This window comes from Scaptodrosophila lebanonensis, unplaced genomic scaffold (assembly GCF_003285725.1).
Source record: "Scaptodrosophila lebanonensis strain 11010-0011.00,11010-0021.00 unplaced genomic scaffold, SlebRS2 tig00000022-arrow-arrow-pilon, whole genome shotgun sequence".
Taxonomy (NCBI): Eukaryota; Metazoa; Arthropoda; class Insecta; order Diptera; family Drosophilidae; genus Scaptodrosophila; species Scaptodrosophila lebanonensis.
Genome location: NW_022060536.1, coordinates 39,330 through 111,418, shown reverse-complemented (window position 1 = coordinate 111,418; position 72,089 = coordinate 39,330). Strand labels below are relative to the sequence as shown.

General features: G+C 39.5%; 1 pseudogene; it reads left to right on the top strand.

The window, feature by feature from the left end:
* Nucleotides 1-12,089: 12,089 nt before the first annotated feature.
* On the top strand, nucleotides 12,090-41,045 carry LOC115620181 (annotated as a pseudogene).
* The last annotated feature ends 31,044 nt before the right edge of the window (nucleotides 41,046-72,089 follow it).

The window sequence follows — 72,089 nt, the reverse complement described above, 5'->3', positions numbered from 1 at the left end:
ACCATCAATCAAACCAGCCGAGCAGATAGAGTTAGGTCACATGGGGATAACTTAAACCAAAACTCAATGCATGATGAACAGCACCTTCTGGGAATTATAGCTCCCCGCAAAATCTTCACTAGTGAACATAGTTTTATGAATAGTACTGTTGCCACACTCAAAAATATGACCTGATTCACTATCAATCCCAAGGAAATTAGACCAAGCCTGCGCGCACATGTGGCAGTCATAAACAATCTAAAAATATACAGTCCACTTAAAATACGAAGGAACAAACATACAACGTTTTGGGCCGCACGCACACATGCGCACTGCAGGTACAAATGTCACAGTCGCATGTAGATATAGGACGCTCAACGACTAGATAGTGAGGAAAAGGGGAAATAGAGGTCGACCAATAGCAGCAGGACCACTAGACGATAAGAAGGGTGCGCATATGCACACATAGCATTGATAAATACTTGTAAAAGATAGCATTATATTAAGAACTAGCTGACCCGACAGACTTCGTCCTGTCAAAAAGATTTGTAATGTGGCAGTTTTTGTGGTACGTATTTTAAAAAATTCTCCTGAACAGAACCGTCACCCTGGTGATAGGGCGTTGTGAATAAAAAATAATTAAATAAAACATATATAAGGATTTAAAAGTAACTAATCGCTTTATTGTTAATCATGTGAATCATAATTATTATTATTATCATTGTAGTGCTTTGTGGTATACGATGATTTTTGTTTGATTACCTGGCGCATAGATAAACAAATCTGATGGTTTTCCAACACGGGAACAGGCAACATACAATTGACCATGTGAGAAACATGGGTTTTCTAGATTAATACCACAAACACTTAATGATTGCCCCTGGGACTTCTTTATAGTCATAGCAAAAGCAAGCCGCACTGGAAACTGTAGTCGTTTAAACTCAAATGGCACATCAGTCGGAATCATTGGGATGCGCGGTATGAGAACATCTTCTCCTTTATACTTTCCTTTGAGTATAGTTGCTTCTATCACATTGTTTAGTAATTTTTTTTATCGCTAACCGTGTACCGTTGCAAAGACGCGGTTGGTTGATATTTCGCAACATTATAACCACCGATCCAACCTTTAATTGAAGATTGTGTCTATAGGAAATTTTCCATTACCAATGTCAATGAGTTGTTTAGAGAATATGTTTCCAGATTGGTCATTTTGCAACTCGACACGCATATTCTTGCTTAAATGAAGTACTTTGACATGTTTCCACAAATTGGAGGACTTTAGACATGCATTGAGTTCATCAGCTGGCGTTGATCGTGGAATCACTGGCAATGTTTGACGAAAATCTCCTGCTAATAAAATCATTGCACCACCAAATCGGTTATTATTGCTCCGTAGATCTTTTAAGGTTCTGTCTAAAGCCTTCAAAGATTTTTTATGTGCCATCGTGCATTCATCCCAAACAATCAATTTACATTGCTGCAAAACCTTTGCCATTGCAGAGTTCTTCGAAACGTTGCAGGTTGGAGTTTCATTGCGTTGCATATTTAATGGCAATTTTAGTGCTGAATGGGCTGTTCGACCACTTTGAAGCAAAGTTGCTGCGATTCCCGACGAAGCGAGTGCAAGTGCAATTTTATTTTGTGAGCAAGTTGTTGCTAATATTAATGAAATCAAAAAGTTTTTCCTGTACCTCCAGGTGCATCTAAGAAGTAAATCCCTCCAGTTTCATCATTTGTTACTTTCATAAGAGTTTCAAATACATACTTCTGTTGTTCATTTAACAGTGGAAGATTTGTTTGAATTAATTCTTTCAAAGCGTTGAGATCATACAGTCTTTCTCGATGCAACTCTTGGTTAAAAGCGTCATGCATTGGACGATTGGGCGCGGTCAGGCCTAATTGAATTAATAGTTTGTTTGACATTATAAAGCACATGTCCTCAATTGAAATCAATGCTTCATTGTAAATTTCTTCACTGATTTGTATATTTGGATTTCCCATTCTATTCCGTATTTGATACAAAATATCATCACACATATAATCTTTGTACTTGATCCACAAATCAATTGGGTTTGATGGGAAGCATGTAGATATGATTATAGAAAACAATGTTCGTATTTGATGTAATGGTCGCCTGTATTAAAATTGATTTTTTACTTTTATCGCAGCTCGGTGCTACAAAATTAGCAATTGCGATAAAAAGGGCTAATATTTGTCCCAAAGCTTTAGGCCCCAGTCAGCTGTAGTACTCCGAAAGCTTTTGGTTGTACAAGTCTGGATTTTGGTTGGAATACAAAGCGCAACCGACTTTACGTATTTCCCTAAAACCAGACTATAAAAGGCCTGCCCGTGCTTCAAACACTCTCTTCTTTTTCGACATACTTCTGGCCTATCGCCACGCCGTATCCACGTTCGCAGCCAAAATCCACATTGTCAAGGAACTAACCTTTACTGCGGCTGGTCCTTCTAATGGCAACGTGAGTGTTCCGCGCTGAACATAATCAGTGCGCATCCGAGGCTAGATGCGAAGCAGTTGGCCTATCTATTCGGCATAAAGTGCAGCGAAGTTGTAGAGCCGCGGAGACATTATTATTTCCCACCCCAAAGACGCCGTTTCCATGATGAGTTTCTGCTGATGTGCCGCCCGTTTCGAAGAGATCCAGCCGGTCTCCAAGCCGAGCCCCCTGCTTGAAGAGAGAGCGCGAGAATCCATAGCATTTCTCAAAGCTTGCTCTCATGGTCGCCGCGCTATCCAGTCAGTTTCGCCTAATCGCCCACGCGATACGCCCACGGCCTCGTCCATTGCGGATACGTGCAAAGAGAAAAATTGAGCTACCGCCCTTTCCACGCCATGTGCTAGTGCCCCTTTAAAAGAGCCCAGAATCGAGCTTCTACAGTGCTTAAGTTTTCTTACCCTGAAAAAGTGCTACCAGTATTTATGAAAATACTATATAAAATTGAAAAAAAAACCCAAAAACAAAAAATAATAATAATAATAATAAAAAAAAAAAAATCAGAAAATGTGAAAAATCAGAAAATGTGTGAATAGTGCATCCCACGGTACATATATAAGTACATATGTACAAGTTTTGTTGTTATATTTTTTTCCGTCGTCTTCAAAAATGATTAATGGAGCGACTGCATTAGTTTTTTTGTTTTTTTTAATGGCCCCTACCCAGATCAGTGTTTAAACCTAAAGAAAAAAAAAATTTAAACCAGAATACTTATAATGGCAAAACCCCAACTCTCCAAAAGACATGTGTAAAGTGAATCAAAGTCAGCATTAACTACTTCTATATAAACCCAAAGAAATACATTCAAGTAATGTATTTAAGTGAGTTAAAGCTGAATATCAAAGAAAACATAAAATGAAGTGATTTAAGCATTTAACTGAAATGCATATACATATATGACTATCCATATATAGTATATGTATATAAATATATATATAGCATGCACTTACATCTAGTACATATTCCCAACAACAACAACACCATTGCTGGAGGGCCCTTCATCGCTGGAGTCTGTATGTAAGTTTATATTCCGTTTTGCTATCGCTTCTTATCTTGTTTGTAAGTCAAGGTTAAATTGACATATTTACGGGAGCGTATATATTGAGCTTTTGCTATGGCTCGACTTGAGTGTCAATTTAATTTCGGCTACTACTAATAATTTCTCTTATACTAACATGTCTTTGAGAGCGCCAAATATCAGTAAACTTCAACAAGCCAAGGTCAATGCACCTTGAATGCGCTGATCGCGGTACTGCCCTACCTCACTATCACTCATGTGAGCTTTTAGTTTAGTTTAGTTTTTTTTTCATTTAATTGCCTTTAAATAAACTGCTGCTGAAAATATATGCACACACACTTTCTGATTTCACAATAAATTTTTTTTCCAATTTTTTTTAGACTATAAAATATTAAGCCTATGTTCTTTGAATTATATATATAAATAACTACTTGGTTTAAATTTTTATTTTTTGTTACTCATACTAATTAAGTTTTCTTCAATGAATTATACCGATTATGTTTGCATTGTCATATGAATTTATCCTGCTAATAGATTTATAATTTGTTTGCTCGCCAATGTATCTCTTTATAATTAATCATGCGTATTATTAAATTTTGTTTAAAATGAATTAGTAAAATTTTATTTTCTGGTGACATGGTGACGTAAAACTAGCTAGAACATATACGTTAGGGGAACTCCATAAACAATACTCGCATTGGAGCTCCATGGTTGAGTGGGTATAGAACGCGAGCATCGACTTCCATCTCAAGATCTCGCCAAATAGCTAGACATATTTTCTGATGCAAGAAGCTATCCCCTGTACCGTCAGTTTCCCTCTCCCATTTAATTGGCCTTTGATTTGTTTTAGTTGTTTTGTTGGAAGTAGGCCTTCCAAAATTTAGTTTCAGCGGGGACTCTATAATAATTTAATTTATGTACTTAGAGTCTTCAGGACACAGCAAACCCACCCCACCCCGAAAGAGCTAGGGTATCAAAGGGTCCCAACCTCCGCTGTGACACCGTCGGCTCACGCTATCTGGTTTCTGGTTGTTTTTACATATAGCCAGGATTCCTCAATGAATAGTATATTACATTGATGAGCGTGTGATGATATTACAGCATCATTGAGAGTTTGATCCCAATGAGCGTCATTTTCAAGCAATTGCAAACGTTGACAGGCTTCTCTGTAGGATCCACACAATTCACCATCAACAGTTCGTAACTGTTGGAATGATGTTGGGCCACGTACATTGACTAATAGCAGTCGTAAATAAAAACATTCATCATTGCTTGGATGTACTGAATAAATCCGGCCAATCGCATCGGTAGAATATACATCTGTATATCCTGGAACTGGTTTTCCTTGTTTCCGTCGTATAAATCTCCTTGAGGATTGATTCCAGGTATAATATTTTGGCATTTCAGAATATATCAATGTTTGTGCGAAATAATCGTTTTGGCATGTCTCAAAAAAACTGGTTAATGTAGTAGATGGTGGCTGAGCAGCTCTTTGTACTGCGTTCTGTGCTGTAAAATACACTCTTTGTCAATTTTCTAAATGCACAGCTAAGTGAACAACAGAAGGGTGTCTCTCATGAATAGGAAAAGAAAATATTCGCCAAACTGCTTCATTACTACTGACATAGCGGCCCATTTGGTATTGGGTAACTTCATCATTGGAATTCTCTGCACCAATTCCAATCACAGCCATATCACTCCCTTTGGTTACATATTTGCAAATGTATTTAATAGATTTCACTGAATGGCAAGATTCAACGTTGATGTGTGCTTTGAATGTCTTTGATAAAATGGGTGAATATGGAACAGTCCAACGATTATCTATTTCAATATCTTGTTGATTTAATTTGACAATTGTTGATTTTCCATTGTCTGCTGTCGATCTGCGACGATACAATGGATAACCGTCATTACCAGTAATTGTTTCCGATATTAATGTCCGTGGATATCGTTTTGAACATTTACCATCCATCATACACGGTGAATTTTGATTAAGAGTTCCACAGGGACCATGTATCATGTTTTTGATAACTACCTCATGCAATCCAGGATCTACTTGTACATTAGGGATTTCAGCTGATATCACTGCATCAACTTCATTTGGCCTTATCTTTTCAACCAACCAAATCAAAATGTGTGCATGTGGCAATCCTCGTTTCTGCCACTCCACAGAATACATCCAGCAGCGTGTGTAAATAGATTTTGTTTTAATAACATTCAAATATAAAATTAAAATACATAATATAATGACTGAGATATTATCGCCATAGCTAAACTAATATTTTAGTTACCTGTAATGGGATTTATCATTTTTATTGAGAAATCGTAGCCATCTTCACCTTGCCAAAATATAATGGGATATTGCAGTGCATCATATGAGCGGTGTGTTTCCTTTATACGTTGTAATAATTGATCATTCCGACGATGTAAAACAATATCACGGGATTCCAAGTTTTCTCCAACTACAACGATAGCAACTTCATCAATAGTTTAGGAGCGCTTGTCGCCTTTTTTGCCTTTATATTTAGTAGTAGATTCGGTTTTACATTTAGTAGTAGAATCTATGGTTACTCTTAGTAGTAGATTAGTTGCATACGAGCGCCATCTATGGTCGTGGCAAGGTTCATTTCTCTTTTCCTTTCTTTTGGCTGAATTGTCAATGTCAGTGTTCTCCTTGCACCTTTCTTTTGACAACTGCCACCTCAACCACTTCCGTGGAAGGGCTAATGAGCCTAGGTTGGAACTAGCCACTTTCTTTTTCTTTGAACCGCCGAACGGAACAGACGTACTTTTTCGCATAGCAAAAAGAAATGTGCTTGCATTAAAATTTTAATTTGGGCTGCAGCAGCGCTGCATCAGCAAATATATTTATGGCTATAACTTCTTGTTAAATCGGTCTATCATAATGAAATTTGGCATACGGACACATAATAACCAACTGGGGGTATTTCCAAAATTTTAGTTCGAAATTCCAAGAATTACGGGAGTTACGATTTGCGGGGTAGAGGGGGGAGGGAGGAAAATTCCAAAATATACATTTTCTGCGTATTCACATAAGGCATCTGGGACTAAAATTTGGTGTTCGTAGGTCTTATAGTCTCCGAGATATAGGCGATTATACGAATGGAAAATCGGGAAAACCCCCATAGGGGGGAAGTGGGGGGGGGGGGAAATCAAAAAAATAAAACAAACTCGTATAGAATACACACATAACGCATCTATGTGCAAAATTTGGTGTCTCTATCTCTTATGGTCTCTGAGATCCAGGTGTTCATACGGACGGACAGACGGACAGACTGACAGACAGACAGACAGGGCTAGATCGACTCGTCTCGTCATGCTGATCAAGAATATATATACTTTGTGGGGTCTGCCACGCCTCCTTCTGGCTGTTACATTTTTCAGCTCCCGCAAACCTAATATACTCTTGTACATTTCATGTACAGAGTATAAACAAGATAGAACGCTACAGTCGAGCAAGCCCGACAGTAAAATAGCCTGTACTCTCCACAAAAAAGAAAACTTAAAAAAAAAAAATTAATTAAATTATTAAAAAAAATGAATGAATGAATTAATTAATTAAATTAAATTAGAATACATGTTTATGTTCAGTTTTAACAGCATACATTTACATCACGTACCTATGCGTGTTTATATGCGTGTATGTATGCAGCACAAAGTTGAACCAAAGCAGCAACAACAACAAACGCTGCGGGCAGCGCTGCCGACAGAGCTGCAGGCAGCGCATGAGCAGCGATTTTACTTATGGCTATAACTTTCTTCAGAATTGACCTATCATGATGAAATTTGGCATACGGACACATTAGTACTAACTGGATGTACCTACCAAAATTGATTTCAAAATTCCGAGAATTACGGAAGTTATAAGAAAAAACACGAATTGCGGGGGAGTGAGGGGGGGGGGGGGGGGGGGGGGGGGGTTGCATCGAAAAAAAAACTCAAACTCGTACTTTCTCGGTCTTAGGAGAATATGGAAACCAAGTTTGGTTATTCTAGCCCTTATACTTTCTGAGATCCTTGCGTTCATACGGACAGACAGACGGTCAGACGGACAGACGGACGGACGGACAAGGCTATATCGACTCGGCTTCTCATCCTGATCAAGAATATATATACTTTGTGGGGTCTGCCACGCCTCCTTCTGTGTGTTACATACATGCGCACAAAACTAGTATAGCCTTTCACCCTTTGGGTACAGGCTATAAAAAAAAAAAAACAACAAATGTTGGTATAGAAGTGAACGCCTGTGTTAAGTCCAAGTTAGAGCTACTGCCTATTTTCTTTTTTTTGCTTGGATGCCATTTGCGTTGGCAAAGGAATTCTTCTTAAGGGCTTGTTTTTCTGTGCCTATTAATTAGTTGCCCTTTTTCTGTTCGCTCACATTTAGATTCGGCACTAAGTCTGGAGCCTATATACCTACGCATATACCTATGTACGATGCATTTTACTACGTCTGGAGCTATTTATTAAGCCCCTCTTACATTTTTGTCCGAAAAAACGAACTATTTTCGTACTCACTGGCGGACCCGAGAACTCTAAGCCCAGCAGTTGATGCGCGGATGTATACGCCGGCGGACCCTGTGCTTATGGCCAGTCGCAAAATAATTACTTTCGGGGTTAATTTAAACGCCTTCTAAAGTGGACAGTACTAATGGAAAAACCGCCGAATTAGGTTTTAGCGTTACATGTTTTCCTGATTTCTTATATTTTCCCGGTTTCTTATAATTTTTGTTTACGCCGCAGAAAAAATATTAATTTGCCAATAGGTTAAATTACCTTTAAAACGTGCCTGCAGCCCAAAAAAGAAATAAGAGAGTGAGGTTAGGAAGTGCCGCAATCTGTAAGCGCCGAGTAAAGCCAAGATTGGTAGTTGTATTTATTTTTGGTTGTTCCTGCCTACAAATTAACGAGCTTAGATATTGTAAATATTTTTTTTGTTGTTTGCTAACGATAAAATGAGTGTTCTAATGAGAGCATTTAAATAATGCAAGAAACCGGAGAAACGGAACAACAACAATTTTTTTTCAGCAAAGCCTGCCGAACACCGCAGAAAGATCTTTCGCCGTTGGATTCGGAGTCGAAACCGTAAGTGCGCTCTTTTTATACACTGTACATGAAATGTACAAGAGTATATTAGGTTTGCGGGAGCTGAAAAATGTAACAGGCAGAAGGAGGCGTGGCAAACCCCACAAAGTATATATATTCTTGATCAGCATGACGAGACGAGTCGATCTAGCCCTGTCTGTCTGTCTGTCCGTCTGTCAGTCTGTCCGTCTGTCCGTCCGTATGAACACCTGGATCTCAGAGACCATAAGAGATAGAGACACCAAATTTTGCACATAGATGCGTTATGTGTGTATTCTATACGAGTTTATTTTATTTTTTTGATTTTCCCCCCCCCACTTCCCCCTATGGGGGTTTACCCGATTTTCCATTCGTATTATCGCCTATATCTCTATACGAGTTTATTTTATTTTTTTGATTTTCCCCCCCCCCCACTTCCCCCTATGGGGGTTTACCCGATTTTCCATTCGTATAATCGCCTATATCTCGGAGACTATAAGACCTAGGAACACCAAATTTTAGTCCCAGATGCCTTATGTGAATACGCAGAAAATTTATATTTTGGAATTTCCCTCCCTCCCCCCTCTACCCCGCAAATCGTAACTCCCGTAATTCTTGGAATTTCGAACTAAAATTTTGGAAATACCCCCAGTTGGTTATTATATATCCGTATACCGTATAGACCGATTTAACGAGAAGTTGTAGCCATAAATATATTTGCTGCTGCAGCGCTGCTGCAGCGCTGCCCGCGGCTGTTGTTGATGTTGCTGTTTGGTTGAATGCGAAAATGATTACACAGACACGAATAGATGCGCATAGGCATACATACACTCACACAGACGCAATTGCTATGTAAATGTGCAATTATAAACCCTTTACGTGAGTTCGAATACCGAGAGAGGTAAAATAGATCAAATTTTTTTTTTATTTTCTTAATTTTTTTTATTTTCTATAATTATTGTAAACATATGTACAGAGTATTTCAAAGTCGGGACACCCGACTTTAGCTTCTTTACTTGTTTATTATCTACTTGATTACCTTGTCCGCTCTTAAAGCGCTCATTTTAAGCGGACAGAAACCGCAATGTTTAATAGCTCTCTATTGAAACTCTAATGCAAATTCGAAGCAATGCCGACATCGTAGTCAGCTGTGTGCTTTAAGTCGGTCATTGACCTTAGTGCATTAATACATTTTACTGCACAAAACATATGCAATTTTCGTTTGTGCATATTTTTATTTTTCACTTCTTCTCCATATTTTTTTTTTTTTTGTTTCTTAATTTGCGAATTGTATATTCGAAATTGAAATCCATTTTTTTTTTTTTTGGCAGCATAATTTAAATACAGGCCAATACCGAACTTCATTATTTTTTCTTTTCTCTGCACATTTATATACTGTTCAAATTCTTTCGTGGAATTTGTATTTAATTATTGTATTTCCTGTTATTATTATTACTACTATTATTAATTATTATTGCTATTACTTTTATTATTGTGTTTTCCTTTTTTAATATGGATTATAGTGATTATCGATGAAGCGAGAAACTCCCTGAATTTTTTTTCTGTTTATTTACTTATTAGAACTAGTTGTTTTTTCTTGTTAATATGAATACATTTATAATGAAATCGACGTAAGTGTCTAAATTCGGGAATCCGCAGTGTGCTTAGGGATCGTCAATAATTGTAGATGCAGCATGACGATCATGGAAGGGTGGGGTTACTCGAGCCGCTCATTACCACCATTGCGAGCTCATTTCGCCACTATGGCTCCTAGCGTAGCAAGCTTCTTCTCTTAATACTTTCTGCCCCCCTTTTCCTTCTTTTCCTCCCTATAACTGATCGCTGATTGATAGAACTTTATTTCCCTCCTCCCATAAAACAGCACGCGAATTTTAAATAAATAAAATAATACCTTTGTGAGCACGCAGTGTTGCGGTACCCTCAACATATTTGGAGCCAATCTAAGAGGCCTGTTTCTATCCCAATGCTACATTTTAAGCCATTTACAAGATTTCTTTTATTAGTTTATGTTTTTAGCTTATCAACTTATAAGCTTGGTTCAGCAAGCCCCATCCTAGTTTCAGTCATTAACAGCTGACTTAAATCAATCAGTGTAGGTTAAATTAAATGTTTTTCCCAAATACCAGTTTACGTACTTGAGTGCGGCGTACACTGTAGTGGTTTCAAATAACTTCCAGCCCTGCCTCAATAGAAGCTGTAAACGCTTGCGCATTTGGTTAGATTGGTTGGACATGTTGTATTTCTAGATCAGTTACAGCTCCACAATCATGAGATAACCGATGACTTCTTTTTCCTGTGTTTCTGATAATTCTGCAAAAGTATTGCTGGATTTAGGTTCTATGTGGATGCAATCTACGGCCTACCGCTTATTTAAATTCAGAACATTAGTTACACCCTACGCTGTGTATTGGATCAGTGATACTTTCAACATAAGTTCATTGCCGGCACAACTCTTAACCCTTGTCCTATTTACCATTATCTTTTGTATTATGTGCGAGCTACATTATTTGACCAGTGCTGGATATACCGCATATACCGCGCTAATTATATGTAAATGTGAATGCACAATATTTTAGGATAATGTCCGTTCTTTCAACTTTTAACTTTTTTTTTCCTCCTTGTTCGGCTAGAAGCTGTTGGTTATAGTATTCGAGAATTATTACAGGAATGTGTAGTTATTTTGCTGGTGCCTTGACTTAATTACCTTATTCCTTGGATTAATAAGTACTCGTTAGAATATTACTCCTATATTGAAAGCTGAGCATTCTGCATACTATTTTATGTAGAGCATAGGTATTGCTGGATATCAGTTGCGCTGCCGTTTGCTGTATACTGTCCGTGGTACTTGTGCCAATTTTCTGTCTTCTGGTTTCTTTTTCACTTGCTACATTACATTGCTCATGAAAGCGTTTCATGATTTCCGAATGTTTTAGTTTTGATTTTAATTGGTATTTACTGTTAGTATTAAAGTTTTTTTTTCGCTACAAAGGAATATTGTTATTCTTTTTCTTTGATATTTTTGGGTGTACATATCAACTGTTTGTACGGTTTGGCCAATCTGAGAGTTGGCGGAAATGTCTTTAAATCGCAGCGGCGACGAATCAAACGAGACTTTGAGCGATATTGACTGCTTTATTTGCCTCCGATCAGTGCAGTTTGAGGCTCAGTTGATAACTAATTGTTGTGGTCACACTTTTCATAAAGTCTGTGTAAACACCAGAGTAGGCTCGAAGAAAGTTTGCCCTGTTTGCCAAGCTCCCTTGCAAGGTTCTACCTTGGGTCAACTGTATGGTTCTAGTTTAGGCCAGTTATCTCCGTCTATACAGAATATACAAGAAATAATGCCAGCATAAACGAGAAGTGGCTCTAAAGCAATAGATGCTCCACCCAGGGAGCACTCGAGTGTGCGATCTACTGGTCCGCAGTTGCCACTAGATGCAGCCCCTACAACTTCTACGGCTCCCTCACCGAATATGAGTGAATTACAGCAAATTGTAGCTGAGGCAATGGCAGCAGCCGCTATCCGACAAACGGAAATACTGTCAGAAGCTACATTACGACAAACAAATATGTTGAGAGAGGCTATAGCCGAGGGTTTTCATGGAATCCGAAATGACAGTCCGAGTCAAGTAACAAATGTTGCTACACATACTCTTCCGCCACAGGATGAGCAGCCATGTCGATTGTCAAGTCAGAACATCCTCGCACTTCTCTACGTTCTGATATACGTCCAGATCGAATCAGCCAGATCATTCTGAATTGGAAATTACGATTTTCTGGACGATCATCTTTGTCCGTTGATGATTTTATTTACCGCGCAGAGGCACTAACTATTCAAACACTGGATGCAAATTTTGACCTGTTAGCACGTCACGTCAGTAATTTATTTGATGGTAGTGCTAGTGACTGGTTTTGGCGCTATCATAAAAGCGTTAAATCCATCCGATGGGAGGATTTGTGTACTCAGTTGCGAATACAGTTTAAAGATGAGCGAACTGATAGCAATACTCGAGCTGTCATGAGTCGCAGAAAGCAACAACCAAATGAGTCGTTTGACCAATTTTATGAGTCAGTAGTTCTTCTAGCTGACCAATTGTCTAACCCCTTGCCAGAGACAGCCTTGCTAGAGACACTGCAAGCTAACTTGTTGCCAGAAATCCAACATGAGCTTCTGTATGAACGCATATTTAGTGTAGCCCAGCTCCGACACCTAGTAAGAAAGCGTGAGTCGTTTTTGCAGTCGTTAGCTAAACCTGCAGGGCCTAAAATGCGAACTGCTCCACAGCGCACCGTACATGAAATAGAAGCGCCATTAGAAGAGTCGGATCTAAGCGACAATGAAGTGTCCGCGTTGACTTTGTCCTGTTGGAATTGTCGTGCAATGGGACATCGGTATCAGGACTGTGTTTCTGAACGACGCGTATTTTGTTATGGTTGTGGACAGCCAGATACGTATAAACCATCTTGCTATAATTGTAATGCTTCAAAAAACTGTTTGCAGCCTGCACTGCCGAAAAGTGTACGCAAACTAGTGACGAAGGCCACCAATACGGAATAGTGGACGGTTCTGCCCCCACTAATCCCTTTTCCCTTGACTTACCTTATGAATCACTGCTACATAACCGTCTAAAGCATAAATCTACAAAAATAACCATAAAGGAGAAGAGAATCACTCGTTCTCGCTTGCGACAGAAGGAATATTTTAAGCGGAAGAAGATTGAAAAACAAGCGTTGATCGCCGCCATAGTCATATGCTGAAGTCAGCATGCTTGGTAGTTCTATGATAGGTTTAATGGATACCGGAGCATCGATTAGTTGTATCGGTGGAAATTTTGCAAAGAAGTTGATAGACTCTGGGCAGCCGTACAAGCCTATGGAGTCCAGTGTGCGTACCGCCGATGGTAAAACGCAAAATATCGTAGGAAAGATTCGTTGTAAAGTTGAGTATCTCGGAAGTAGTAAAGCTTTGACATTTTATTTAGTACCCTCCCTAACTCAACCGTTGTACTTAGGAATAGATTTTTGGACAGAGTTTGATGTATTGCCAATGGGCTTATCGAAGCAGGTGTCCAACTGCCCCGCTGCTCTCGCCAGCGTTCAAAAAGATATTGCTGTGGAACAGCGTCCCTTAAATAACGAACAACAGAAAGCGTTGAAGGACGCCATTGAGTGTTTTCCTTCATTTGTAGAGAAAGGATTAGGAAAAACTAGCTTGTTGTCTCATATAATAGATGTTGGCGATGCCAAACCAATTAAACAGAGGCATTATCCTGTTTCTCCGGCCGTAGAGAAACTGATGTACGAGGAACTCGACCGCATGATTGCCCTTGGAGTAATTGAAGAGTCAGAGAGTGCATGGTCGTCCCCAGTAGTGCTAGTACAGAAGCCTGGAAAGGTGTCTAGATAGTCGAAAGGTCAATGAAGTGACGAGAAAGGATGCTTATCCCATGCCACTGATAGATGGCATACTAAGTCGGCTTCCCAATGCTGAATTTATAACAACTCTGGATCTGAAAGATGCTTATTGGCAGATTCCTCTAGATGCCAGTTCAAGGGACAAAACTGCTTTCACCGTTCCCGGGCGGGCTCTTTACCAATTCACGGTAATGCCTTTTGGCCTTACCAACGCACCGTCCACAATGTCAAAACTAATGGACCGAATAGTTCCTGTCAAATATCGAAACGAAGTATTTGTTTATCTGGATGATCTTCTCATCATTTCCGATAAGTTTGAAAGACATATTGCTGTTCTGAAGGACATAGCAAAAAGGTTGGCCGACGCTGGCTTAACAATTAATGTTCAAAAAAGTAATTTCTGTGTTGCAGAAGTGCAGTATTTAGGCCATATTGTAGGGCATGGTACCATTTCGATGGATGGTCATAAAATAGTTGCAATAAAAGAGTATCCTACTCCAAAGTCTGTTAAGCAATTACGCCGGTTCTTAGGTATGACTGGCTGGTACAATAAATTTATTAGGAATTATGCAGCAATAGCTTCTCCCCTTACGGATGCCCTAAAGAAATCCAGACAATTTATATGGCCTGACGCAGCCGAATGTGCATTTCAGCAGCTCAAAACAGCCATGTGTACAGCGCCTGTTTTGCACACGCCCGATTTTAAGTCTCCATTTTATATTCATTGTGATGCAAGTCACACGGGAGTAGGTGGAGTGCTCATGCAGAAAGACAACGAAGGAAATGAGGTGCCAATATCTTATATGTCTCGGAAATTGAATCAGTGTCAGCGTAAATACTCAGTGACAGAGAAAGAATGCTTGGCAGCTATCTTAAGTCTTAAGAAGTTTCGTGCATACGTAGAAGGGCAGCAGTTTACAATTATAACTGATCACGCGTCCCTTAAATGGTTAATGTCACAGTCAGATCTTAGCAGTCGATTAGCGCGATGGGCCTTGAAATTGCAAGGGTATTCATTTACCATACAACATAGGAAGGGTAGTCAGAATGTGGTCCCAGATGCATTATCACGTACCTTCACAGAGGATTTGTCTGCAATAGATTTGGGTTGTGTTATAGATTTGCAGCATAACTTGGTATGGAAATTGTGGCTCCCAAAAGAGTTGATCCCTGAAGTGTTGAAAAGAGTTCACGATGACCCATTGTCATCCCACTGTGGAATAAATAAATCGCTTGAAAAACTTAGGCGTCATTATTATTGGCCAAATATGGTGACAGATGTAAAGGAATACGTCAATCGATGCGAAGTGTGCAAAAGCATTAAACATCCTAATTATGTACTCCGTCCACCTTTGGGCAAAACGGGTGAAAGTCAGCGTTTTTTCCAAAAGATGTATGTAGATTTTTTGGGTCCGTATCCCAGGTCTAAGTCCGGTAATGTAGGAATATTTATAGTACTGGATCACTTTTCTAAATTCCCTTTTTTAAAGCCTGTTAAGAAGTTCACAGCCGATGCCATTTTGAAGTTCTTAGAAGAAGATTTATTCCATTGTTTCGGGATACCAGAAGTTATAGTCTCAGACAACGGAGTTCAATTTAAGTCCCGTATCTTTAAAGACTTGCTACAGCGATATGGTGTACATCACGCATATACAGCGTTATACGCTCCGCAAGCGAATGCTTCAGAAAGGGTAAATCGCTCAGTTTTGAAGGCAATTAAAGCTTATATTCATCCTGATCAGTCAAACTGGGACGAAAAGTTAAGTAGCATTAGTTGTGCACTGGGGGCAAGTTGGCATTCCGCCGTGAGCAATACTCCCTATAGATTGGTTTTTGTGCAGCACATATTTACCGAAGGGAATTCATATAAACTGTTGCGCGAGCTCTAGTTGTTAGAAGATCGAACGATCCGATTTGATCGTGATGATTCATTGGAGCTGATGCGAAACAAGGCTGCAGTTACAATGCGGAAGCAGCATAGCCGAAATGAAAATACTTATAACTTGCGATGTCGCCCAGTTTCTTTTGTTATAGGTCAGGAAGTGTACCGTAGGAATTTCCAGCAAAGCAATTTTAGTAAAGGATTTAATGCCAAACTAGCGCCTACATTTGTAAAAGCTAGAATAAAACGAAAATTTGGAAATAGTTATTACTAGCTAGAGGACCTGCAAGGAAATGTGGTTGGGAAATATCATGCTAAAGATATTAAGCAATAGTTTGGTCCAAGCAAGAGATGTTTCGACAAGCGTGGATCACCCGTTGTGGAATTGCATTCCCCAAGTGTGATTTTGGCCGGGGGGAATTGTAGGAGCGCTTGTCGCAAATATTAATAACTTTGCTTTTATTTATTTTTATTTTTTAGTAAAATTTTATTTTTTTTTTTGCCTTTATATTTAGTAGTAGATTCGGTTTTACATTTAGTAGTAGAATCTATGGTTACTCTTAGTAGTAGATTAGTTGCATACGAGCGCCATCTATGGTCGTGGCAAGGTTCATTTCTCTTTTCCTTTCTTTTGGCTGAATTGTCAATGTCAGTGTTCTCCTTGCACCTTTCTTTTGACAACTGCCACCTCAACCACTTCCGTGGAAGGGCTAATGAGCCTAGGTTGGAACTAGCCACTTTCTTTTTCTTTGAACCGCCGAACGGAACAGACGTACTTTTTCGCATAGCAAAAAGAAATGTGCTTGCATTAAAATTTTAATTTGGGCAAGAAATAATTGCTCCCGTGCAACAAATATAAAAGAAAAAAAAAACAACTTTTGTTAAAAAAACAAGTAAAAAAGCTAAAGTCGGGTGTCCCGACTTTGAAATACTCTGTACATATGTTTACAATAATTATAGAAAATAAAAAAATTAAGAAAATAAAAAAAAAAATTTGATCGATTTTACCTCTCTCGGTATTCGAACTCATGTATAATTGCACATTTACATAGCAATTGCGTCTGTGTGAGTGTATGTATGCCTATGCGCATCAATTCGTGTCTGTGTAAGCATTTTCGCAGTCAACCAAACAGCAACATCAACAACAGCCGCGGGCAGCGCTGCAGCAGCGCTGCATCAGCAAATATATTTATGGCTATAACTTCTTGTTAAATCGGTCTATCATAATGAAATTTGGCATACGGACACATAATAACCAACTGGGGGTATTTCCAAAATTTTAGTTCGAAATTCCAAGAATTACGGGAGTTACGATTTGCGGGGTAGAGGGGGGAGGGAGGAAAATTCCAAAATATACATTTTCTGCGTATTCACATAAGGCATCTGGGACTAAAATTTGTTGTTCGTAGGTCTTATAGTCTCCGAGATATAGGCGATTATACGAATGGAAAATCGGGAAAACCCCCATAGGGGGGGAAAATCAAAAAAATAAAACAAACTCGTATAGAATACACACATAACGCATCTTTGTGCAAAATTTGGTGTCTCTATCTCTTATAGTCTCTGAGATCCAGGTGTTCATACGGACGGACAGACGGACAGACAGACAGACAGGGCTAGATCGACTCGTCTCGTCATGCTGATCAAGAATATATATACTTTGTGGGGTCTGCCACGCCTCCTTCTGCCTGTTACATTTTTCAGCTTCCGCAAATCTAATATACTCTTGTACATTTCATGTACAGAGTATAAAAAAAAAAAACAACAAATGTTGGTATAGAAGTGAACGCCTGTGTTAAGTCCAAGTTAGAGCTACTGCCTATTTTCTTTTTTTTGCTTGGATGCCATTTGCGTTGGCAAAGGAATTCTTCTTAAGGGCTTGTTTTTCTGTGCCTATTAATTAGTTGCCCTTTTTCTGTTCGCTCACATTTAGATTCGGCACTAAGTCTGGAGCCTATATACCTACGCATATACCTATGTACGATGCATTTTACTACGTCTGGAGCTATTTATTAAGCCCCTCTTACATTTTTGTCCGAAAAAACGAACTATTTTCGTACTCACTGGCGGACCCGAGAACTCTAAGCCCAGCAGTTGATGCGCGGATGTATACGCCGGCGGACCCTGTGCTTATGGCCAGTCGCAAAATAATTACTTTCGGGGTTAATTTAAACGCCTTCTAAAGTGGACAGTACTAATGGAAAAACCGCCGAATTAGGTTTTAGCGTTACATGTTTTCCTGATTTCTTATATTTTCCCGGTTTCTTATAATTATACCCTGTACCCGTAGGGTAAAAAGGGTATATTAGGTTTGTGCAAAGTATGTAACATACAGAAGGAAGCATCTCCGACCCCATAAAGTATATATATTCTGAATCAGCATGACGAGAGAAATCGATCTAGACATGTCCGTCCGTCCGTCCGTCTGTCCGTCTGTCCGTCTGGATGAACGCAAGGATCTCAGAAACTATAAAACCTAGAATAACCAAAGTTGGCATCCAGATTCTCCTAGGTCCGAGAAAGGACGAGTTTATTTTATTTTTTTTAATTTTCCCCCCCTTCCCCCGTTACAGAATTTCGTCAATAGCGTCCACATTTCAAATGCTACCTAAACCAAACTTTGCACACATAATTTCTATATAATTGTCTACTGTTGTTCAAAATTTTATTCTATTCGGTCAATTCTAAGAAAAGTTATTAGCGAAACAAATTCTCGCCAGTACAACCCCCCCAAACTGCAGCAACAAGTTCGCTCTTCTTCTTCCTCTTTTTGCTGCTTTGGGCGCATATAACTCAGTGGCGGAAGTTTACCTGGGTACAGGGTATTACACTGTCGGGCTTGCTCGACTGTAGCGTTCTCTCTTGTTTTTGTTTACGCCGCAGAAAAAATATTAATTTGCCAATAGGTTAAATTACCTTTAAAACGTGCCTGCAGCCCAAAAAAGAAATAAGAGAGTGAGGTTAGGAAGTGCCGCAATCTGTAAGCGCCGAGTAAAGCCAAGATTGGTAGTTGTATTTATTTTTGGTTGTTCCTGCCTACAAATTAACGAGCGTAGATATTGTAAATATTTTTGTTGTTGTTTGATTTTATTATTTTTCTTCTCTGCTAACGATAAAATGAGTGTTCTAATGAGAGCATTTAAATAATGCAAGAAACCGAAGAAACGGAACAACAACAATTTTTTTTCAGCAAAGCCTGCCGAACACCGCAGAAAGATCTTTCGCCGTTGGATTCGGAGTCGAAACCGTAAGTGCGCTCTTTTTATACATTGTACATGAAATGTACAAGAGTATATTAGGTTTGCGGGAGCTGAAAAATGTAACAGGCAGAAGGAGGCGTGGCAGACCCCACAAAGTATATATATTCTTGATCAGCATGACGAGACGAGTCGATCTAGCCCTGTCTGTCTGTCTGTCCGTCCGTATGAACACCTGGATCTCAGAGACTATAAGAGATAGAGACACCAAATTTTGCACGAAGATGCGTTATGTGTGTATTCTATACGAGTTTGTTTTATTTTTTTGATTTTCCCCCCCACTTCCCCCCTATGGGGGTTTTCCCGATTTTCCATTCGTATAATCGCCTATATCTCGGAGACTATAAGACCTAGGAACACCAAATTTTAGTCCCAGATGCCTTATGTGAATACGCAGAAAATGTATATTTTGGAATTTTCCTCCCTCCCCCCTCTACCCCGCAAATCGTAACTCCCGTAATTCTTGGAATTTCGAACTAAAATTTTGGAAATACCCCCAGTTGGTTATTATGTGTCCGTATGCCAAATTTCATTATGATAGACCGATTTAACAAGAAGTTATAGCCATAAATATATTTGCTGATGCAGCGCTGCTGCAGCGCTGCCCGCGGCTGTTGTTGATGTTGCTGTTTGGTTGACTGCGAAAATGCTTACACAGACACGAATTGATGCGCATAGGCATACATACACTCACACAAACGCAATTGCTATGTAAATGTGCAATTATACATGAGTTCGAATACCGAGAGAGGTAAAATCGATCAAATTTTTTTTTTATTTTCTTAATTTTTTTTTATTTTCTATAATTATTGTAAACATATGTACAGAGTATTTCGAAGTCGGGACACCCGACTTTAGCTTTTTTACTTGTTTATTATCTACTTGATTACCTTGTCCGCTCTTAAAGCGCTCATTTTAAGCGGACAGAAACCGCAATGTTTAATAGCTCTCTATTGAAACTCTAATGCAAATTCGAAGCAATGCCGACATCGTAGTCAGCTGTGTGCTTTAAGTCGGTCATTGACCTTAGTGCATTAATACATTTTACTGCACAAAACATATGCAATTTTCGTTTGTGCATATTTTTATTTTTCCCTTCTTCTCCATATTTTTTATAGCCTGTACCCAAAGGGTGAAAGGCTATACTAGTTTTGTGCGCATGTATGTAACACACAGAAGGAGGCGTGGCAGACCCCACAAAGTATATATATTCTTGATCAGGATGAGAAGCCGAGTCGATATAGCCTTGTCCGTCCGTCAGTCTGTCCGTCTGTCTGTCCGTCTGTCTGTCCGTCTGTCCGTATGAACGCAAGGATCTCAGAAAGTATAAGAGCTAGAATAACCAAACTTGGTTTCCATATTCTCCTAAGACCGAGAAAGTACGAGTTTGAGTTTTTTTTCGATGCACCCCCCCACTCCCCCGCAATTCGTGTTTTTTCTTATAACTTCCGTAATTCTCGGAATTTTGAAATCAATTTTGGTAGGTACATCCAGTTAGTACTAATGTGTCCGTGTGACAAATTTCATCATGATAGGTCAATTCTGAAGAAAGTTATAGCCATAAGTAAAATCGCTGCTCATGCGCTGCCTGCAGCTCTGTCGGCAGCGCTGCCCGCAGCTGTTGTTGTTGTTGCTGCTTTGGTTCAACTTTGTGCTGCATACATACACGCATATAAACACGCATAGGTACGTGATGTAAATGTATGCTGTTAAAACTAAACATAAACATATATTCTAATTTAATTTAATTAATTAATTCATTAATTTTTTTTAATAATTTAATTTTTTTAAAAAAATTTTTTTTTTTTAATTTTTCTTTTTTGTGGAGAGTACAGGCTATTTTACTGTCGGGCTTGCTCGACTGTAGCGTTCTATCTTGTTTTTGTTTCCTAATTTGCGAATTGTATATTCGAAATTGAAATCCATTTTTTTTTTTGGGCAGCATAATTTAAATACAGGCCAATACCGAACTTCATTATTTTTTCTTTTCTCTGCACATTTACATATATACTGTTCAAATTCTTTCGTGGAATTTGTATTTAATTATTGTATTTCCTGTTATTATTATTACTACTATTATTAATTATTATTGCTATTACTTTTATTATTGTGTTTTCCTTTTTATACTCTGTACATGAAATGTACAAGAGTATATTAGGTTTGCGGGAGCTGAAAAATGTAACAGGCAGAAGGAGGCGTGGCAGACCCCACAAAGTATATATATTCTTGATCAGCATGACGAGACGAGTCGATCTAGCCCTGTCTGTCTGTCTGTCCGTCTGTCCGTCCGTATGAACACCTGGATCTCAGAGACTATAAGAGATAGAGACACCAAATTTTGCACAAAGATGCGTTATGTGTGTATTCTATACGAGTTTGTTTTATTTTTTTGATTTTCCCCCCCACTTCCCCCCTATGGGGGTTTTCCTGATTTTCCATTCGTATAATCGCCTATATCTCGGAGACTATAAGACCTAGGAACACCAAATTTTACTCCCAGATGCCTTATGTGAATACGCAGAAAATGTATATTTTGGAATTCCCCTCCCTCCCCCCTCTACCCCGCAAATCGTAACTCCCGTAATTCTTGGAATTTCGAACTAAAATTTTGGAAATACCCCCAGTTGGTTATTATGTGTCCGTATGCCAAATTTCATTATGATAGACCGATTTAACAAGAAGTTATAGCCATAAATATATTTGCTGATGCAGCGCTGCTCAAGCGCTCAAAGCGCAATTGCTATGTAAATGTGCAATTATAAACCCTTTACGTGAGTTCAAATACCGAGAGAGGTAAAATCGATCAAATTTTTTTTTTATTTTCTTAATTTTTTTATTTTCTTAATTTTTTTATTTTCTATAATTATTGTAAACATATGTACAGAGTATTTCAAAGTCGGGACACCCGACTTTAGCTTTTTTACTTGTTTAATATGGATTATAGTGATTATCGATGAAGCGAGAAACTCCCTGAATTTTTTTTCTGTTTATTTACTTATTAGAACTAGTTGTTTGTTTCTTGTTAATATGAATAAATTTATAATGAAATCGACGTAAGTGTCTAAATTCGGGAATCATGTGTGCCGTCCGTGAGCCAATTTAGGAATCCGCAGTGTGCTTAGGGATCGTCTATAATTGTAGATGCAGCATGACGATCATGGAAGGGTGGGGTTACTCGAGCCGCTCATTACCACCATTGCGAGCTCATTTCGCCACTATGGCTCCTAGCGTAGCAAGCTTCTTCTCTTAATACTTTCTGCCCCCCTTTTCCTTCTTTTCCTCCCTATAACTGATCTCTGATTGATAGAACTTTATTTCCCTCCTCCCATAAAACAGCACGCGAATTTTAAATAAATAAAATAATACACCTTTGTGAGCACGCAGTGTTTCGGTACCCTCAACATAACCCACTCCCCCCCCCCCCCCCCCCCCCCCCCCCCCCCCCCCCCCCCCCCCCAGCCGACTAAACTGAGGCCGGTATGCTAGCGCGTGCTCCGTTCACACATCTGCCCTACCATCAGCTCACCCAAAAAGTGTACGTTGTATGCTACAATAGTTGGTGCATTAAAACGTCTTGTATGTTGACCTGCAGGTGTTTTATCTGCTCTGATTATCGGATGGCATCAGATCCAGGGCAGTTTTAAACAATATAATCAATTGATTGTGTTGATGAAATAAAGTTTGTAATTGTTCTACAATAGACCTCTTTACTAAATTGTTATGTGCACAACGCAGATCAATTTCTCGTGGTGAATTGCCCATAAAATAAATTTGCAGGAAGTTGTTGTCGCTATCTGATACTGGTAACAGTGAACCTGCTCTGTGATATATTTGCCCTTGTATCTGTAAATAAAAAAAAAAATATTATGGTGTGGTATAAATTAATGGATTGTCAGTGATCAAACTTAAATAATATTTGAAACTGAATCACCATATAATATGATGACTAAGTGATATATTACGTAATGATTAAGAAATTGAAGATTAGTGACACATCTTAACTTTGGTGACAGAAAATTTTCTTCGCTAAAATAATTATGAGTAACTGCTATAATACATACCTTGAAAGTTGGCATAAAATTTTCCCGAACTACATTTGTTGCCCCAAATGAAGTCATTTGAAAGCAATTGTTATATTGTTGGATATGTGTCAAAAAGTGTATAGAATCTGTTCCTATTCCTGAAACCAATGAGTACAATGGTTCTGGTGGTGGATCCAATGGTATCAATTTCACTTTACCATTTGCGCAACACAATCCATTGGCTTCGTTTTTGTATTTTAATGCCTTACAGTGTGAGCAAACCGAGTTCATAGAACTAATAACAACACATTGGTAGTTACTGTAGTCAATTGACACATCGTAACTGAAAGCAGCTCGATTCAAACTTGCGCGATTATTAGTTGAATGTCGCGCTCGCGCTTCACGCGTTTGTGATATCCGAATTCTTTCACGTTCATTTCCGTCGTCACGTTCTTGTGCAGTACGATTAGATCGGTAATTAGCTTGGTTTGTAGCATTTCTGGTTCTTCTACCTAAATTGCTTCGTCTTATAGGAGGCATATCAAATATAAATTATTTTTTCACTAATCACGAAAAAACCGTAAAAACCATCCTTGAACTTCAACGAACATTTTAAAAAAAGATTTGGCCAAATTGGTCCAGGCGTTGTCGAGTTATGCGCTTACCAACACATTTTGCGATTCATTTTTATATTATAGTAACTAAACTAAAAAAAATAAAATGATAGCGTGCTGCGAAGTTGTACAACGAAGACGGCAAACTTTTCGCTTAAGCAATTAGCTTGAGCTTTACACGAAAGTGTTTGCAAAACAGATGTGGCGTAAACACATATATTCTCGATTTTCTCACTCATAAGCTAAGATGGTAATAGTGCTGGCACACTATCGATACGTGTGAGTAGGAGCATTATCGTATCGATGCCTTGCAGCCAAATGATAAACTTCGATTAAGAGAGCAACACTGGCCGCTTTCTGTTTATGTCGAATGTTATTTAATTGATAAACTATTTTCAGCGAGAGGGGCGCGTTTCCAGATAACCTTCAGTCCTAATTTATTCCAACATTCACATACATAAGTAAGTGACGATAACAGTGAGTGCTTGTAATTTAATATGAACTTTATACCATAGCAATAAAGCTCAAATTGACTACGTTTTAGTTACAAATCATTTGTATGGGAAAAAGAAAAGGGCTATTTTTAGGGTTTTTCCAGCAATAATTCTAATTTTTCTCACCGTAAAAACCATCCTTGAACTTCAACGAACATTTTAAAAAAAAGATTTGGCCAAATTGGTCCAGGCGTTGTTGAGTTATGCGCTTACCAACACATTTTGCGATTCATTTTTATATTATAGATTAGAAGCACACGCAATGTTAATTGACACAAAACTTATAATCAATGCAGAAATTCCACTGTTTAAACAAGAAACATCTAGAATATACAAAATGATTCCGATACCTTTCGAACGCGAAGGACATGCAATAACTGTCCGTATTTAAGGCGATTACCTAGTTCATAACTTTCTTTTAGACGCATAGACTGTTTAAGGCTACACAACTGAATAAATGCTCCCATCAGTTAAACAATCGACTGTTATGTAAGGGAAATTGGGCGTGGAGGTCGGCTAATGACAACTCATGTGAGATATCAGCATTTAAACAAACTAAGGATCCGTTTTGTGAGTTCGCGCAAACTTTGAAAGAAAACGTTTGGATTGAGTTAGCAAATTCGAACACATGGCTATTTAAGACCTTCGACAAAAGCGCATTAGAATTAAATTGTGGTTCACATCAAAGTTTGCCTTTACACATACCACAACAGGGTATTCTTAAACTCAACCAAGGTTGTACAGCTCGTTATGGAACTCATTTAATGATAGCAGGCCATGAAATCACGTCTCAGAGCGAATTGCACAGGGAAATGTCTCCAATCACAAAGGTCGTTGACTGGGTTGAAATGGACGAAGTCAGACCTTTAGCTTCCATTACAATAAATAATAATCGAGACATTACTATATTGAAACAAATAGTGGAAAAATACAAAAATGAAAACATCGAATTGAGGAAATTGAGTTATCACCAAATCAGTGGACACAGCTCACTAATTCTAATAGGGATAGGGATTGCAATAGCAACAATATATCTCATCAAAAAGAAATGTTGTTCTAGATCTCGAGCGATTAAAGTAGATTTTAATGTACCATCAATCAAACCAGCCGAGCAGATAGAGTTAGGTCACATGGGGATAAGTTAAACCAAAACTCAATGCATGATGAACAGCACCTTCTGGGAATTATAGCCCCCCGCAAAATCTTCACTAGTGAACATAGTTTTATGAATAGTACTGTTGCCACACTCAAAAATATGACCTGATTCACTATCAATCCCAAGGAAATTAGACCAAGCCTGCGCGCACATGTGGCAGTCATAAACAATCTAAAAATATACAGTCCACTTAAAATACGAAGGAACAAACATACAACGTTTTGGGCCGCACGCACACATGCGCACTGCAGGTAGCCTCAACAAATGTCACAGTCGCATGTAGATATAGGACGCTCAACGACTAGATAGTGAGGAAAAGGGGAAATAGAGGTCGACCAATAGCAGCAGGACAACTAGACGATAAGAAGGGTGCGCATATGCACACATAGCATTGATAAATACTTGTAAAAGATAGCATTATATTAAGAATGAATAAGCAATAGCTGATAAGACAATTGTAGATCGTAAGTGAAAATTGTATAAATTGGAAATTCAAGCGTGTGTTTATTTCTAAGCCTTCTGGCGGAGCGAGTGATCTTGCTCTAGGTGATCTTCACTTGATGCGTATAGACTATGCATCATTTGGTCCTTCGACTTATTTGAAACCTTTTTGAACAAGGTGAATCAGCGTGAAAACGCGGGCAGCCTTATCAGCAGGCAATATAACAGTTGCTAGCGTGACATTAAGCTAGAACAGCTTAATGAATAGGAAAAATTGAAAACAGAAGAAACCCGAGTTCAGGACCAGCCAGGTCTGACACTCAGTCAGAAAAAACGCGAGTTCAGGACCAGCCAGGTCTGACACTCAGTCAGAAAAAACCCGAGTTCAGGACCAGCCAGGTCTGACACTCAGTCAGAAGAAACCCGAGTTCAGGACCAGCCAGGTCTACTCAGTCAGAAAAAACCCGAGTTCAGGACCAGCCAGGTCTGACACTCAGTAAGAAGAAGCCCGAGTTCAGGACCAGCCAGGTCTGACACTCAGTCAGAAAAAACCCGAGTTCAGGACCAGCCAGGTCTGACACTCAGTAAGAAGAAGCCCGAGTTCAGGACCAGCCAGGTCTGACACTCAGTAAGAAGAAACGCGAGTTCAGGACCAGCCAGGTCTGACACTCAGTCAGAAGTAACCCGAGTTCAGGACCAGCCAGGTCCGACACTCACTCTACAACAAATCGAGTAAACTCGAGTCCAGAACCCGAGTCCAGTTAACGACTCACGAACTCAGACCAGAAGCCAGGTCTGAATGTCGATTTGAGCAGCCCACGTCCAGGTGCTGCAACGCAAAATTGGAAGAAGGCGCAGCTGAAGACCATAAAACTAAACTAAACAAGATAGAACGCTACAGTCGAGCAAGCCCGACAGTAAAATAGCCTGTACTCTCCACAAAAAAGAAAAATTAAAAAAAAAAAATTTTTTAAAAAAAATTAAATTATTAAAAAAAATTAATGAATTAATTAATTAAATTAAATTAGAATATATGTTTATGTTTAGTTTTAACAGCATACATTTACATCACGTACCTATGCGTGTTTATATGCGTGTATGTATGCAGCACAAAGTTGAACCAAAGCAGCAACAACAACAACAGCTGCGGGCAGCGCTGCCGACAGAGCTGCAGGCAGCGCATGAGCAGCGATTTTACTTATGGCTATAACTTTCTTCAGAATTGACCTATCATGATGAAATTTGTCACACGGACACATTAGTACTAACTGGATGTACCTACCAAAATTGATTTCAAAATTCCGAGAATTACGGAAGTTATAAGAAAAAACACGAATTGCGGGGGAGTGGGGGGGTGCATCGAAAAAAAACTCAAACTCGTACTTTCTCGGTCTTAGGAGAATATGGAAACCAAGTTTGGTTATTCTAGCTCTTATACTTTCTGAGATCCTTGCGTTCATACGGACAGACGGACAGACAGACGGACAGACAGACGGACAGACGGACGGACGGACAAGGCTATATCGACTCGGCTTCTCATCCTGATCAAGAATATATATACTTTGTGGGGTCTGCCACGCCTCCTTCTGTGTGTTACATACATGCGCACAAAACTAGTATAGCCTTTCACCCTTTGGGTACAGGCTATAAAAATAAACTATTACTTTTATTGATATTACTAAGATTAATGGAAGAGTTTAATAGGGCACTTAATAATATTATAAAAATAGCAAACCCTTTTTAGAAGCAGCTGCTGAACCCAACGCGGGGCCACAGAAACTAACAATACAAGAAACAGAAACAAGAACAAAACAAGATAGAACGCTACAGTCGAGCAAGCCCGACAGTAAAATAGCCTGTACTCTCCACAAAAAGGAAAAAATTAAAAAAAAAAAAAAATTTTTTTAAAATTAAATTATTAAAAAAAAATGAATGAATTAATTAATTAAAATAATTAATTCAATTAAATTAGAATACATGTTTATGTTCAGTTTAAACAGCATACATTTACATCACGTACCTATGCGTGTTTATATGCGTGTTTATATGCGTGTTTATATGCGTGTATGTATGCAGCACAAAGTTAAACCAAAGCAGCAACAACAACAACAGCTGCGGGCAGCGCTGCCGACAGAGGCAGCGCATGAGCAGCGATTTTACTTATGGCTATAACTTTCTTCAGAATTGACCTATCATGATGAAATTTGGCACACGGACACATTAGTACTAACTGGATGTACCTACCAAAATTGATTTCAAAATTCCGAGAATTACGGAAGTTATAAGAAAAAATACGAATTGCGGGGGAGTGGGGGGGTGTATCAGAAAAAATAAACAAACTCGTTCTGCCTAGGGCTTATAGGAACCTTGATACCAATTTTGGTTATCCTAGCTCTTGTACTTACTGAGATCCTTGCGCTCATACAGACAGACGGACAGACGGACAGACGGTCAGACGGACAGACGGACAGACGGACAGACGGACAGACGGACATGGCTATATCGACTCGTCTTCTCATCCTGATCAAGAATATATATACTTTGTGGGGTCTGCCACGCCTCCTTCTGTGTGTTACATACATGCGCACAAAACTAGTATAGCCTTTCACCCTTTGGGTACAGGCTATAAAAATAATTGAGCCTCCAAAACCACCAAAAAAGAAACAACATGGTGGAAAAAAGGGTGCAGTTGAGAAATAAATTAAAAGAAACTTTCCAACTAGTTTTAATTACTAAAGGGAAAGAACAGAATAGTTATTTAAAAGAGTCCGAAAATATTAAACTTAAGATAAAAAATTTAAGAAAAAAACAAAATAAATAATTAAAATTTACATGTGAAATTTTTGTCATCAAAAATGGTCTATACGAGGGAAAAACTACACAACCAGACAATGCGCTCATGCAATAGAGGGAATGGGGATCGCCTTGAATGACGGAATATTTATTGCGAGAATCCTGTTGAGGAAATTTTGATAGAATAGGGCTACAACAATATGAGCAATTCACAAGGAAAACAAAAGAAATACAATCATTAGATGATGTATATGCATTTTTAGAACAGCACTTACAAGCGATAAAAACATTGAATCCTACCAAAAAGGTGTCTTTTAAATATCAGCAAAGAACACAAATAGAGAAATGCGTACATTGCAAATTTAGTGGTCACCAAATAAAAGAGTGTAGAAAATTGCTTGCTAGTTGAAGACAAATGGAAAACCGCAAAAGATTATAAGCTATGTTTTAAATGCCTCGACCACGACCTTTTCAAGATATGTCCCGAACCAAAGAAACCCTGTATCAATTGTAATGGCAGACACCACACCCTATTACACCAAGTACTGGAGAAAAAAGAAACCTTAACAACAAAGTCAGTAGAAACAACCCTGCTAGCGACAGCATTAGTAGAGGTAAAGTCCGCAACAGGATATTGGATAATTTTAAGAGCAGTTATAGACCAAGGATCACAATCGACATTTGTGTCTGAATAAGCAGCTCAAGGACTGCGTCTCCCTAGAGTAAGGAAGAGGATACAGTTGTTTGGGATTGGTGACAACCTAATAGGAACCGCCAAATCAGCATTAGAAATCCAAATAAGGCCCAGATTCCCTAGCGAAGCCAGATATACCACAGAAGCTTTAATTATGCCGAAACTTTTAAATCCTCAGCCTCGCACAAGCTTTGAGTATAACTTAGCTCATTGGAATAATGAAATTCTAGCCGACCCTCTATTTAACAAGAAAAGCAGAATCGACCTCTTAATAGGTAGCGACCTATTACCGAAAATACTTTCCCAAGGACTAAAACAGGAAGGGTCCCTGATAGGACAAAAAACCGTACTAGGTTGGATACTATCAGGACCAATAAAAATTCCAAGAGCAGGACAAGTAAAAGCCACAGTAGCGGTTAATTTGGAAAGGTTTTGGGAGTTAGAAGAGGTTTCTGAAGACACAGTAGTAACCAATGATGAAAAATGCATGTGCCTTTTTGAGAAAACAACTAGAAGGGATGACAAGGGAAGATTTATAGTGAAGATGCCTTTTATAGAGGGGGAGGTATTAGGACATTCAAGGAAAAAAGCAATAGCTCGAATGATGAACTTAGAGAAACGATTAGTCACAAACAAAAAACAGCGCAAGCAATATGTAGAATTTATGGATGACTATATTAATAGAGGACACATGGTAGAAGCAGAAAGCAATAAGGAAGGTAAATATTACTTGCCGCACCAACCCGTAATACTGGAAGAAAGCGTCACGACGAAATTACGAGTAGTTTTCGACGCCTCTGCAAAAACTTCAAACGAGAAAAGCTTGAACGACATTCAACACATAGGGCCGCATCTACAAAGAACAATTATGGAACTTATAATGCAGTGGCGAGGATTTAAATATGTATTGACAGCAGATGTAGAGAAAATGTACAGACAAATAAAGATAGATCCAGAGGATCAAGAGTACCTCAGAATTTTCTGGAGAAGGAATAACCAAGAACCTTTGAAAGAATACAAACTGACAACTGTCACATATGGCACAGCGTCGGCTCCTTTCCTAGCCACTAGAGCATTACTGGAAATTTCAAATCGATGCGAAAACGAAACAATAAATAAAATAATAAAAGAAGATTTTTATATGGACGACCTAATGACAGGAGCTGATAGCATACGCGAATGCATTCAAATTCAAAAAGAAATCGCGAGCGAACTAAACAAATATGGGCTTCATTTGAGAAAATGGGCGACAAATGAAGAAAAAATAAAATCAGAGCTACCAGAGTCAGAGGAAGATAAACCATTTGAAATCAAGGACGAAGATTCAATTAAAACTCTAGGACTCTATGGAATCCAAAGTAAGACAACTTCACATTCAACATAAACGTGGACATATCATCGACAATTACCAAACGGAAAGAATATTCGATCCGTTAGGATGGTTAGCACCTATAACCATAATAGCCAAGCTGTTCATCCAACGGTTATGGCTCTCACAATACAAATGGGACGCCAAACTAAGTGAAGATATGACCAAAGAATGGAATGAATTTTTGCAAGGATTACCATTAATTAAAGAAATTACACTCCCGAGGTGGATATATTCAACGAAGGAAAGACCCATCGAAATCCACGGATTTGCAGACGCATCCGAGTTAGCTTACGCAGCGGTCGTTTACGGAAAAACGGAAGAAGGAATAACAACTATCACAAGCAAAACGAATGTGAATCCAATTAAAAATAGGAAAACATTACCGAAATTAGAGCTATGTGCAGCGCACCTACTCTCAAACTTGCTGCAAAAAACAATTGCAACAATAAATACAACGGGGCAGATATACGCCTGGAGCGACTCTACGATAACGCTTTGTTGGATCAACAATTTGAGAAGCAAAGACAAGTTTGTCCGAACTAGGGTGGAACAAATTCATAAATGGCTACCGAAAGCCATATGGAAACATGTAGGCTCCAAAAAAAACCTGCAGACATAGCGTCACGAGGCCTTCAACCACAAAAATTAAAAGGAAATAAACTATGGTGGGAAGGTCCAGAATGTCTGAAAGAAAATCAAGAGATGTGGCCAAAAGAAGACATAACGCAAAAGCAAACGGTCATGTGTATACACACCAAATCTCATTTCTTAGACAGCCTTATTAATAGGTGCAGTCAATTAGGGAAACTTATTCGAGTCGTGATGAAATTCACAAGACTTTGCAGGAAACATATACAAGCACCACCAAAGGGTAGAGTTTGCAGATGAAATTAACGCCACAACTAGAAATAGAAACATTGACCAAAAGAGTAAGTTAGTCTCACTATGCCCGTTTCTCGACAAAGATGAAATCCTTAGGGTAGGGGGGAGACTGAGGTTCGCTGACATAAGTTTCAGTCAAAAACATCCAATTATATTGAACAAATCACATCTGGCGAAACTAATCATACGGAAAACACATGAAGAAACTCTCCATGGAGGCAACAGATAAATGGAAGCAAGAATTAGAAGAAAATATTGGATAATAGGCCTGAAAAACGAAATTAAAAAATGCGTAAGGCAATGCATAAAATGCACGAGGTATCAACAACAAACTGCACAGCAACTAATGGGTCAAATGCCAGGATACAGAGTGAAAGTTTCAAGCCCTTTTACGCACACAGGGATTGATTATGCGGGACCCATTCAAATTCGTGTTTCGAAAGGTAGAGGGAACAAATCCTACAAAGGATATGTAGCAGTTTTTATCTGCATGAGCACAAAAGCTCTGCATTTAGAAGCAGTCAGCGACTTAACAACTGAAGCCTTTTTCGCAGCATTCAAAAGGTTTATAGCCCGAAAAGGGAAATGCTCTCATATATATTCAGACAACGGTACGAATTTTATTGGCGCAGATAGAAAAATGCATTTGGATTTTACTAACGCATTGAAACAAAACAGCATATCGCCAGTATGGGAGTCAGAAAAGGTACAATGGCACTTTATTCCCCCGGCAAGTCCTCACTTCGGAGGAATCTGGGAGGCTGGTGTGAAATCAGTAAAATATCACCTAAAACGAGTAATAGGCGACACCACACTGACCTTTGAAGAAATGAGCACCTTGCTAGCACAGATAGAAGCCGTCTTAAACTCTAGGCCACTATACAAGATAGATAACAGCAACGAGTTTGACGACATTTTAACTCCGGGTCATTTCTTGACTGGCAAACCAATGTTAGACCCCCCAGACAATCAGTGTCATCGTTAGACAGATGGAAATTATTAACAAAAATGAAAAATTATTTTCGGGAAAAATGGAAAGAGGAATATCTAACGACCCTCCAACAAAGGTTCAAATGGACCAAGAACCTACCAAATTTGGAGGTAGGGCAATTAGTTTTTGTAAAGAGCGAAATTGCGACAGAGCCTTTAGCCACAAGCTCATAATGTTTGCCTTTATGGGGCCTCACGCTATTGTGCCGCCGCTAAATTAATAAAGCTGGCCTTCAACTTGCTGCGTGTGGACCTTTTTTTGTTGTTTTCCCTTTTTTCCTCGTTGCCAACAATTCTGCACCAAAATATCTATTTCACTGCCCACTTATGGGTAGCTAAAAGAACATAACTTACTATAAAACAATAATATTTGGTGGATGCCTGATATTTACCGAGATTAATTTCTTTACATCAATGACAGAACGAGATTTACGATTTATTTATTTATTTACGCTATGATCCTCTCAGAGAGAGAGAGAGAGAGAGAGAGAGAGAGAGAGAGAGAGAGAAAAATAGCGCGACATCGCATCTGCCAATTTGACATTTACACTCACGATCATAAGCTCGATGCACCGATAACCCTTAGGTTTAGGTATTGGCTAAATTATGTGTTGTGTATTAGGCCGCGTATATTTCCAGAATCTGTTACAATTCAAATGTGTAACTAAGGGGCACAAGATCAATGTGACCAGGTGACACTTTTACAAAAATACTTAACAAGGTATCGAATACCTAACATGCCTCTCCTTAGCCTTGTCATAACACGCAATAAAATATATACATTTGCATTAATACATGTTTAACATTATGAGATATTTAACAATTAACAAAAAAAGTATTCACGGAGTTCAATAGAAATGTCATCATAAATTCAGGTCTAAATTAAACTTAATACATTTCATTTTGTTTTCTTAATTGCAAATATTTGATTTATAAGTTTCATTTTCTATTTTTAATTTTTAAGTGGAAGGCTTAACAACCTTTCCCTCTATACGTGGTCTTAGCTGTCTTCTGGTTGGTGTTGGTTCAGAAGGAATTACAGTATCATTTTGACTTTTAGTTTCACTTGAACAATCACTTTCGATTTGATTATCTCGTTTTTTTGTTGCAATGTGTTTGCTTTCTTGATTTCTAATTTGATTTAAATGTCGTTTTATTTCACGATTGATATGAGTTAAGATGCAACAATAAGATCGAGGTCCCCAGTTGGCTAACTGTTGCTTGAGTCCAACTTGCCTTGTTTTGATTTTTATAGTCCCTGACCATAATCTTTTGACCTTCTTTAAATCTTATGTCGCGATTACCTCTGTAACTCATGACATTATCCTCCTGCTTTTGGCTTATTTGATCATGTACAATTGGAGGTTTTAAAAACGAAAATCTGATCTTTAGTTGTCTACCAAAGAAAAGTTTGGCTGGCGATTCGCCGGTCGTGCAATAAATCGTATTTCTGTAATCTATTAAAAATCTATTCAGGATTATGTCAAAACTAGAATTGCTGTTAACATTAATGCTTGCATTTATTGATTTTTTTAAAGTCTTTACAAAGTTTTCCGCTTGGCCATTTGTCGCTGGATGACCAGGAGCTGTCAAAACATGCTTTATGCCATTGTTGGCCATGAAAACGTGAAATTTCTCCAAAGTAAATTGTCTACCATTATCAGACACTATACATCAACTAGATCATATCTGCAAAATAATTCTCTTAACGTTTTTATTGTAAACGATGACGTAATTTCCTTTGTTTTAAAAACTTCTACCCATTTAGAGAAACAATCTACACATATCAATAAATAAAAATTATTTATTGGTCCTGCAAATTCTACGTGTATTCTACTCCATACCTGACCATTTGATTTCCACGGTATCAAAGTAGATTTTTCTGGACTTGGTTGTGATTCCTGGCATGCGATACATTCTCTTATTAAATTTTCAATTTCTAAATCCATATTTGGCCACCATACGTATGAGCGTGCTAATATTTTTGTTTTCACCATTCCTAAATGAGATTTGTGGAATTCTTGTAAAACTTGATTCCTCAGTTTTGTTGGAACTATTACACGATGACCCCATAAGATACAATCGTACTCTACTGTTAGCTCATTTGCCTTATTTATGAAATTTGAGAATTCAGCCTTGTTTAATTTTTGTAACGATCCAATTTTAATGGCTTCGCACACCTTTGAAAGGATTGAATCATGCCTTGTTTCACGAGCAATACTCTTGAAATTCAATTTAAACGGTATATCCGATTGAATGAAGTTAATATAATTGTATTCCTCATCTTCGTTTGACTTGTATAACTGAGGCATCCTTGAAAGTCCGTCAGCCTCGTTTAATGAACCTTTTATGTATTCAACTGTGTATTGAAATCCTGACGATATTAAAGCCCACCTCTGCAAACGTGCAGACGCCATAAGTGGCAATCCTTTTTATCTCCAAATATTCCCAATTGGGGCTTATGATCAGTTCTCAAGATGAACTTGATCCCTAGAAGGTATTGTTTCAACTTCATTACACTATATACAATTTCGAGAGCTTCCTTATCCAGTGTGCTATAATTAATTTCACTTTTTGATAAGGCTCTGGAAACAAATGCTATCGGTTTAAGACCATCAGCAAATCTATGTGCTAGTACGCCAGATACGGCATTACTACTGGCATCAGTGGTTAAGACAATAGGCAAGTTTGCGTCATAATGTACTAAGACTTGTTCTGAAGTTATCTCACTTTTAATTCTCTCATATGCTTTGTTACATTCAACTATCCAAACAAATTTTGAATCTTTCTGCAACAGTACATATAATGGACTCATTATCTGTACGAAGTTTTTAACAAACTTTGAATAATAATTCACCATTCCAATGAATGCTCGTAATTCAGATACATTTTTAGGTGTGGGTGCTAGTAAAACGCTGGAAGCTCTATCAACATTTTTGCTTAATCCGTACCTGTCTATTGAGAATCCTAAGTAACGAATTTTAGATTTGAAAAATTCACATTTGTTTGCATTTAAAGTTAGTCCGGCTGGTTTCAGCTTGCTAAGAACTGTTTTTAAAATTAAAATGTGTTCTTGAAGATTGCTTCCTGTTACTGTAATGTCGTCCTGATAAACTACGACTCCTTTTATTCCTTGGAATAAACATTCCATTGTCTTTTGGAATATTGCTGCTGCTGTTTTTATACCAAAAGGTAATAGTTTGACTTTTAAAAGTCCAATATGTGTGCTCCATGTGCACAACAACTGAGATTGCTCATCTAGGTGCAACTGGTTATAAACATTGCTTAAATCAAGTTGAGTGTATAATACACCTCCTTGGAGTGCTGCAAAAATATCATCAATTCGTGGTAACGGATATCGTACATCGACTAATGATCTATTTACGGAAACTTTGTAGTCCCCAAAAATTCTTATATCACCATCTGGCTTAAGAATCGGAACCAATGGGGTTCCCCAATCAGAACTATCAACTTGTTCTAAAACTCCTAACTCAATCAAAGCGCGTAATTTTTGTTCAACGCGGTCTTTCCATGCTAATGGTAGCTGCCTAGGCTTGAAAAATATTGGGTTGGTGTTTTCCGCTATTTGTAACGTAATTTTGCTCCCATTAAAAGAACCTAATTCGGGTCTAAACACATCTGCAAATTCACTTTTTATTTGTTTTGTAAGTACAGAGAATTGTTCACTTTCGCTAATATTGTTAACTTGAACTAATTCAAAATTAAACGATCTCAAAAATATTCTACCAAGTAAAGCTGGACTCATTGTTTTCGCAACTACTATAACCATTTCTTTTCTTATGCCTCGATATTCAATTGTTGCATCGTACTCACCGACAATTTCAATAACACGACCATTGTAGTCCATGTATGGAACATTACATTCTCTGAGCGGCTTCTTTATCACTGCCTTCTCATACACTGAATATGGAATAATTGTACAAGATGCTCCAGTATCGCAAGTGACGTTCATGTGACAACCATTAATTGTAACCGGTAACACGTAAACTTCACCAGAAGAAGTTGGGGCCACGCTAAATACAGAAAAATTAAATTCATTTAGCTTAGTATCTAACATAGAATCTTCAGATTGTAAATTTGATACGCAATTTATTCGTTTTGAATTACATACGCTCGCCAAATGACCCTTCTTCCCACAAGTGTGACAATTTAGATGTTTATACTTGCACTCTTCAGATCGATGATTTTTCCAACCACAGTGCACACAGAATTTCTGCTGCTTTTTGCCTCTGCCTTCGTCGCCGTCACTACTGTCGTTGCTACTGCTTTTGAAGTTCATCGCATGTGATCTTCCGTTGCCCTTGAAACGTCCAGTGTCATAACGGCCGTTGCTTCTACAAGTATTAATGCAGTTTCGCTTTTTTCTTTGATTTGCGCTGCTTCTGTTCACGTAACTGATGTTCTCTCCTGTCCTCTTTGCAAAATCTTTGGTCTCCATTATCATTGCCTTTCTTAGTGCATCAGAAAGAGATAGACGTTCATCTTATTCGCATATGCGTTCAAATATTGCATTAGGAAGACTCATCACAAATTGGTTAAGTACGAATGCTTCCAAATAGACACCAAATTTACAGCTACATGCCAACTGTTTTAAACGGGCATACCATTCTGCAATAGTCTCATTTTCGCCTTTGACTGCCATATGAAACTTTTTTCGTTCTCGAAAAACAAGTGTAGGTGGTGTGTAGTGCGTTGAAAGTATTTCGCAAATTTCATTGTATGACTTTGATACAGGTGAATCTGGACTGCATAACACAGTTTATGCACCATACGGGCCTGTTCCAATTGATTTCAACAACGTTGATTTTTTTTCATTTTCTTCACTCATACTTTGCTTGCACATGTGTATTTCAAATTTTTCTTTCCAAATTGCGAACGTTTCACTGTTTGGCACAAACTCGGGTATGCTTATCATGTGATAAAATTGTGGAGTTATAGGTGCTGCTGTAGTCATGCTGGTCATTTATTTGTTCTTCTTTTACTTTTTTTTTTATAGCCTGTACCCAAAGGGTGAAAGGCTATACTAGTTTTGTGCGCATGTATGTAACACACAGAAGGAGGCGTGGCAGACCCCACAAAGTATATATATTATTGATCAGGATGAGAAGCCGAGTCGATATAGCCTTGTCCGTCCGTCCGTCTGTCCGTCTGACCGTCTGTCTGTCCGTATGAACGCAAGGATCTCAGAAAGTATAAGAGCTAGAATAACCAAACTTGGTTTTCATATTCTCCTAAGGCCGAGAAAGTACGAGTTTGAGTTTTTTTTCGATGCACCCCCCCACTCCCCCGCAATTCGTGTTTTTTCTTATAACTTCCGTAATTCTCGGAATTTTGAAATCAATTTTGATAGGTACATCCAGTTAGTACTAATGTGTCCGTATGCCAAATTTCATCATGATAGGTCAATTCTGTAGAAAGTTATAGCCATAAGTAAAATCGCTGCTCATGCGCTGCCTGCAGCTCTGTCGGCAGCGCTGCCCGCAGCTGTTGTTGTTGTTGCTGCTTTGGTTCAACTTTGTGCTGCATACATACACGCATATAAACACGCATAGGTACGTGATGTAAATGTATGCTGTTAAAACTGAACATAAACATGTATTCTCATTTAATTTAATTAATTAATTCATTCATTCATTTTTTTTAATAATTTAATTTTTTTTTTTAATTTTTTTTTTAAATTTTTTTTTTTAATTTTTCTTTTTTGTGGAGAGTACAGGCTATTTTACTGTCGGGCTTGCTCGACTGTAGCGTTCTATCTTGTTTTAATTTTTATTTTCCTCGTCGCCAATTCTGTTGTGTATTAGGCCGCGTATATTTCCAGAATCTGTTACAATTCAAATGTGTAGCTAAAGGGCACAAGATCAATGTGACCAGGTGCCACTTTTACAATAATATTTAACAAGGTATCAAATACCTAACATTATGCATCCCTTGTTCACCACACTGTACGCATTGACATCCAATTTAATTTCTCACGTATGTATAATAACGTGCGAAATAAATTTTTAAAATTGCAAAAGTTAACTAAGCAACTTTCAACTGAGTTCGATAGTCAATATAAGTTTGTGTCTCTGCCCAAACGTAGGTTAGAGCCTCAATTTCTAGAGGTACCGCGGAGGGAGGGAATTTTCAAAATACACATTTTCTGCGTATTCGCATAAGGCATCTGGGACTAAAATTAGTTATACGAATGGAAAATCGGAAAAATTTGGTCTCTCTAGCTCTTATTGTCTCTGAGATCCAGGACACACGGACAGACAGACAGACATAGATCGACTCGTTTTGTCACGCTGATAAAGAATATATATACTTTGTGAGATCTGCCATGCCTCCATCTGTCTGTTACATTTTTCAGCTCCCGCAAACCTAGAATTGTACTCTTGTACATTTCATGTACAGAGTATAAAAATATAAAACTGTCATAAAAAAGTTATAGTTGCGAGTGCCATCACTTATTGATGGCTGCGAACTGCTCGTGAATGAACTAGTTCACCCGCGAACTGTTCGCACTCCAACACACGGTATTATTTTATAAAAAAAAATATTTTAATTAAGTACTCATAGGTCTGTGGATTTTAACTCTATTCATCACCTATTTAAAAAAAGGAACGTTTACGTGTATTATTCATAATTACGGCCAGAGGCAGTAGCATAGAACATAACACTTTTAGGCGAATACTATCATCGCGTTCGTTTGGCCAACAATGCACCTATTACAATTTTGGGTGAATCGCTGCTCAATCTACTTACAAGGGAGATCAATTACACCTCATTGGTAATAAATACTCGATTGGCGCGTTTGATTTTATCACAGATTACGCTTAATGGCGAGATAATGCGCTCGCGCCATAAGGTAGAAATTGACCAACTACTGTACCATATTAGACGCCACCTGATAATGCAGCCGATGCTAACGCCTAAAGTAAAAGCTATGCTGCTTATGGTGTTGGATTTGTTCTACAGCCATTTTAAGCACATTGGCTTCGAGTTGGAGGCAATGTACTCAGACTACCTGGTTGCTGAGAGTGCGGAAGACGATGTTATTAATAACAATAGTGCAGCTGTGCAGCCGCAGACTCAGTACCAGCAGCAACAAGAGTCTCAAAGTGCGTATATAGAAGGACATGGGAGAAGTAACACTGATAATGCCAGCCAAACAAATAAGTCCACCCACGATTCTTTTGAGTTGCAGCCTACGATGAAGAAATGGATCGAGCAAGTCTGTGAAGATTCTCTCTGCGATATTGGTTTTGGCGAGGCGGATATTGGTAGTGGTGATCTTTACAGTCAAGTCGAGTACGAACAAGCACGAGAAAGCAACAGAAATTCAAGTAACGAAGGAGGCGTGAATCGCCAAAGCCGACGCCCATATCAGCCGCGCACATCACCGCGTCCTTTGAAACACCCTCAGGTGGCCAATGAAGAGTAAGTGTTGCGATTGTGGAAACCATTCTCTTAAAAATAACATTTTTATTGTTCAAATTATTAGCCGCTCCGAAGGACTCGATCAATACGCGTCTGTGGGAAACAGTGAAGATCGTGATAAGACTAAGCCTTTACATAGCTGGCGCAAGACTCGTTTTAATCGCCCCATCAAGGGTGATAATCAAAACGGACGTTCGCGCAACCAACAACATCGCTATAGCGCCAGCTTCGATAACGACCACCACATCGTGCGTAGCGGTGGCGGTAACACGATCGTCGTAAGCATTCCCAGGAACGTTATGAGAGGAATCTTGGCAGCAACTATTACAACAGCATTGTGAACTCCAATTGGGACCAACGGGATGATCGCAGCGAACGCCCATATATTAGCAATTATGAGCGTGGCAATTACAAGCGCGGAGGGCGCTTTCACAATCGTAATACGTACGATAAGCCACCACGGTTCCAAAAGCAGCAGCAATAGCAACATCACTCACCTCATGGGCACCAAAATAAAGACAATCAGAAGATTCACAGCGAGACGTGGCGTCGCTAAAATACGTCCATAAACAATTCTTATCAGGATAAGAACTGTGCCTACAACTCCAGTGGGCCCGAGTCAAATAGTTGCAGTTCATCACCAAAATCACAAATGGACGATGGAAAGTCGAATGCATCATATCGTCAGCGTCATCGCAATTTCACGCGACGTTCCCAGCCGCATATACACCAACCGAATGCTGAGAACTGACAGGCCCAGGGAGGCACCAAGGATGAGACCGAGATAGTTCGGAATGCCCAACAAACCACAAAACACATGAACTATTTGTCCGCGCAGAAATGAGAAAAGGCTCCAGGTCAGCGGCGTCCCCGCGGCAAAAGGACACGTCGTCGCAAAAACAATAAACAAAATACTCTCCCAAATGGAATGATTAAAATAAGAACATTTTGTATACTAAATAAGATAATATATTGACAAACAGATTATATGTGAAGCTTATGCTGTCCCTTACTCAAGAATTCAACTTTTACATACATAAATATATACATGACAGACGTGTTTTTCTTAAGCTCTGTGTTTTTTATTATTTTTTCCTTTTAAAGCAGCTTTTAATTTGTAATTATTGTTTTACATTGTAAAGTTAATGTCTATTTGGCCCGTATTGTGCTCAGTTTAGTGGTTGTGCATAATTTTATAGTTTCGGCGTCAATTCACTTTATTTTTGTTTTTGCAATTATTTTGCATTTTGCTTTTAAGCAGCTCCCTTTTCGTATATAAGGTTTGTGTGAGTGTTCGCGGTAGTCCTCTCATTGTGCACTTTTCTCTCACTCAGCCTTCTTTTGTTGTTTGTGTTTGCTGTTTGTCGCAGTACCTAAAAGCTCATCTTAGTACCGCTCAGTTTCTTTACTCAATTTTTGCTTACAGCATTCTATTGGTGCTTTTGTATGGGTTTCAAACTTTATAGTTTCTTTTCCTGTAAGTGTACTAAATGAAATAGATTTTCTTAATGGTACAAGTTTAAATATATTTGTCTTTGTATCTATAAGACTAAGACTTGCGCCTGTGTCTATTAGAGCTCTATATATTTTATTTTCAATGGTTATTTCTATTTTTGGTAATCCTTCCGAGGCATCTCTATAAAAAAAACTGCATTATTCATTTCGGTTGCTATTTTGTCTTGTGTTCTAAGTACTGGTCTTGTTCATGTTCGTCTTCGTATACGTTCTGTTCGTCATGTCCCCATTCGTTCTGCCTGTCATGCTGTAGGGTGTCAACTTCCATTGGTTCCCCCCGTCTTGTTTGTCTTGTCTGTCCAGACGTTTGTTTTGGTTGCAAGAAATTGGCATAATTTGGTTGGGTTTGATTGTGTTGTGTGTTATATGTTGGTTTGTTCACTTGATTATCTCTTCTATATTGACCTGAGCCTATGACTTTATTAGGTTGCGTATATACTGGTTGTTTAATCTGATCGGGTATTTTTTCGATAGCCTTATATTGATTTCTATTCATTTTAAATTTTTTAAATTCTGGTCTAATGCAAAATTTGATATAAATCTCTTAATTCATATATTTTGTCTAATAGTGTGCCCTGTGTCATTTCTTTAATCGTATTTATTAATATATTGTCAATGTATAATCATAAGCTTTTTTATGATTCCAAATATGCGAAATTATGTTGGCGAAATAATTGCAAAATAAGCGAAAACGAAATTGTTCAATGTAAAAGAGGTTCACAAATGTTTATTTTGCATAGGTAGCGATCGCCGAGATTTACAAAGTTTATGCTGGTAGACGGAAAGCTAAGCTTCTCCGTACTAGATGCGATAACGAAAACGAACTTGACTTGCAGAGTTAGCGACAATAACTAGTACATATGTGGCGGCTGCGCAGCAGCCTATGCAAATTTATGGCAAGCAACAAAAGGAAACGTTAAGTGCACAGCTTGCTATGCAAAGCAAGTGACAAGAAAACGAGCACTTTGTATTGAGTTATTTACGTTACTTATTAACTATGATGTGCTGCTGGTTTTGGCTGTTTTTGGCCAAACACAAAAATTTTGTTACACAGAAACGCCATCTGAAACAAACCAAGTCATACATTTAGACTCATACACTATCAAAGGATTTACTTTCTTAACAGTTATTGACAAATTTTCTAAATTCGCAGCAGCATATCCAATTAATGACAGAAACCATCTAACACTTATAGAAACAATGGAAGATCACTTCACAAAAATAGGCTTACCAAAAAAAATCATAGCGGACAATGAGTTTAAAAGGGCACACTTAGAATACAAGAATTTTTAGAACATCATTTAACAAAGCCTAATAGCCATACAGGAAATGCAGATGTAGAAAGATTCCACAACACATTAGCAGAAAAATTTAGAATATTATACAAAATAAACAAAGAAATACCCGTAAAACAAATCATACAGAAGGCAGTAAGAAGTTACAATAACAGATACCACTCTACCATTAAAGAAATTCCAATTAATGTTCAACAAGGAAAAGCAAACATAAAAATGAAAATGAAAAGAAATGGAAAATTGACAAACTTAACGAAAATAGGGAAGAATATGAAGAGATACGAAAGGAAGGATTTATAAAGAATTATATGGCAGTAAGACATAAAGAACAACCAAAATATAAAAGAGCCAAACTGGAAAAAATTCACATCTAATATTAAGAGACCGTGTAAATTTTCAGGTGTGGACGATATTGACAATGACGTTACTGGCATCGACATGGAAACTGACAAAGGGAGAAATAACAATTACAGCTATAACAGACGAAGTAGGATACACGGACATTTTTTTGAAAAATCAAGAAATAGTTGTAGATGCAGACAAATTAATACATATTATTAACTTAACAGAAATAGAGGACACAATTAATATATTTGAAAATAACATACAGCAAATAAACGTTAAATATAAAAACTTGTTAGAGAATGAAATTATAGATACGAAATATAAATTGAATACAATGTTACCTAAAATTCATGATAGACAAAAATGAGGACTGATTAACGTAGTAGGGGGAGCTTCGAAATGGCTATTTGGGACAATGGACGAAGAGGACAGATTAAATATTCAGAGTCACATAAAAGAAACAGCAGAAAATAACAATCAGCAAATACTAATTAATCAAGACTTCATGAAATCAATAGAACAACTTAAAGAAGTAATTGAAAATGACAGAAAACAAATAATAAAAGAAAATTATAGAATAAAAACGTACATAAATGCTGAAAACAATCAGAATCTGTACTTAGACCAACTAATTAAAATTCAAATGTTGAAAAATAAAATAGAACAATTACAAGATAATATATTATCTACAAAATATAAAATTATTCATCCAAATATTCTCACAAGTAACGAAATAAAAAAATATAAAATAGATTTTATGAAATTAAAGTACATACAAGTAGGGACTACAATACTAAATAAAACAAATTTAATATTCGGAATTAAGATAACAAAAAATTTTATTACAATCAAATTAAGACAAGTCATTCCAATTACAAACAAAAATAAATTAGAAATCGATTCAAAAATGGAAAAAATATTTTGTTATAAAAATAAAACATTTTCATTTGAGGAATATAAATACATGAAAGAACTTAAAGAATCCACAAAGTGTATTGCAAAATCAAAATGTCAATTAGTAAAAAATAATGAAACAGAAATAATAGAAGTAGATATAGACACCGTGATTGTAAACAAGTAAAGAAGCTAAAGTCGGGTGTCCCGACTTTGAAATACTCTGTACATATGTTTACAATAATTATAGAAAATAAAAAAAATTAAGAAAATAAAAAAATATTCAATGATCGATTTTACCTCTCTCGGTATTCGAACTCACGTAAAGGGTTTATAATTGCACATTTACATAGCAATTGCGTCTGTGTGAGTGTATGTATGCCTATGCGCATCTATTCGTGTCTGTGTAATCATTTTCGCATTCAACCAAACAGCAACATCAACAACAGCCGCGGGCAGCGCTGCAGCAGCAAATATATTTATGGCTATAACTTCTCGTTAAATCGGTCTATCATAGTGAAACTTGGTATACGGATATATAATAACCAACTGGGGGTATTTCCAAAATTTTAGTTCGAAATTCCAAGAATTACGGGAGTTACGATTTGCGGGGTAGAGGGGGGAGGGAGGGAAATTCCAAAATATACATTTTCTGCGTATTCACATAAGGCATTTGGGACTAAAATTTGGTGTTCCTACGTCTTATGGTCTCCGAGATATAGGCGATAATACGAATGGAAAATCGGGTAAACCCCCATAGGGGGAAGTGGGGGGGAAAATCAAAAAAATAAAATAAACTCGTATAGAATACACACATAACGCATCTATGTGCAAAATTTGGTGTCTCTATCTCTTATGGTCTCTGAGATCCAGGTGTTCATACGGACGGACAGACGGACAGACGGACAGACAGGGCTAGATCGACTCGTCTCGTCATGCTGATCAAGAATATATATACTTTGTGGGGTCTGCCACGCCTCCTTCTGCCTGTTACATTTTTCAGCTCCCGCAAACCTAATATACTTCTGTACATTTCATGTACAGAGTATAACAAGTAAAAAAGCTAAAGTCGGGTGTCCCGACTTTGAAATACTCTGTACATATGTTTACAATAATTATAGAAAATAAAAAAAATTAAGAAAATAAAAAAAAAAATTTGATCGATTTTACCTCTCTCGGTATTCGAACTCACGTAAAGGGTGTATAATTGCACATTTACATAGCAATTGCGTCTGTGTGAGTGTATGTATGCCTATGCGCATCAATTCGTGTCTGTGTAAGCATTTTCGCAGTCAACCAAACAGCAACATCAACAACAGCCGCGGGCAGCGCTTGAGCAGCGCTGCATCAGCAAATATATTTATGGCTATAACTTCTTGTTAAATCGGTCTATCATAATGAAATTTGGCATACGGACACATAATAACTAACTGGGGGTATTTCCAAAATTGTAGTTCGAAATTCCAAGAATTACGGGAGTTACGATTTGCGTGGTAGAGGGGGGAGGGAGGGAAATTCCAAAATATACATTTTCTGCGTATTCACATAAGGCATCTGGGACTAAAATTTGGTGTTCCTAGGTCTTATAGTCTCCGAGATATAGGCGATTATACAAATGGAAAATCGGGAAAACCCCCATAGGGGGGAAGTGGGGGGGGAAAATCAAAAAAATAAAACAAACTCGTATAGAATACACACATAACGCATCTTCGTGCAAAATTTGGTGTCTCTATCTCTTATAGTCTCTGAGATCCAGGTGTTCATACGGACGGACAGACGGACAGACAGACAGACAGGGCTAGATCGACTCGTCTCGTCATGCTGATCAAGAATATATATACTTTGTGGGGTCTGCCACGCCGCCTTCTGCCTGTTACATTTTTCAGCTCCCGCAAACCTAATATACTCTTGTACATTTCATGTACAGAGTATAAAAATGCAAACAATTTATTAGTAAAGCAAAATTGTAATGAAGAAATCATAACAATCAATAATAATGCAACAATTTAATAACTGTTCAATACAAATTAAGGATTACTATTTTTCAAATTCAATAGAAACACGTCAAGAAAAACAAATACTAAATTCAAATGTAACCAAAAATTTTATACAAAAACTTACATTTGAAGACTTAATCCAAATTAATAAACATGATATAAGAAACTTGACTACATATAACAAAGTTTCGTACGGCATGAGTCTTCTAATAATTGTGGCAACAGTTGTGTTTTCAATCTTATGCATAAAGCAAAAATATATAAAAATGAAATTCATGAACAGAATTCAGGAGAATTCCAATTTAAAGGGGAGAGTAGTTACGTATAGCAATACTATATAGTACTCCCCAGGGGTAATGAACTTTGTTCATCATTGCCAAATAATAAAGAATACATTGCACAATTGTTGGACTCAATAAAGACGGGAAGTCAGCCGCACGAAATCCACAAAACAGCAAGCTAGGCAGAAAAGCTCTATGGGAAAATGCACATGCAACAGCCCAGACAGAATTCAGAAGAATTCTAAAATGCATATGTAAACATGTTAGCCTGTACTCTCCACAAAAAAGAAAAATTAAAAAAAAAAAATAAAAAAAAAAATTAAAAAAAAATTAAATTATTAAAATAAATGAAAGAATGAATTAATTAATTAAATTAAATTAGAATACATGTTTATGTTCAGTTTTAATAGCATACATTTACATCACGTACCTATGCGTGTTTGTATGCAGCACAAAGTTGAACCAAAGCAGCAACAACAACAACAGCTGCGGGCAGTGCTGCCGACAGAGCTGCAGGCAGCGCATGAGCAGCGATTTTACTTATGGCTATAACTTTCTTCAGAATTGACCTATCATGATGAAATTTGGCACACTGACACATTCAAAATTCCGAGAATTACGGAAGTTATAAATAAAAACACGAATTGCGGGGGAGGGGGGGGGGGGGGGGGCATCGAAAAAAAACTCAAACTCGTACTTTCTCGGTCTTAGGAGAATATGGAAACCAAGTTTGGTTATTCTAGCTCTTATACTTTCTGAGATCCTTGCGTTCATACGGACAGACGGACAGACAGACGGACGGACGGACAAGGCTATATCCACTCGGCTTCTCATCATGATCAAGAATATATATACTTTGTGGGGTCTGCCACGCCTCCTTCTGTGTGTAACATACATGCGCACAAAACTAGTATAGCCTTTCACCTTTTGGGTACAGGCTATAAAAATTGTTCGAGTAGACGGAAACTAGGGTTTACCGTACCGACACAAGCGAAAACGAACGATGCGACTTTACATCAGTCATGGAAAACGACATTTTGAGTGCACAATTTTCCATGGCTACACTAAAGCTGTGGCTGGCGTCGTTAGGGTTGCCGACAAGGGGCTCCAAAGCCGAGCCGCCTCCAGTCATGGAAAGCATTAGCGGCGGCGTAGACCCTGGACAAGAACAGGACATACAGGGTGCACAAGCTCCACTGGACAATTTTGAACAGCTAAACGCCATGCAGCAACAGCAGCAACTATTGGAAGGCGCGACGGTGCTGAGACAGCTGCAAGAAGAGATAGCAGCTTCGCAGAAATTACTAGAAGCGATACGCATTCAAGGGCAAAGCCAAATTCCTAACGGTAAAAGTGGCGGCGACGCAGGCGTCAGCGCGATCGACGACGTAAACAGCGGCGGTGGTGCCGAAGGCGAAGCTCTTGACGTCGACGCTGGTAATGGTAGCGCTGAAGCAGAGGTTACTTTCGTGCAGCAGCAGGCAGCTATTGTCACAGCTGTAAATAGCGGCCGTAACTCGAGCGGAGGAGAGATGCCAGATGCTGCAACTGACGCTTCACCAGCTGTCAATCACCAGATGATGGGCAGAGACGGCGAATGGCCTTTTGCGGCATTTAAGATTGCAAAAGAAATTCTTTTGGATTTTCTAGGAGAGTCCAATGTGCGCAATTGGATCACACAATTGAACAACGTGGCCCGCATTTATGGGTTGAGCGACACACAACGCCATGTGTTGTGTGTTATTAAACTTAAGGGTAATGCCCTGAATTGGTTGCACGCCGATCCGTAGCGTCTCGGAAAACCGATAGATGAGCTATTGGAGCAGCTCCAATTAAATTTTGGAGGACAAATGTCGAAGGCTGACCTTCGGCGCAGGTTTGAGAAACGCACCTGGCAACCGAACGAGAATTTCATAGCGTATTTCGAAGAAAAACTATGCTGGCTCGAGAAATAAACATCGAAGCGGAAGAAATTTTAGACGGGATAATAGAGGGCATACCGGCGGAGAATTTGCGCACACAGGCTCGAATACAATGCTTCAACGAGCCAGGGCAGTTGCTGCGAGCATTTGCAGAGGTAAGCTTACCTAAAAGCGGCAAGCTTGGTGGCGAAGCAGCTCGCTTGGTTGGCGTTCCGAAGACGGACACTCGTTGCTTTAACTGCAACTCTAAAGGTCATTGGGCCAAGGAATGCGTAAAGCCCAAGCGAAAACCAGGTTCGTGCGGCGCGCTAGACCATTTGATCGCCAGATGCCCTAAAAGAAATTCCGAGGTGAAGAATAATTATGTAAGGTATTTTAGAATACATTTTAAGCACTCCAATAACCAATCAATCATTGCAGAATGCCTCAAAGGACACAGGAAGCCTAATTTCTTTTTTTAAAAAATCATTCGTTTCTATGGAAGTGGAACTTCAGCGTAGCTTAAGTTTGTATTGTGGGCTGAATGGGGTATAACAGTAAACAAAGGGGATGAGTTTGGGCAGCGTGCGGATGCTCCGAGATGCTTGGATGCCAGTGGGGGCAAGCGAGCTATCGAAAGTGGAAAAGCAACAAAGGCGGAGATTGTTAGCGTCAAATTAGGTACGGAAACTTTTATTCCCGAAGTCCAGATAGATACAGAGGAAAATTATTCGGAAATAGTTATGTTAGGAAGATCGAGAGAGGTTAGTTTAGAAAAAGATTGTTTCGAGTCAGATATGCTGAAAATATACCATTTATATGAGAACGATAAGCTCTACAACATTGGAGACAAGAAAGGAATGCTAAAGTCGAGCAGGCTCAACTCTTATGGTTATATGGCTATAACTTTCTTTCCGATCATTCTATCATAATGAAACTTGGTATACGGATATTTAATCACTAACCTAATGTGACTACCAACTTTTCAAAGCAAAATGATCTTTCCTTTCTTAATAAATCATATAATGGCTTAGCAATTGTGGAAAAATCCTTGATAAATCTACAAAAGTATGAGCACATGCCCAAAAAGCTCTGTACCGCGTGCGTATTGCTTGGCATTGGAAAGTTAGCTACCGCTTCTACACCTTTTTCATCCACTCTGATCCCCTCATTTGCAATCCGATACCCTAAAATTTATCTCAGAAAGCATAAATTCACACTTTTCCATTCTGAGGGAATTTTATATTTAATTTAGTTAATTAATTAATTTAATTTAATTAATTAACTAAATTAACTTAATTAATTAACTAAATTAATTCAATTAATTAACTAAATTAAATATAAAATATTCCATGCATGCATACATACATTTACATATGTACATACATGTACATATGTATGTATGAGTGCATTGAGCCTGGTTATATGGCTATAACTTTCTTTCCGATCATTCTATCATAATTAAACTTGGTATACGGATATATAATCACTAATCTAATGTACCTACCAAAGTTAGTTCAAAATTCCAAGAATTACGGGAGTTATAGAAAATCGTTAATAGAGGGGAGTGGGGGGGGGGGGGGATTATCAGAAAAAATGAACAAACTCGTCCTTTCTCGGTCTCAGCAGAATCTGCATACCAAGTTTGGTTAATCTAGATCTTATACTTTCGGAGATCCTTGCGTTCATACAGACAGACAGACGGACATGGCTATATCGACTCGGCTTGTCATGCTGATCAAGAATATATATACTTTACCAAGCCTCCTTCTGTGTGTTCCATGTGCACTCGCACAAAACTAATATACCCTTGTACCCTTATGCAGAAAAGGACCAACTGCAGAAGTTGTTAGATGAGTACCTGGGTGACAACATCATTCGTCCGAGCAGTTCACAATATGCATCGCCAATAGTATTGGTCAAGAAAAAGTCAGGCGATATGAGATTATGCATAGACTTTAGAAGGCTGAACAAGATAATTGTAGCTGCAGAATCCAGCAAAAAGGACTAGTGCAGGCATGACAAAGCCTACAGCGAAAGAGATGCATAAACAATTAAGATAACTGGCGTTGCCAGACAAAATTCAATTAAACATTTCGTTAATTCAGTTTAAATTATATATACAACTTATAAATATATGGCAGTAAATAATATCTCCTCAAACATCCTCCCCACGTTGAAAGGCTCGACTTTCAAAATTCATCCAGAGGGAGAGGCGCAAGTTTGTGGACCGGACGCCTTAGTGTACCTCTTCTTGTGGCAATATCAGCTACTCTAACCTTGCCGTCTTTTCCAGGAATGACTGCAGTCACCCTGGCCAATGACCATTGTTGTGGCGGCAGGTTGTCCTCATGTACGATTACAACTTGTCCCTCCTTCAGGTTCGGTTGATCCCTTGTCCACCTTGCTCGTTGCTGAAGTGTGTGGACATAATCTCTTTGCCACATGCTCCAGAACTGTTGTTTAATGTATGACACTCTTTGCCATCTGTCATGGTACCGCATTTTCTTCTCAGCATCATCCGATGTGGAAAACAGAGGTTGATCAGGTGGCGATGTTAGCGCATTGCCAATCAAGAGATGTCCGGGTGTGATAGCTGTGGCATCGTTCGGGTCATCTGTTATGGGAGCAATCGGCCTTGAGTTTAAGATTGCTTCTACTTCAATGAAAACGGTCTGAAGCTCTTCCAGTGTTAAATGTGCGTTTGCAATGTTCTTCAGGAACAGCGTCTTGGCCGATTTGACGGCGGCCTCCCAGAGGCCACCAAAGTGCGGAGCTCTGGGGGGAAGAAAACACATATCAAAACCTTTAGTTGAGCTGAAAGATTGTATTAAATCGATAGACTGTTGATTTAACATTTGACTTGCGAAGTCGGAAAGTTTGGATGCAGCGCCAACAAAATTTGTTGCGTTGTCGCAGTAGAGCCTTGCAGGAATGCCACGGCGCGCAACAAATCGGCGGATGCATAGTAAAAATGCGTTTGTAGACAGCTCAGTCACAAGTTCGATGTGAACTGCCTTTGAAGCAAAACAAATGAAGATTGCTGCGTATGTTTTGTACGGAGTTTTGCTTCTTAAAGACGAGTGAACGGATGGTTCCTAGGTATTAAAGCTTGATGCTTGGCGTCGAATGGCATGTCGCAGTTTGCCAATCTACCTCCTACTCTCATCACACACACTGCTGAATCGCCACAGTCTATTTGGTGTAGAAACGGCGCTAGACATTGCAAGCTGGATTGCAAACTCTTCCCTTTTTGAAGTAAGGATATCTCGTTTGCATATGACGATTGTTGAATGTGCGCGATTACCTTTCAAAATGTTGCGTTAATTTCAGATGCAGGGATATGTACCACATCTGGTGGCTTCCACTCGCAATTTGGCTTTAAAACATCTGTAGACGTACGATAAGATTCGCATTACTCGCGTGTAGGAAGAACATCTCCGTATGACTTCTTCCACTGCTGAGTTCACGTTACTGTTGTTACAGATAAGTACAGCTTTGGCGCGTACTTCGAGTGTCGTAGGTAAAATTTCAGTTAGTTGCGGCCACTTCTCAGCGGAAGAATATAAAAAGCTTGGCCCAGTCAGCCATATAGATTCTCCAAGTTCTTCTGGCCGGCATCCTCGAGATACTATGTCCGCAGGGTTCGACGCTGACGGTACATGCCTCCAGGTAACGTTACCACTGTTTTCTTGCAATTCCGAAATCCTGTTTCCAACGAAACAATGCAGTTGCGAAGCGTGCATTCTCATCCATTGTAGAACGATCCTTGAGTCAGTCCAAAACGTTACGTTGCTCGTATATGAACGCAGTTTGGACTCAAATTTGCGCCACGTGCGGCACAGAAGAAGGGCGGCACATAGTTCCAATCTTGGCAGTGATTGTACTTGTATCGGTGCAACCTTCGATTTTGCAATGAGTAAATTTGTTTTTATCTCATCTGGCAGCTGAGCACGAACATAGATACAGCATCCATAAGCCCGCTCAGATGCGTCCGCGAAACCGTGAATATCGCAGCGCTCGGTTGGCGATGTGAAAACGAAGCGTGGAAACTGAAGTGTGGTTATGGTTCGAAGATCTTCCAGCATCTCTATCCATTTGTTTCGAGAGACGTCGTCGACTGGCGTGTCCCAATCTAGACCCTTTAAGGCCAGATCCTGTATAAAGATTTTACAGCGGATAAGTATTGGGCTGATAAGTCCCAGCAAGTCAAATATGCGCGCTACCACTGACAAAACGGATCGTCTTGTTACCTGGTCAGGTGGTTCAAATTCATTGCGAAATGCAAACTTGTCTATATTGGGCTGCCATGCGAGCCCCAGCGCTTTCATAAATTCATTATCCTCGAGTTTGATTGAAACTTCATTGGATGAGGTTGCAGCAATGTCATTAGAGTTGCTGCTGAACTTGGTTAACTGCAAGCCTGCTTTCAAAAGTAGCGCTACAACATCATCCTTTTTGTGTTGAAGCTCTGTTATGGTGTCTGCTCCTGTGAGTAGGTCGTCTACATACAGGTCATTCCGCAGGACGGCGGCTCCTACAGCAAATTCCGATTCGTACAGTTCGGCTATGTGATGAAGTCCTCGAACAGCAAGAAATGGCTCAGCTGACATCCCATATGTAACAGTGTGTAGCTGATATGCTTTCACATCGTCGCGTAGATCAGGTCTCCATAGTATTAATTGAAAGCACCTGTCTCTTTCGTCGATAACAAATTGCCTATACATTTTCGTAATGTCTCCGGTGAGGGCTAATCTATGTAAACGAAATGAAAGAAGCGTTGTAATGAGGTCTCGCTGAATCGTTGGGCCAATCATTTGCAGATCGTTTAATGAGAGGCCAGAAGTCGTTTTGGCTGATGCGTCAAAGACGACTCGCAGCCTTGTCGTAAGGCTCTGAGGGCGCAACACGCAATGGTGCGGTATGTAGAAGTGTGGTTGTGTGTGGTCCACGTTGGACGCAAGGGACATATGCCCGAGATTTATATACTCATCTATAAATCCAGCATATTCCTTCTTCAGAATCGGGTTGCTTTCAAGTCTGCGTTCGAGCAGTTTGAACCTATGTAGTGCGGTTTTGTAAGATTCACCAAGCTCGGATGGTGATCTTTTAAACGGCAGTCGGACTTGTATCCGGCCGTCCTCGAGAAGAGAAACTGTATGGCGAAAATGCTGCTCGCAGCGTTGCTCTTCTTCTGTAAATTCGGATGGTTTTGTAGTACAATTATCTATTTCCCAAAATTTCTGAACTAGCCTCTCAATTGAAACTGATTGTTGAGAAAAGTTGCAGTGTTGCAGTTGTCCATCAGCGTTGTGATCGAGGACACCGCCAACTACCCATCCATAAGCTGTGTTGATAAGGCACGGCATTCCGTTGCCCATACTATGCTTGCCTTCTCTGAGGGCTTCAAAGAAACCTTCAGTGTTGATCAAAATGTCAATTTTGGTTGATACAAAGAACTTTGGATCTGCTAGGGCAATGTTCGGTGGTATACTCCAGTTTGACGTCTTTAGAGTTTGCGGTGGCTGATTTACACCTCTTTTGATTGGAGTAATCCTTGCAGCAGCATGTAGAGTTGAGGTTTCAACTTTAATGTTGACTGGGCCTGCGTTATCTGGAAGTGAACTAACCTGCATGCTTTGAATAGTTGCGACTGTAAAACTGTGTAATAAAGTATGATGACTTGCTTGACAAATTTTACATCTGGACGTGGATGAGCAATCTTTCACCCTGTGGCCTTTACGCAGACAGTTGAAGCATATGCCAGCCTTCCTTACTGCATCTCTGCGCTGTTCCAGTGACAAATCAGCAAAATCCTTGCATGAGCTAATGTAGTGTGCAGTTGCCTTGCAGTACACACATTGGCATTGTGTACCTACAAAGGCCCTTGTTGTAGAAGATTGTTTCGTTTCATGTTTAATATTACGCCGTTCTGATTGGCGAATACTTCCTCGTTGACTTTCGAGAAACTGGCACCGACGACTTAGAATGTTGCAACATTAATCCCACGACGGCAGTTTCTCTAGATTTTGTTTTTCGTTGTAGTTGGTTTTGCTTTCGGCATCCACCTTCGTAAGAACAATATGGCATAGGACGCTATCCATAATTTCCTGAGCAGATCCGAGAGACAAAAGTGATCCGCGTATTGCAGATGCATTATCGACGAGCCTTTGAAGAGCTGTCGCCTCACATCCACATCCACATTTCGATTGGTTAATTGACCTAAAACTAGGTTTCTAAATCAATAAAAGAATATAAATAAAACTGCACACTCGGTAGTTTGAAACTTGTCTAGAACACACAGACTGAATAATGGGGTCAAAAGGAAACCACGTCAACAGACCACAGCCCAAACCGTAGAAGCTAGGAAGCTGAAATTTGGGTTCAAGTATCCCATCTCATTGTAGGTGTGCACTAAGAAGGGGATTTGGAAATTTCTAGCTACAAAGGGGGTAAAACGAGCTGTAAAGTTTGTTTGAAAAATCCACATTTCGATTGGTTAATTGACCTAAAACTAGGTTTCTAAATCAATAAAAGAATATAAATAAACTGCATACTCGGTAGTTTGAAACTTGTCTAGGCCACACAGACTGAATTATGGGGGCAAAAGGAAAGTACGTCAACAGCCCACAGCCCAAACTGTAGAAGCTAGGAAGCGAAATTTGGGTTCAAATATCCCATCTCATTGTAGGTGTGCACTAAGAAGGGGATTTGGAAATTTCTAGCTACAAAAGGGGGAAAACGAGCTGTAAAGTTTGTTTGAAAAATCCACATTTCGATTGGTTAATTGACCTAAAACTAGGTTTCTAAATCAATAAAAGAATATAAATAAAACTGCATACTCGGTAGTTTGAAACTTGTCTAGGCCACACAGATTGAATTATGGGGGCAAAAGGAAAGTACGTCAACAGCCCACAGCCCAAACTGTAGAAGCTAGGAAGCGAAATTTGGGTTCAAGTATCCCATCATATTGTAGGTGTGCACTAAGAAGGGGATTTGGAAAATTCTAGCTACAAAGGGGGTAAAACGAGCTGTAAAGTTTGTTTGAAAAATCCACATTTCGATTGGTTAATTGACCTAAAACTAGGTTTCTAAATCAATAAAAGAATATAAATAAACTGCATACTCGGTAGTTTGAAACTTGTCTAGGCCACACAGACTGAATTATGGGGGCAAAAGGAAAGTACGTCAACAGCCCACAGCCCAAACTGTAGAAGCTAGGAAGCGAAATTTGGGTTCAATTATCCCATCTCATTGTAGGTGTGCACTAAGAAGGGGATTTGGAAATTTCTAGCTACAAAAGGGGGAAAACGAGCTGTAAAGTTTGTTTGAAAAATCCACATTTCGATTGGTTAATTGACCTAAAACTAGGTTTCTAAATCAATAAAAGAATATAAATAAAACTGCACACTCGGTAGTTTGAAACTTGTCTAGAACACACAGACTGAATAATGGGGTCAAAAGGAAACCACGTCAACAGACCACAGCCCAAACCGTAGAAGCTAGGAAGCTGAAATTTGGGTTCAAGTATCCCATCTCATTGAAGGTGTGCACTAAGAAGGGGATTTGGAAATTTCTAGCTACAAAGGGGGTAAAACGAGCTGTAAAGTTTGTTTGAAAAATCCACATTTCGATTGGTTAATTGACCTAAAACTAGGTTTCTAAATCAATAAAAGAATATAAATAAACTGCATACTCGGTAGTTTGAAACTTGTCTAGGCCACACAGACTGAATTATGGGGGCAAAAGGAAAGTACGTCAACAGCCCACAGCCCAAACTGTAGAAGCTAGGAAGCGAAATTTGGGTTCAAATATCCCATCTCATTGTAGGTGTGCACTAAGAAGGGGATTTGGAAATTTCTAGCTACAAAAGGGGGAAAACGAGCTGTAAAGTTTGTTTGAAAAATCAACATTTCGATTGGTTAATTGACCTAAAACTAGGTTTCTAAATCAATAAAAGAATATAAATAAAACTGCATACTCGGTAGTTTGAAACTTATCTAGGCCACACAGACTGAATTATGGGGGCAAAAGGAAAGTACGTCAACAGCCCACAGCCCAAACTGTAGAAGCTAGGAAGCGAAATTTGGGTTCAAGTATCCCATCATATTGTAGGTGTGCACTAAGAAGGGGATTTGGAAAATTCTAGCTACAAAGGGGGTAAAACGAGCTGTAAAGTTTGTTTGAAAAATCCACATTTCGATTGGTTAATTGACCTAAAACTAGGTTTCTAAATCAATAAAAGAATATAAATAAACTGCATACTCGGTAGTTTGAAACTTGTCTAGGCCACACAGACTGAATTATGGGGACAAAAGGAAAGTACGTCAACAGCCCACAGCCCAAACTGTAGAAGCTAGGAAACGAAATTTGGGTTCAATTATCCCATCTCATTGTAGGTGTGCACTAAGAAGGGGATTTGGAAATTTCTAGCTACAAAAGGGGGAAAACGAGCTGTAAAGTTTGTTTGAAAAATCCACATTTCGATTGGTTAATTGACCTAAAACTAGGTTTCTAAATCAATAAAAGAATATAAAAAAAACTGCACACTCGGTAGTTTGAAACTAGTCTAGAACACACAGACTGAATAATGGGGTCAAAAGGAAACCACGTCAACAGACCACAGCCCAAACCGTAGAAGCTAGGAAGCTGAAATTTGGGCTCAAGTATTCTATCATAGTGCACGTGTGCACTAAGAAGGGGATGTGAAAACTTCGAGCTCCACAAGGGGGAAACGAGCTGCAAAATTTGTTGGAAAAATCGACATTTCGATTGGTTAATCGACCTAAAAATTGGTTGCCAAAACCAATAAAATAATATAAATAAAACTGCATACTCGAATTTTGAAACTTGTCTTGGGAGCGTTTTTTAGGCACAAAAGGAAACCACGTCAACAGCCCATACCGTAGAAGCTAGGATGCTGAAATTTGGGCACAGCGTAGGTGTGCAATAAGGGGATTTGGAAACTTCGAGCTCCACAGGGGGGAAAAGGAGCTGCAAAATTTGTTGCAAAAATCCACATTTCGATTGAATAATCGACCTAATATTAGGTTTCCAAAATCAATGAAAGAATATAAATAAAACTGCATACTCGAATTTTGAAACTTGTCTTGGAAGCTGAATTATGGGGGCGGCAATTACGCACAAAATGAAACCGCGTCAACAGCCCACAGCCCATACCGTAGAAGCTAGGAAGCTGAAATTTGGGCTCAAGTATTCTATCATAGTGCAGGTGTGCACTAAGAAGGGGATGTGAAAACTTCGAGCTCCACAAGGGGGAAACGAGCTGCAAAATTTGTTGGAAAAATCGACATTTCGATTGGTTAATCGACCTAAAAATTGGTTGCCAAAACCAATAAAATAATATAAATAAAACTGCATACTCGAATTTTGAAACTTGTCTTGGGAGCGTTTTTTAGGCACAAAAGGAAACCACGTCAACAGCCCATACCGTAGAAGCTAGGATGCTGAAATTTGGGCACAGCGTAGGTGTGCAATAAGGGGATTTTCAAATTTCGAGATCCAAAGGGTGGAAAACGAGCTGCAAAATTTGTTGGAAAAATCCACATTTCGACTGAATAATCGACCTAATATTAGGTTTCCAAAATCAATGAAAGAATATAAATAAAACTGCATACTCGAATTTTGAAACTTGTCTTGGAAGCTGAATTATGGGGGCGGCAATTACGCACAAAATGAAACCGCGTCAACAGCCCACAGCCCATACCGTAGAAGCTAGGAAGCTGAAATTTGGGCTCAAGTATTCTATCATAGTGCAGGTGTGCACTAAGAAGGGGATGTGAAAACTTCGAGCTCCACAAGGGGGAAACGAGCTGCAAAATTTGTTGGAAAAATCGACATTTCGATTGAATAATCGACCTAATATTAGGTTTTCAAAATCCAAAAAAGAGTATAAATAAAACTGCATACTCGAATTTTGAAACATGTCTTGGAGGCTGAATAATGGGGGCGGCAATTTCGCACAAAATGAAACCGCGTCAACAGCCCACAGCCCATACCGTAGAAGATAGGAAGAAGAAATTTGGGCTCAAGTATTCTATCATAGTGCAGGTGTCCACTAAGAAGGGGATTTTCAAATTTCGAGATCCAAAGGGTGGAAAACGAGCTGCAAAATTTGTTGGAAAAATCCACATTTCGACTGAATAATCGACTTAATATTAGGTTTCCAAAATCAATGAAAGAATATAAATAAAACTGCATACTCGAATTTTGAAACTTGTCTTGGAAGCTGAATTATGGGGGCGGCAATTACGCACAAAATGAAACCGCGTCAACAGCCCACAGCCCATACCGTAGAAGCTAGGAAGCTGAAATTTGGGCTCAAGTATTCTATCATAGTGCAGGTGTGCACTAAGAAGGGGATGTGAAAACTTCGAGCTCCACAAGGGGGAAACGAGCTGCAAAATTTGTTGGAAAAATCGACATTTCGATTGGTTAATCGACCTAAAAATTGGTTGCCAAAACCAATAAAAGAATATAAATAAAACTGCATACTCGAATTTTGAAACTTGTCTTGGGAGCGTTTTTTAGGCACAAAAGGAAACCACGTCAACAGCCCATACCGTAGAAGCTAGGATGCTGAAATTTGGGCACAGCGTAGGTGTGCAATAAGGGGATTTTCAAATTTCGAGATCCAAAGGGTGGAAAACGAGCTGCAAAATTTGTTGGAAAAATCCACATTTCGACTGAATAATCGACCTAATATTAGGTTTCCAAAATCAATGAAAGAATATAAATAAAACTGCATACTCGAATTTTGAAACTTGTCTTGGAAGCTGAATTATGGGGGCGGCAATTACGCACAAAATGAAACCGCGTCAACAGCCCACAGCCCATACCGTAGAAGCTAGGAAGCTGAAATTTGGGCTCAAGTATTCTATCATAGTGCAGGTGTGCACTAAGAAGGGGATGTGAAAACTTCGAGCTCCACAAGGGGGAAACGAGCTGCAAAATTTGTTGGAAAAATCGACATTTCGATTGGTTAATCGACCTAAAAATTGGTTGCCAAAACCAATAAAATAATATAAATAAAACTGCATACTCGAATTTTGAAACTTGTCTTGGGAGCGTTTTTTAGGCACAAAAGGAAACCACGTCAACAGCCCATACCGTAGAAGCTAGGATGCTGAAATTTGGGCACAGCGTAGGTGTGCAATAAGGGGATTTGGAAACTTCGAGCTCCACAGGGGGGAAAAGGAGCTGCAAAATTTGTTGCAAAAATCCACATTTCGATTGAATAATCGACCTAATATTAGGTTTCCAAAATCAATGAAAGAATATAAATAAAACTGCATACTCGAATTTTGAAACTTGTCTTGGAAGCTGAATTATGGGGGCGGCAATTACGCACAAAATGCAACCGCGTCAACAGCCCATACCGTAGAAGCTAGGAAGCTGAAATTTGGGCTCAAGTATTCTATCATAGTGCAGGTGTCCACTAAGAAGGGGATTTTAAAAGATACGCTATGTTTATTTAAACATGGTAGAAAAATTACTGCAAGATACGATGTTAGCGAATTATATACCAATGGAATCCTAGACCCAGGTCAATTTTTCCAAAGGCTTGAAATGCAAGCCGGTATAAACAAAATCAGCCAACTCAAAATGGCACCGTGGGAAAATATCTTTGAACATGTTTCAATAGATAGTTTCAAACAAATGGGCAATAAAATATTGAATACATTAAGAGTAGCGCTACTCAACCCGGTGACCCTTATAGAAAAACAAAAAGAGAAAGAAGCTATACTGTCTAAATTCCATGACGATCTAATACAAGGAGGTCATAGCGGCATTGCAAAAACCTTGGCCAAGGTCAAAAGACATTATTTTTGGAAAGGTATGTCTCGAGATACTGAGTACATACGAATATGTGAGAAATGCCAAAAAGCTAAAATAACCAAGCACAGTAAGACTCCATTAATAATAACTGATACGCCAATAAATGCTTTCGACAGAGTGGACACTATTGGTCCACTACCAAAATCAGAAAATGGCAATGAATATGCAGTCACTCTAATATGTGACCTAACTAAATATTTAGTTGCCATATCAGTTCCAAATAAGAACGCGAACACTGTCGCTAAGGCAATTTTTGAATCATTTATTCTAAAGTACGGTCCAATGAAGACGTTCATTTCGGACATGGGAACAGAATATAAGAATTCAATTATAAATGATTTGTGCAAATACCTAAAAAATAAAAACCAGACAGTTGGAACAATAGAACGTAGTCATAGAACTTTCAATGAATACATACGCTCATATATATCGGTTGATAAAACTGATTGGGACGTATAGCTCCAATATTTCGTTTTCTGTTTCAACACGACCCCCTCAATGGCACATAATTACAATCCATATGAATTAGTATTTGGTAAAACAAATAATTTACCAAAACAATTTAATAGTATAGATAATAAAGAAGCCATATATAATATAGATGACTATGCTAAGGAAAGTAAATATAGATTAGAAATAGCATACAAAAGAGCCAGAATAATGATAGAAGAAAATAAGAAAAATAATAAGATAATATATGATCAGAAAATAAACAACATAGATATATCAGTAGATGATAAAGTCTTATTAAGAAATGAAACCGGTCATAAGTTAGATTATAAATATACTGGTCCGTACAAAGTAAAGTATTGAATAGATTATATATTCGCTGAAAAGGGAAGGGCTGAATAGGAGTAAAGTAAAAGACAATAGCCGCGGACCGCCGTGCGTCTGTTCGCTATAGAGTTTTATTGGAGACTGACACTTTTGCTAAACATATTCTTTATGCTTACATTCGTATGCAACAGTGACAGATAACTTGTAGATAACATAAGATTATTATCTGCTTATATTAACATGCGTGCATTGGTACTTATGTTTGTATTGATTTTCAACACCCTTCCTCAATGCAAAAATGTTTTACAAAAATTTTCAAATTAAATTTAACAGCTTTGTAAAATGAACATGCTTCGCTTTAGGGAGATTTTTCGTTAAAATATCAGCTATCATTTCATTGGTTGATGTATACTGTAAAACAATTTGTTCTTCGTTTACAACCTGTCTTGCAAAATGATATCTAATATCAATATGCTTTGTTCTTTCATGGTGTACAGGATTCTTAGCTAACTGTTGAGCACTTAAATTATCGCCATGAAGAATAGTTGGAGTACTCGAGTCACCGCAGCCAATCTCCACTATAAGACGCCGTAGGTATATGGCCTCCTTACACGCAGTTGAAAGAGCCATATACTCCGCCTCCGTGCTGCTAAGTGCTACGCTGCTTTTCAGATGCCAGGATATGGGTCCTCCAGCCAAGTAGTATACATAGCCAGTATACGACTTGCGATCGATGCGGTCGCCACCCCAGTCTGCATCCACATAGCCGGTAAGGGGTTGTCCACACTCTTTGTAGTGCAACTTCAGGTCCACAGTTGACGCCAGGTATCGAAGCACATGTTTTACACCCACTAGGTGCTCTGCATGCGGATCTTGATTCCGTTGAGCTAACTTGGCAACGGAATGCAATATGTCTGGCCTTGTTGTAAGCGCCAGCCACATTAACTCGCCAATTGAAGACTGGTAGGATGCAATGTCAACCTTTTGACAATGCTCGCTGGTACATATCACTTGGAAACCAGCATCCAGTGGGGTCGCTGTAGGTCTACAGGTCTCGCATCCATGTTCACGCAATATGTCTTTGATGTATTGCGAATTGCTTAGCGAAATTTCGCCAAGCTCACCGTCGCGCTGCACTTCCATGCCAAGGAACAAATGCAGCTCTCCCTTGTCAACACATTCAAACGATGTTGTAATGGCTGACTTGATGTTGGCCAAGTCCTCTTTTGATCGGCATGCTATAATTATATCATCAACATAAACAAGGATTAATGATAAGTCACCTCTTCCGTTCCTTTTGTAAAGACACGGTTCATTTTCACATGCTACAAAATCGATGCCTTGTAGTACACAATCGAGCTTGGAGTTCCACTCGCGCCCCGACTGCTTCTGCCAGGTTTCGTTTGATTGTAGTGCCTGATATTCCTTTTGCATCGCCTCTTGCCAGAATACTGCATGTGTGCTACCAACGGCCTGATCATAGGATGTCGGAACCATTACGTCACTAGCAACCAATGCTCCAAGCACATTGTATTGCTTTCTTGGACGACCAGGTTTACCATTTCGAACAATTTTAGGCCGGCCTGGCCCAATCTTCACATTATCCTCGTCAGAGTCTTCTTTTTCGACTGCACTCTCATATGCGTTGGAGCTGCTGTCGTCAGAACTGTGCTCACTGTCATCGTCGTCGATGCTTCTGTCACCATCCGTGTGAGTGACATGCTCTTGAACCTCGCATGCAGGAAAATCTACCGTAACGGTATCTTCATTGGTATGACCACCACAACGCTCATCAAATAGAATGTCTCGTTTTTCGACAATCGTCCTCGTCTCTGGGTCGTATAACCGATAGCCTTTGGCTGCTACCGAATACCCAACCATACGGTACTCATGCCCTTTGGGTTTGAATTTGCCTTTACGGGGACCCTTTGCAAGTGCAACTGCAATGGAACCAAAAACTTTTAGATGGCTAACACAGGGTTTCTTACCTGTCCACGCTTCCATTGGAGTCAGGTTGTTCAGTGCACTGGTAGGTGATCTGTTTCTTATTTATACTGCTGTGTTGACTGCTTCGGCCCACAAAGACTCGCCTAGGCCCGACTGCACCAATAAGCATCTGGACATCTCCGTTAATGTCCGGTTTGCTCTTTCCGCCACGCCGTTCTGCTGCGGAGTATAAGCCACGGTCAGTTGCCTTGCAATACCATGGTGTTTCAGGAAACCGTTGAATGTTGTGTTGACAAACTCGCCTCCATTGTCGGTTCGAATACATTTGAGCTTTTTATCTGTTTGCCGTTCAACCAAGTTTTTAAATTCGATGAACTTACTGAACACTTCATCTTTCTTCCGCAAAAAATAAACAAATATACGCCTGGACTTGTCATCGATGAAGATCAGAAAGTATTTGGATCCAGCAAGTGACTTCGTGTCGAATGGGCCGCATACATCTGCATGAACCAGTTCCAACAGCTCTTCGGCACGGTTAGTGCTTACCTTTGGGAATGGCTGTACATGTATTTTGCTTAGCATACACGTTTTGCAATTCAAGTTGTCTGGGAAAACAACCTTTCCAATACCACGCACTAGCTCTTTGCTGATCATTCCCTTCAGACTGGTAAAATTTAAATGGCCATAACGCTTATGCCACAATGTACCATCTGATTCAGTTGCGGAATAACACTTATTTTGTTTGCCTTGAAACATATAAAGGTTCCCAACTTTATTCGCTTTCAGTATACACTCGCCGTTTTGTATAACTTTAGCAAAATGTGGCCCAAAATGTAAAACATTGTTCTTTTGCACTGACCGGCTGACGGACATAAAGTTGCCATTCATTTTCGGTACATACAGTACATCTGACAACACCAAGGTACAAAGTTCTGTCTGTAACTTCACCTCTCCTCTGCCTTCGGCCTTCAGGAAACCAGCGTCAGCTAAACCGATCATTTCAGTGTGCGCAATAAATTTTGAAAATAACGTCTTATCGCAACACATATGGCTTGTTGCTCCGCTGTCCAGACACCACATGTTGTTCTCTATCTTTCCAACGTCCAACGCATTTAGTAAGCTGCTCTGCTTTTCCATCTCTTTCTTTGTCGATTGCTTTTTCCCTTCACCGCGAATTTTCTCACGCTTGCACTGTGCCTTGTAGTGCCCTTTTTCGCCGCAGTTGTAGCAAACGACGATTTTTGAATTCCTTTTTGAATTCGCTTTGGAATGCGCGATAATCTGCTGCGTAGCTATAAATGCTCTTGCATTCTCGCTCTCTCCATCTGCATTGCCTCTGCGCTCTCCCTCTTCCATCAGCTTGATACATAACACATCAAATGACGGTAAATTGTCACGCGTCTCAATGGCGACGACAAAATTTTCGTATGGTTCGGGCAAGCTTGACAACAACACGATTGTTTTTAACTCATCATTTAATTCGATGCCAACTGTACACAAACCATCCATAATTTCGTTAAATTCGTGTATGTAACTTGAAATGCTTTGGCCTTGAAACATGCGTTTGCCTAGCAATTTCTTGTACAGCGACACTTTCCGTACAGGTCCACTCGGCTGATGAACGTCCTTTAACTTTTTCCATGCCTCGTACGAGGTGTTGCAATTTTTAATGAAACCCAATTGTGAAGCTTTTACACTTAGCGTTATAATTGCTAATGCCTTTTCATCTTTTGGCCTTGAACTCTCAGTATTACTAGGTTCAGCACCTGATGCCACACTCCACAATTCCGCGTGCACTAAGACAGATCGCATCTGTATGCTCCATGAGTCATAGTTATGCTCTTCCAATTTGTCTAATTGATATAGCGCACTCATTTTTTTAAATGTTATATTTCTTGAGTCACCAAACGATTACTATTTCACAATACTTTGAACTTCTCCTATGAGCCTATATGCCCTGGGCCCATAACCTATTGAATAGATTATATATTCGCTGAAAAGGGAAGGGCTGAATAGGAGTAAAGTAAAAGACAATAGCCGTGGACCGCCGTGCGTCTGTTCGCTTTAGAGTTTTATTGGAGACTGACACTTTTGCTAAACATATTCTTTATGCTTACATTCGTATGCAACAGTGACAGATAACTTGTAGATAACATAAGATTATTATCTGCTTATATTAACATGCGTGCATTGGTACTTATGTTTGTATTGATTTTCAACATAAAGGAAATAGGAGATAGAAATAACATTATAATAACGAATAATAAAAACAAAAAACAAAAAGTCCAAAAGGATAAGTAGTATAGATATAGGAAAGCAACCTTTAAATGCGATAAGAAAACGTTAAGAAAAACTGTGAAGAATGAAATGAGGAAGCATATTTATCAATGAGTTTAATTTTATTTATTACGATAATAATGATTACAAAACTCAATCGAACCTGAAGGGTTCGCTTATGCGTTCACGAAGTGAAGCACGAAGTGCTCGAAGGCATAAGCGTAGTAGTATAGATATGGGGTCGCTACTACTTTTTCACCTAAACTCCCCACATTTAGCAAAGGCGCCCACCATGTGGTGTGGTAGATATTAAAAGGATATTCACCACTAATTTCCAACTGGTGACCCAATTAGACTAATCAAAACCTGTTATGCAACTCCTTGCAACGACCTTGCTCAAATATATTCCCCTCAATATCAAAGTATCTAACCATATTTCACTTCCAACTGAAGAACCAATTTGAGTCTAATTAAATATCTTACGCAACTCAACTCTAACTTACTAAAATAATTGTAAGTTGTATCAGGATCCAAACCGCTGATCTGATTACGTAATATTTATAAGTTGGCTAATGAACCAAACCACAAACCCAATTAGTTTAACTTGTATGGGGAAATATTCACCACTAATTTCCAATACAATCTTGTTCAAATATATTCCCCTCAATATCAAAGTATCGAACCATATTTCACTTTCAACTAGAGATCCAATTCGCCTAGCAGAAATCCTCTAATTAAATATCTTACGCAACTCAATTCCAGTTTACTAAAATAAATGAAAGTTGTATCAGAAACCGAACCACTGATCCGAATACGTAATATTTCTAAGTTGACGCATGATTTTTTTTTTGGTGAAAGCAATGTTTATATATTTTTGGTAGTAAATACTAAGCGTTAGTTAATCTGGTGCACTAGTGCATAAAGCATTGAAGTACGAATACATCAATAAGAAATAAAACCATGGATAAAATTTTCAAGAAAAACCCCTCAAGAGATGGTTACACCAAACTCGTTTATTGCAACTTGTGTGGCAGTGACACCCATACGGAAAATGCCTGTGCTAAGAAAGTAACAAAAGAAGAAGCCAATAAACGATGATTTCAGACAAATGGCGCGCAGGCGTTTTTCCATTAAGGAGATGGTTTTAAGGCTTTTCTATCTTAACTACACCATATCTATACTACTACGCACTTCGTGCTCGAACGCATAAGCGAACCCTTCAGGTTCGATTGAGTTTTGTAATCATTATTATCGTAATAAATAAAATTAAACTCATTGATAAATATGCTTCCTCATTTCATTCTTCACAGTTTTTCTTAACGTTTTCTTATCGCATTTAAAGGTTGCTTTCCTATATCTATACTACTTGGAGTTCCAGCTGTTAGCTATTGTTTACTGCTTGAGCACATAATGTGTTCCAATACCTGCAGAGTTATTTATGACTTTTCTTTGGGTTGATTTGAAAATGGTGAAGTGCTTGAACTGTCTCTGACAGACCATAAAATGATGAGTTTATGATTTTTGAGCTAAAGAAAAAAAAATATATGAAAGAAAAAAGAACACCGCCCTTCTAAGTCGATTGCTTCTTACCTGCTGCTGAATAAAACGCGAGGAACGACTTCGGTTCCTTTGCAGTTTACTGTAAGCAGTGCGTTACAACACTCAACGTTTTTCAAGTTTAAAAAATAAATACCAAAAACATTTTTCAAAGTGGTTTGCGCGAATAAACAATTCCAGTGCAATTTAATTTTGTTCAAACCAAAAAAACAAAAAAACAAAAACAGAAACAGAAAAAGCGTTAACGTGATTCAGTGAAAAAAAAAAAAATAAAATAAATAAAACAAACGTTGTGTTAAAAAACTAAAAACCAATACAACAATGTCCTTAAAAGTTAGTTGTGATCAATGCAAGACCACCATTGAAGACGTCGATGAATTCTTTAAATTCAACCCCCCTCAGTCATCAACACAAGGGGATGAGAGTTTAGAAATTATTTTTACCGATGACGATGAAGCTGCAGCTTTTCCTCTCAGAAGAGTAATTACCACAAACTCTCTCATAGAATCTTTGGGGGAGGCAGAATTTGAGTCAATATATAATAACATTATGCAAATAAATCCCTGGAACATTGCAATGTTGCATGCTTGTCAGTTTTCACCCACACCAAGTGAAATGATCGAAGTTGACTACTCAGCCTTGGAAGAGGAAGCAAAAAAAATACTATGATGATAATATGCCTAGGCCGTCAGCCAATGGGTATCACAAGGGGATCACGTGTAACCACCAAGCCAGGTGGTACGCGCCGTAATTGTGATACACCATGGGAAGTGCGACCATACTCTCCTCGCGAGGGCGGCTGGAAGCAGGCCCTTGGCACGGTCATGTCTCTGCCTTGTGGTGCTGACTAATGGTGGTCGGGCGAGAGCTGAAAACTCTATAAAATTTTCCCCAATCCAAAGCGGAACAGCTTAGGCCGATGGATGCGTGGCTGAGGGGGTGCTCAGTCTCTACTATGCGAACTCTGGATACCTGCCGACCTCCAGTTTAAATCAGGCTTCCCGTGGTACTCGGGCTATGCCACGGGTGACCCAACCCTTCCCGACTACTCGTGGGACCAATATGAAACCAAGCACTAAAAAACAAAACAAATTAACAAAACAAAACAATGAGACCGGAACTCGCCATAAGCCGGACGGGACCTCAAATCCCTCTAACCAGATGGTCATAGATTTGACTGTCGCCAGGATGGGAACTCCTAGCAGCTCCCATCCCATTGCTGCCAGTGCAGGTGGAGACAATCCGACAAGCCAATCGGTTGTCTCAGAATCTGGGGAGCATCAGACCCCCTCCACTTCGAAGGCGAAGCAGCTAAGCCAAGCTGCCAAGCCAGCAGTAGAATTGGAGGAGGCTGGTAACTCTGCAAAGCCAGAAACTTCGGCAATGCTACCACCTAAAACAAAAACGTCGTTTCAAGACAAGAGACGCGCAGCAGTCATTCTGCAAAAAAACCACTCCGCCCCCGAGATGTCACCAGACGGTCAAAGGATGGTGGAATGGGCGAAGAAAATCCTACCGGATTTCAAGCCAGCTCCGGTAAGAAGAAACAAAAATGCCCCGAAAAGGCAGAGGTCGGCAGAAGATACGCCGCCACAACCAGCGAAAAGAACACGACCTCCGCAGCCTCTGCATCGAACCTTCGCAGAAGTGGCGAAGGATAAGATCCTCATTGGTGTCCTTGACAAGGGCAGCAAAGATGGTCTTATCCCGAGACACCGATGGGCAGGAGTCGAAAACGAGCTGCAAGGTCGGTTTCTGACGGACCTGGCAACGAGTGGAGGACCACCACCTATATGCGACGATGCAGGATGGCATCAAGGCAGGGTCAAGGCCATCGCTTGTCATGACAAGCGGTCAGCCGAGGCCTACAAGAAATCCATTGCAGCACTCGGAGAAGTGTATCCAGGTGCAAAATTGGTTGCGGTGGAGTGGTGCGACATACCAACCACGTGCCAGGGTCAGGGTATCGGCGAAACCAGAAAAGCCAGAAGAGATCCTGAAGGTGTTTCAGATCTGCAACCCGAGCATGAAAACGGACGACTGGAGCGTGGTCAAGGTAGAGGAGGCGGAAGGGACCACGCGCCAGATCGTACTCGTTATAAACAAGGAATCGGTGGACGAGCTGGCAAGATGTGGAAATCTGGCCAGGTATGGCTACAAATCGGTAGCCATACGTGTCTACTGAGGTGACACAGCGAGTGGTAAGCCCACCACACAAAACGCGGAACCAGCAGACGCAGAACCGGTCGTTCCAGGCAGTCCTGAAACAGAGGTCGCGTCGGATGATGAGGATATCCTTGAAAGATATTCCTCCGAAACCTCCGAACTGGCGAAAGGGTTCGCGACTTTAGGCCACGAGGATGAGGACTTCATCCTAGACGACGACGAGGCCGATAGGACAGTGGTGGAGATGGAGGTAGATGCCCTTGAGGTTTCTACAGATTAACCTCCACCACTGCAAAGCAGCAACAGCTGCCCTAATACATCGTCTGAGCAAAGACGACATCGACGTAGTCCTCATTCAGGAACCTTGGGTCCGTAGGGACAAGGTTTCTGGACTGGGGACGAAGGAGTATAAGCTGATCACAGCGAAGAGCTCAGGCAAGACCAGAACCTGCATTTTAATCAAGAAAAACATAAACATTTTTCTGCTATCTAATTTCAGTAATGAAGATAACACAGCTGCATGCATTGAGGCTAAGCCAAAGCCTCTAAGAATATGCTCAGCCTATATGGCTTACGAGGAAGCTAACCCTCCACCTCTGTTGACAAGACAGATAATAGAGGACAGCAGGCAGAACAACATTGATCTGCTCATAGGATGCGATGCCAACGCTCATCACACTCAGTGGGGTAGCACTGATACCAATGTACGGGGTGAGTCAATTTTTAACTACATCCTGTCTACTAACATACTTTTATGTAATGCTGGATCAGATCCAACTTTCGTGGTAAGGAACCGTAGCCAGGTTCTTGACCTCACTTTGGCGTCAGACGCACTTTACAATCGTATCTCCAAATGGAGAGTCCTATTAGAACACTCCTTCTCAGATCACAGATACATCCAATTCGAAGTATCTCTAAAGAATGAAAGACCAATCGCGATTAGAAATCCTAGACGCACAAATTGGTCTTTGTACTCTAATCACCTAAGTAACATACTTCCAAACTACCCTCCCGAGGGCCCAGACACAGTCGAATTCACCTCGTCGCTAATAAAACAATTCACCATAGCGTGCAACACCGCGCTGCAGAAATCATGCCCCACTGGGAAACCAAGAGGCAAACTCAAGCCTCCCTGGTGGACTCCACAGGTCAGTGAGGCAAGAAAAAAGGCTAGGAAACTCTTCAATGCAGCCAGATCCCAAGGGGGAGACCAACACTGGTATGCATACAAGCAAAGCCTGTCAGAGTACAAGAAAATACTCAGACAGGCCAAACGATCTTCATGGCAGAACTTCTGCTCAGATATTGAGAACACCTCCGATGCCGCAAGGTTAAGGAAGGTCCTCTCTAAAACTCCCTCAACGCTAGGGTACCTTCAGAAGCCAGACAAGACTTGGACGACCTCGAGTCAAGAGTCTTTAGAGCTGCTTCTAGGCACCCATTTTCCCAGCTCTACAAGCATCAAACCAACCGGCCGTTCAGCAAGCGCTGGTCCATCTCAAACGCCACCCTATCTTCTATCTGAAAATAATATCAGATGGGCAATAAAAAGCTTCAAGCCCTATAAGTCTGCAGGGCCGGATAATATCATTCCGGCGCAGCTTATTCACGCAGGAAATACTGCCATCAGATGGCTGGCAGATATTTTTCACAAGATCTTCCTGACAAGGAATATTCCAGAAGCTTGGCTGAGATCAAGAGTGGTCTTCATACCCAAAGCAGGTAAAGCCTCGCACACTACCCCGAAAGATTTCAGGCCGATAAGTCTTTCATCTTTTCTATTAAAGACATTCGAGAGATTAATGGGTCTCTATTTGAGAAGTAAGATCCCCCTCTCAGAGCTTTCAAGCTCTCAACACGCATACTGCAAAGGCAGATCTACAGAAACGGCACTCCATGCTGTCACTTCGGGCGTCGAAAAAGCTCTCAAAGTCAAACATTATACACTAATCGCCTTCCTAGACATAGAGGGTGCTTTCAACAATGTGTCTCCAAGCGCCATCACAGGCTCACTCACCGATCTAGGGATGGACAACTCCATTGTGGAACTGATAAGACAGCTCCTTACTAGGCGGTCCATTAAGTCTACACTGGGGATGTCCACGGTATCTAGATATGTGAGTGGCGGAACGCCTCAGGGTGGGGTGCTCTCACCCTTCTTATGGAACGTGGCGGTTAACTCACTCCTACGATCCTTAGATGGGATAGGGGGATGCCGCGCGATAGCCTACGCAGATGACGTGACCATCTCCTTCTCGGGTAAATTTCCCCAAACCTTGTGCGAACGCATGACTGACGCATTAGGCACACTTTCAACTTGGGCAACGTTAAGTGGCCTAAGTGTAAACCCCAGCAAAACTGAGCTGGTACTATTCACGAGGAAATACAAAATCCCATCTCTTCGTCCCCCATTACTAAATGGGGTACCATTAGCTTTCAACAGCTCAGCCAAATATCTAGGCTTGATACTAGATAGGAAGCTGGACTGGAACTTGAACATTGAAGACAGAGTGCGGAAAGCCACAATCGCACTCTATACCTGCAGAAAATCCATTGGACTGAAATGGGGCATGGCCCCCCATGTGGTCCGCTGGCTATATACTGCAATAATCAGACCCATACTTTTATATGGTGTCTCCATATGGGGGCCATCACTTACGAAAAACTCATCTCTTCAGAGACTTAACAAAGTTCAGCGACAGGCTGAACTAACGATCTCGGGCGCAATTCTGGAAATACTCCCAATACACCTCATGGGAAAAATGAACGCCACGCTGGCGGCTCTTCGCATGAGAGAAACAAACCAGTGGTCAGAAGAATGCTTTGGCCATGCCAAAATTCTGAGGGGAAATGACAATATCCCATTAGTCACTGACCACTGCATCGCAGAGGAGTATCCACATACTCCTTTCCACACCATCATTCCCTCTAGGGAAGATTGGAACTTCGGCCCGGCAGGCCCAACCAATTCCATCAAAATATATACAGACGGTTCTAAGCTGGACAACCGCGTAGGCGGGGGTGTCTTCTGCGAAGAACTCGGAATCAGAAAAGCCTTCAGGCTACCGGATCACTGCAGTGTGTTCCAGGCGGAAGTAATAGCCATTCAAGAAGCTCTTCTTATACTGCCAATCCCAGCCACATATACCAGAGAAATCTGCATTTACTCGGATAGCCAAGCGGCTATAAAATCCCTTAACGCCA